Here is a 58,604-nt window from a genome sequence, read left to right on the forward strand (position 1 = left end):
TTCACACCCTGAAAAGGTGTTCAGAAGAAAATACTTTCCATGAGCAACCTCATCAGGCGGTTCTTAATTAAAAATTATTCGGTCCAATCTGTTTGATCAAAGCCAAAATTCGGGCAGCTATTCACCATTAACATATTAAAGTGCATTAACACCTGAATTTGAATAATGTGAATTAAGCAAGTAATTTATATGTTATCCCTTTGTATAGGAGTGTTCAGGAGCAAAGTGATGCGAAGGTTGTGTTTCTTAAGGTGGTCACAGGGTACTGGCTTTCTACTTTCAATACAGCACTGTGACTCACTCTGAAAAAATCCAGGACTGCCATGTTGAGTTAATCAGACCAAAGGCAAGTGAATAGAAGCTCCACCTATTAGATGACCCGGTGTCCTGTTTGCATCGTGAACTGGTGCTGAAATGTCAATCGAGCAAGAGCACTAAAATAGAGCAACATTCTAGAATCATTTGCGTTCGATGTGATTGCACCATTAGAGCCTGTCATGGTTCCTCCTGCAGAAAGCATTACAGACCAACTGATATACTCCTGGCCACTGCACTCAACCATTTAAATTAATGTTTCACCAATGTAGATGCTAATAAATGATTTATAGTCTATATTAATAAAATACCCTTTTATAAAACAGAAATGATAAAAGTTCTTGTAAAAAAAAGAAACATTCACAAATAAGAAAACCCGCCTCATGAGTGCTCTTAAAAAATTTATTGCTTTTCTTACATAGTTCTACAAGCTTCTTTGGTGTATTAAAATGATTTGGTGTATTTTTCTGGGATTATAATGACAAGTTTAATGACAAGTATAATCAAATGTTCATTTTAAAATATGCAAACATGCCAAACAGACCGAAGTATACAGCAATTAACATTAAAGTGTTCACAGTACAGTCAAAAAGGAAAAATTTCTATTTAAATTCATAATACTTTTTTTAAAATAAAAGTACAATATAACTGAAAAGGAAACTATTTATTTACATGGAAAACATTTTATAAAGATATTTGCAATATCCCTGTTGCATAAGTATGCACACCTTAAATCATTACTTTAGTACGAGACATTTTACCTTAGCTGTAGCACTGTTGTATACTGTACATGCCTGCCATACCAAGAAAGGAATTTGATTAGCATTATAAAAAGTGTGAGTACATTCCAAGTATGTATTTTTCTGACTGGCTTATTTTAATAAGTTAGAAATAGCCATAGTTTTTTTAGAGATACCAAAAGAGCGAAAAATTATCATTGTACAAAGGCCAATGTGGGCACATCAAACCAATACGTTGTCTTTACCTTCTACATCCAACCAATATCAGCTTTGCTAATGTTGAGTAAAGGGTTTGAGGGCTGGCTGTGGTTTCGGTTGTAACTGACAGGGACACGAACATAGAGAAATATCACAGAGATGATAGTTTAGCAATGGAGTACTTGTATTAGGTGGAGGATTTCTCTCAACTGCCTTCACCAGAAACAGAGGAAATGGGGGTGAAGAGGGGAACCAGCCCAGAGCCATATTGGATTGAACTAGCTATGACTCAATTGAAGTAAAGAATTTAAGCCCTCAAAATATCCCTTACTGTAAAAAGTCCTGTTGGCCAAAAGAAAAACCTTGTTTTCATCGTCAATAACATAAAGTAAATAAACATTATTTGTTGATGGAACTCAAAACTGGTATCAGCTATCTACTGCTACTTCTATGTGGAAAATTGCACGTAGGACAATATATTTTTTCCCCATCCACATGCATTATGCCAAAAACTTTTTTTTTTTCCTGGCTTTTATTATCATTACACTGTCACAAGTACAGAGCAATGAAATTAACTCTCTTCATTTAACCAATCCTGTTGGGGAGCAGTGTGCTGCCACTGTGTGGTGCCAGGGGAGCAGTGTGGGGTTAAGGTTCTTTGGGACCAAGATTGGCAGTGTGTGGGAGTGGGGCTCGAACTCAGAACCTCAGGATTCCAAGCTCTATGCCCTAACCACTACGCCACTACTCCCCCCAAGCTCTTCCTTTTGCTAGCTGTTGCATTGACCAATGATCTCCCGTGACGCCTACATATAGTAATACAACAGTGACCCCACTCTTGGAGATATGCTCGAAAGACAAAAGTGAAACTAAATCCATCCCTATTTTCCGTCTTAAAAGGAATTATATTTTATGTCAAATTATATTTAGTTAATTTAAAAAGTCACAGCCTAATTATAAGAGAGTGGTAAGGTTGGTGGTAACTAACAACAGATGTGCGCTGCATTGATCAGCAGCAGGAGGCCAACATACACACTGAGGAGCATGGCCAACCAGACCAGAACCCAAACCCAGGAAACAGTGATCCTGTGAATGTAGTACTGAAAGTGTGGATGTGGATTAGTGTCTCAGATGAGACTTTGTAAAAGGAAAGGATCCCAGCTGGGAGGTCAACATAGACTGCTACTCTGTGGGAGATGGAGGAGGAAGAGATCGGTGTCATCCTGTCATCATGCCAGACAGAATAACCATCTTCACAGCAGACCAGAGCCCAGGACTGTTTGTTCCATCCAAACAAACAGTCCTTTAATCCTCCACACCTTTCGATTTCTCTGTAGCTCACTGCAATGTAAACTCTTCCACTCCAGTCTACCTCCCAGTAACCTCGACCAGATACACCCTCGGAGCACAGCAGCTGAGGACACCAGTACTCAAACCTTTTGTGGTGGTCATTGTACGGCTGTAACTTTGCCGAATATGTCACCTTCATGTTGTTTTCAGACAATTCTATACCCCTGTTTATAGTGTCTGTGTCAAAGGTCAGGGTACAGGAATCTGAATGAGAAAACAAACACAACATTTAATATTTTTAATGTGTTATTTATCAAAGCATTTTAGTCAAGTAGTCTTATCAGTTACTACAAAAGTGATAGTACTGAGTCATTTAAAGTCTAAATTACTGTCATGACATTATTAGATTAGTTATCCATAATGGATATGTTAACATGCCATTTTTTCTGTTAAATCAAACGGCCATTTAATATAGTTATAGTGAAGATAAGTAATAAAAGCTTATACAAAAAAAGAATCATTAAGTTCTGCATCATGGATACACCGTTTATTTGGTATATAGAACATGTTTTCGTCTGCAATAGAAGAGCTGGTCTTGTATGATGGCATTGTATAGAAAACTCTAAAGCAATTATGTTTCTAATTAGATACAAATATAGAATCTGATTATGCTTGGACCTTTGAAATAAATAACTTCCTGAGCAAATGTTAGAAAAGTTATATTGTCATTTTTAGTATTTTTTATGCTCAATATTAAAGCAATACTTACACTTTTTTAGACCTGGTCTCAACCACTTGTTTCCACCAAACTTAAGTCTAAAAAGGAAAATACAAATCAAAATAAGGCTGTTGTACTGTAGTCTGTCTCCACATACAAACACAGTTATCACATTTGTATTTGCTTCACATTACATTCTGCACCATGAGATTTGCTTCATTATCTGCCTGTAAATGTGTAGGTTGTGTAATGCATTAAACAGAAATAATTATATTTAATCTTATTAAATATGTGTTTTTGTGTGTGTGTAAACATACACACACACACACCCATATATATATATATATATATATATATATATATATATATATATATATATATATATATATATATATATATATATATATATATATATATATATATATATATATATATATATACATACATGCATACATATGGGTGAGGGGTTAATGTTGTTAATTAATGCAAAACGTAAAGTTAATTAATTAATTAATGCCTTTAATGTTATCTGTTTATGTATTTCAATAATGTTAAAAACAAAACAAATCACTTTACTGCAACATCTGAAACTAGCTGAAGCGCTCTGAAATAATAAACCAGAAACCACAGCAAAATTTCTGCAAGATGACTATTCTGACAGAACGATCACTCTTTCCTGTCATGTTTCACTCTCATGAGGAATATTTGACTGTCAGTCAAAAAATCTTGAGTATAATCTGCCAATCAGTGTTGAGCAGCCAGTTTCACAACCTGCCCCACTCTATCGACCACCTGACCCAATCCCAGACTGTCCCCATTCCCAATGCTCATACTCTCAGCTGGAAGGCACCTTGATTGACAGTGGGGAGGTATGAACAACAATGGCATGGCCTCCCTTCTTCCCTCTGATGGAAAAGGCAAGAAGCCATTGCTATTGCAACACAGTCACACACCCCATGTGCATGACTGTAGCTCTGTGGCGCAGGTTCATATGACTTCAGACATTTGGGGGTTAAAACTAATTTTATAAAGTCAAATACAACCATTTCAAACAAACCCTTCCCTTTTGGTATTAATGTTTCCTGTTATATTTTTCCTGAATTGGGATTTTCTGTCAGCATGATGAAGATACAAAAAACAGGGGGATCTTACATTTGAATGCACGTGTTTCGTCTGCCATTAGTTTGCTGTTACACACGCTGCCAAATTCCAGCAAGTCTGCACTCCTGCAACGCTCCACTCCCCCTACCCATTATGTGGTTTGAGACTGCCCTCAATGTAGCAGACCCTCGGGGGAATGCGCACACGGAGGGTTAGTGTAGTGTGGTGGTCAAGACCACACCAACTCAGGCCAAGGAGTACCGAGACCAAGACAAGGCCAAGACCTTTAGAGGCTAAGACCAAGACCTTATTTGAATTTTGTAAAAAAAAAAAAAAAAAATCCTGCTTTAACACATTTTTCTTCCTCAACTCACAGTATAATATTAAAACCTTTCTTCTTACATAAGAGTTTCCAGTTTCCATTCTGGATCTTCCTGTATAGCAGTTAGACCCTTCACTGCTGAGTCTCCTGGGTGATTGTAGCTTAGGTCTAGCTCTCTCAGATGGGAGCTGCGGTTCAAGGCTGAGAGCAGAGAGTCACATCCGTTTTCTGTTATCAAGCAGCCTGAAAGCCTGCAAAAACAGAATTTACATGAAAGACCCTTCTATTACTTATTGTTGTATTTTAATTCAAAATCAACAATTTAATGAACTTGGTGAGATTGGTGGTATTGTCCATTTACATATACAGTACAGTTGGTCATCAATGTTTACATACCCTCCCATCAATGGCAATGACAAATTCAAACCAGTAATTCAAATAATAAAAAAGGAAAAATTATTAATAGATAACGATGAAGTAAATGCTTAATTAGTCAATTAAAACATTGATTTAGAATTTTTGCAGAGAAAAATTCATTCTAGACAAAGTAAAATCTTATGTATGTATAAATCTGTATGAATTTATGAATATATATATAGTTGTATATATATTGAATATTTTATAATATATAGACCTTATATATATATATCTATATGCGTACACATATATATATATATATATAAAATGAGGCAATAATCAAAGAATAAGTTGGGAATCCTAACCTGAGTATTTCCAGTCTGCAGTTAGGACTCTTGAGTCCATCAGACAGGCGCTTCAGTCCAGAATCCCGAATGTCATTGTTACTCAGATCCAAAGCTCTTAGATTAGAGCTGAGAAGTCTAGATAGAGTTTTACAGCATTTCTCTGAGAGGTTGCAGAGGCTGAATCTGAAAACACGATGCATGAGAAAACAATGTTTTAACCTGATCAATATGAAATACGAAAAACTGTGGAATTTAGTTTTAATAAACAAGGACTTGGGGGGTGCGCAGCACTATGACGCAGTTTGTAGTACTGTTTCCTTGCAGAAAGAAGGTTGTGGGTTTGATTCCTGGCTGAGGGATTTTCTGTATGGAGTTTGAAAATTCTCCCTGTGCAAAGGGTACTCTGGCTCCCTCTCACAGTCCAAGAACGTGACTGTGAGGTTAATTGGCTTCTCTGAGTTGTCCCTAGGTATGATTTTGTAAGCATAGTTGTATTTCTCTCTGTTGCCCTGTAACAGACTGGTGACTTGCCCATAAACTGCCAGTCTTTCACCGGCCCCACCTGACAGAAAAAGTGGGAGAAGATGGATGGGTGGGCTGAGGTGTAAAGAATAAGCCAATCCTCAAAGAAACCTTGGTAAATAATATGGTTAAAACCCATTTCATCAATAAGATTAACACCATCACAAGCAAATAACACAAATATCGCTCTCTTTAAAACATTTGACAGCTTTTATCCATTTCTTACAGCAGTAAAAGGTAGAACAGATTTTTTTTTCCTTCTTCTTTATCGAAAAAAGACATTACTTGTACAGTATTCATTTTTCATTCTAAAAACTGTGGATGATTTCCTCAAATTAAACCTCAAATACTGTAAGTGAAGAGCTGTCCCCAGGGTTGGCTCAAAATAGTAGGGTTATGTGACCCCATAGAGCCCCCTACTGGCCCAGGGGAGCCTAAATTCAGAAAGCGGAGGTTGATAATACAGGGGAATAAAAACTGGAAAATTGGAAACTTTTCTATAGATAGAGTCAAAATCCGAAAACAGATGAAAACCTCTAAGGACATTTCTAAACTTAAAAAAAATTGCTAAGGTTTTAATAAACTAATAATTGAGCTAAACATTTGTGTGATTTGATGTAATGAATACAAATTCTAATATTTCAAAAAGCTTTTAATAGTAAGAAAGATTTGCATTCATAAAGTGAGAGATTTTAAAAAATGTTCAAGGATTGTTAAGTAAAAATATGCATATAACAGTTAATAACAACAGACATAAAGAAATATCTATCTATTTAATTTGACTTGATACATGTATCTCAAGTATAAATCAAAAATAAATATTTTTCATGTATACAATATGCGGCCACTTTTGGCTTTTCATAATTGCTCCACTTGCAATTGATCCTCTTTATAGAATTCTGTTTTAGTGACAATTCAAATTTAAAGATAAAATATTATGGTCAAAGTATTTTTATACAAATTGAGGTTCTATAGTAGGATTATCTATTCATTCCCCTTCATTGCTGCACCTGCCTCATCCTGATGTTGGAGCGGCGGACCTGCCTCATAGTCAGATCCATTTAATAGAAATTAGAAACAGAGCTGCCTCTTTACAATATCTATTTGAGCGGTCCTAATTATAACGTCACCTATAAAAGATAAAGTACAGATTGCAAACAAAAATTGCTGAGTTTTTGTGGGATTGGAGAGGTAACAAAATATGACAACCTGCACAGTGAGTGGGTTGTCAGCAGCATTTTTCCTCTGATATTTTTGTTGTTTTTTTATTGTACACCTTTGTAAAGCACTTTGTGACCCTCAATGCTTGTGAAAGGTGCTATATAAATAAATTCTTACTTACTTACTTTATAGTTTAGATGACAAATGTGTGTTTTTGAATTAGAATATAACAAGTAACAATTTGATCTGACCTTAGGGACTCCATTTTGCAGGATTCTGGTTCCACTCCATCCATCAGCAGCTGTACTCCAGAATCCTGGAGCCTTGTGTTACTTATCTCAAGCTCGCTCATATTAGAATCCTTTGAGCTTATAATCGAAGCCAGAGCTGTAAGACTTTTCTCTGAGAATTGAAAGGAATCCAGCCTAAAGAAGGCAGAAAAGAAAATGTATGTTGATGTTTATTTGCTTATTTGAATGTTTTTTAGATATTTTTCATAAAGCTACTCTATTGTCTTACTTACAAGACTTTGCTTGCAGCTTTCACAACTTGCAACAGCCTCATCAGAGCCTCCTCAGAAGCAGAGTATTTCTTCAGGTCAAAAACATCTAGATATTCTTCTGAGGAGAGCAAATTGAACACCAGGGCTGACCAATGGGCAGGGGACAGTTTGTCTGTACAGAGTCGCCCTGATGACAAATATTGCTGGATCTCTTCTACCAAGAAATTATCACCCAGCTCATTTAAACAGTAAAACAGATTGAGACCTTTCTCTGTGGGCAGATTCTCACTGATCTTGTCTCTGATGTGTTTGATTGTTTCATTACATGCCTCTGGGTTACTATCTGTCTTCATCAGAAGGCCTTGTAGGAGAGTCTTATTGCTTTTCAATGAAAGACCTAGAAGGAAACAAAGGAACTGGTCCAGATGTCCATTTCGGCTTTGCAAGGTTTCCTTCACAGCAGTTTTATAGAAACCCGCCTCAGTAGCTTCTTCTGAGTCAGACTTTCCTAGTAGGTTAATGCCACAGTTGAAGAACGTCAGATGCACATGAAGAGCTGCCAGAAATTCCTGAACGCTCAAATGTACAAAACTGAACACCTTGCCTTGGTACAGCCCCTTATCTTCTATAAACATCTGTGGAAAATCCTCTGCGTACTTTGAAGCATCGTGGATATTGATTCCACTATTCTCCAGATCGGACTCATAAAAGATCAGGTTTCCTTTCTGTAGCTGATTAAAAGCCAGTTTTCCCAGAATTTCAATCATGCCCCTGGTTTCTAGACTCCAGTGTTGCTGTGTTTCAGGTACTTTGTCACATTTGATTAATTTTAGTTTAGCTTGAATCAACAGGTAATGGATGTACAACTCAGTCCTTGTCTTTGGCAGCTCTTTGGTTTCACAGGTTTTAAAGTCATTCTCCAGAACTGTAGCTGTGATCCAGCAGAAGACTGGGATCTGGCACATTATGCGAAGGGTTCTTGATGTTTTGATTTGAGAGATAACATTGCTGGCCAGATCCTCATCTGTGAATCTTTTCCTGAAGTACTCCTCCCACATCTGCTGTTCAGCAAACCCTCTGACTTCTGTCACCAAGTCCACACACTCAAGAGGGATCTGACTGGCTGCTGCGGGTCGTGTGGTGATCCACAGATAAGCAGAAGGTAAGAGGTTCCCTCTAATGAGATTTGTCAGCAGCACATCCAGTGAGGCGGACTCTGTAACATCAGTCAGAATCTTATTGCTGAAGAAGTCTAGAGGAAGTTGACACTCATCCAGACCATCAAAGATGAATGCAACACAGATATCTTCAAATCTGTAATTTCCTAGGTCTTTACAGTCAGTAAAGAAATGCTTAATAAGTTCTACCAAGCTGAGCTCCTTCCCTTGCAAGAAATTGAGCTCCCTGAATGTGAATGGAAATATGTAATGGATTTTCTGGTTGGTTTTGTTTTCAGCCCAGTCCAGAGTGAACTTCTGTGTTAGAACAGTTTTTCCAATCCCAGCCACTCCCTTCGTCATCACTGTTCTGACTGGTTTATTCATCTTTGTGGTTTTAAATATATCCTCACATTTAATCTTCATTTCAGGTTTGTTTTGTGCTCTGCTTGCTGTTGCAATCAGTCCAATCTCATGCTGATTATCATGACTTTCATTCCCACCGTCTGTGAGGTAAAGTTCTGTGAAGATCTGATTCAGAAGGGTCTGGTGTCCTGACTTTGCAATCCCTTCAAACACATACTGAAACTTCCTTTTCAGCAAGAATTTATGTTTCTCTTGAAGAATTGCATAAGAGCATTCTGAGTGATAACAAACAGGAATAAATAAATTATTATATAGCTTATTCCCTGCAAAAAAAAATAAATAGCTATTGATTTAAACTTGGTGTCAGATAATTTTCCAATGAACGTCCAGACTAGGTAAATCTAGTTTTGATTTTTTTTACTGCTGAAAAACCAGGATAAATCTTACTGCTTTCCAACTGGTCAGCCAGCTCCTCTTGCTTCTGTGCCCTCAGAAAGTGCAGAGCAATTTTCACCAAAGCCTCCATGCAGCTCCTTCTCTGCCTTGTATCCTCTGGTAAGCTCTCATCCTCCCCATCAGACTCAAAGCTTTTTAGCTTACCGGTGCTCATACAGCTTTTGATAACCTTGAGCTTGTTTTTAACAAATGTTACAATGCTGTCTTCCAGGTCCTGAAACATAATACCAGATACATCATCTTATTCTAGGGCCATGGTCCAAAGCAAAATTGTGAAAAACTAAATATGTTATATTTTTTTATACTTACACACCTGAAAAACAGAGTCCAGTTCATTTTGATGTTGTGGAGGAGACTGACCAGCTTCTGCGCTCTGCTCCTGCACCCTGAGGGCAACATGTACCTTAAATTACATCTAGTTTTGAAAAGCATTGGTCTACATGGAGACATACAGTTTTATATAAATATTAAAGGCCAAATATCGGAATCATTTTGAAGCAGGTTAAATGTCTTGGGCTGCATGTTGGCACAGTTGTTGGCATTGTTGCCTTGTAGCATGAGGGTCCTGAGTGCAAACCCCAGCTTTAATTCTATTTGCATTGTTTTTGTATGTTTCTCTGTGTTGTCATGATTACATTTGATGTTTAATCTTAAGTCATGTTTTATAAGCATTGTCTTTATCACAAAGTTATAAAAAGTGAGTCAGGCAAAAAACTGGGAAGGAAAGCTTAGAGGCGTAACCTCCTTTAGTGTATAGTGCGTCTTCAACATCTAGTATGAAAATATGTACAAAAGATAAATACACAGAGAAACAGCATGTCCTTTTGGAGAAACAAAAAAAAGTAAAATCTGGTAAAAACATGGTATTAAAAAAAAGTCATGGAGGTAGCAGCAAAAAAATCCTTTAATTCAAGAAGTTCAATTTAAGATTGAATCAAAAAGAATAGTTTGTAAATCTTCAAGGTATAGTGGAGGATCTTTGAAAGGACCCACCCTCCCCACAAAAAATGCACATGCACAACCCTGTACCCGCTGGCGAGAAGGAACGCCTATAAAATGTGTGCGAGAGCGTGCACAAACCCATTTCTCCTCATGCAGGCTCTGTTTAAATGTTGCTGTTTCTATCGGTCATACAAGCTTACTTTATAAAACAAGATTTTAAATTTTTTCATTATTTCAGACACACCGCCGGTAAGTGAAAATGGTGTGAAGCGTATATGATGGCCTTAAAGAAACATTTCATTAGCGAGAATTAGGAGGACCACCTATTTTGATGAAAAGAACATCCTCTACTATACCTTTAAGAATCAAAATCAAATAAATTCTTGGAACTTCTATTGATACGCAGTTCAATTCAAAACACGGAATATTTTCTTTTTTGTAGATAATCTGAAAGATACGAGGGAAAGGACCAATGACAGGAAGAAAAAGCTACAGCTTCCCCTTTTTAACAGATATGAAAGAAATCAACTACTCCTTCATTTAACATGAGCCTTAGCTGTCAAACTGCTTGGCTTTCACCCATCTATCAATCCATCCATCCATCCATCCATCCATCCATCCATCCATCCATCCATCCATCCATCCATCCATTTAAAGTAGTTTTTTTATTAAAACATTTTCACTCAATAATGATCAGTTGGGATTAGAGTGTCTATTCTTAATGACTTACATATGTTTTCTTTCTTTAAAGTTGGAGATAATGTCCTTTGATCCAGCACTGTTGCAGGACGCACTGCTAGAACCAGGATTGATGTCTTTCTGCAGCAATTCTGTCCTGAATCATAGAGAAATTATTCAACTTTAACACAAAAGCGATAACAAGAAAAGTCATTTTTTTAGATGTTGTTGGACATATTTTTCAACAAGCACAACTTTAGCAAATTATCATTCCAACATATTTCTAATTCAACCTTTGTCATAAGGTGTTTAGTATACTTTGTTTTTGGTAACAAAAACAAAGTCCATCCATCCATCCATCCATCCATCCATCCATCCATCCATCCATCCATCCATCCATCCATCCATCCATCCATCCATCCATTTAAAGTAGTTTTTTTATCAAAACATTTTCACTCAATAATGATCAGTTGGGATTAGAGTGTCTATTCTTAATGGCTTACATATGTTTTCTTTCTTTAAAGTTGGAGATAATGTCCTTTGATCCAGCACTGTTGCAGGACGCACTGCTAGAACCAGGATTGATGTCTTTCTGCAGCAATTCTGTCCTGAATCATAGAGAAATTATTCAACTTTAACACAAAAGCGATAACAAGAAAAGTCATTTTTTTAGATGTTGTTGGACATATTTTTCAACAAGCACAACTTTAGCAAATTATCATTCCAACATATTTCTAATTCAACCTTTGTCATAAGGTGTTTAGTATACTTTGTTTTTGGTAACAAAAATGTTTTTGGTAACAAAAACAAAGTCCATCCATCCATCCATCCATCCATCCATCCATCCATCCATCCATCCATCCATTTAAAGTAGTTTATTTATTAAAACATTTTCACTCAATAATGATCAGTTGGGATTAGAGTGTCTATTCTTAATGACTTACAGTTTACTTTCTTTAAAGTCGAAGTGACTGTCCTTTGATCCAGCACTGTTGCAGGACACACTGCTAGGACCAGGATAGATGTCTTTCTGCAGCAATTCTGTCCTGAATCATAGAGAAATTATTCAACTTTAACACAAAAGCGATAAGAAGATAAGTCATTTTTTTAGATGTTCTTGGACATATTTTTCAACAAGCACAACTTTAGCAAATTATCATTCCAACATATTTCTAACTTAACCTTTGTCATAAGGTGTTTAGTATACTTTGTTTTTGGTAACCCAATCATAACATTGATGTCATATTAACAGTGAGCGTGCAGGAATGCTGGTAAATGCTAGATGTCTAAATTCAAACTTATTACTTCCGGCCATCATTGATTTTGAGATCTTCGGGCAAAGTGTGTAAATCAGTTAAATAAATGTAAATAGATCAGAAGCACTCTGCAAAAGCCTAAAAATTGGAATAAATTCTCTGCCTCTGGAACCGCAGTTGAGTCAGCTAAACTTATGTCTTGTCTTTTTTCAGCTTTTATGGTATTTACACTGACACAAGAATCCCCTTGGGGATCAGTGGGTTGCCGTTGTGGGGTTTGCTCAGGGACCCACAGTTGCATTCTGTGGGAGTGGGGCTTGAACTCAGAACCTTTGGATTCAATGCCCTAACCGCTAGGCCACCACTTTCCATTTCTGCCTTCGTATCTTTGCATTTGGGTCCTCAAAACCCTCCATCCAACCTGACACAAACATTCAAATGCAATTTTAGAACAAGTTCCTGACATTTTAACTCTGATCACATGGAGACTGATTCTTGAATGTCTTTGACTGGTTGCTGCATGTAGAGTCAATAGTCGGATGTATGGAAACAATGAAAATGGCCATTAAGTTGGAGTTTTGCTGATACTCAAGATGCCTAAATATGTTTAGAATCATTTAGCATCTCCATTGTCATTTTTACTGAATTTTACATTTTTACCCTCCCCCAAGTGTTTATTCATGAAACCAATGCATTCATCAATAATCCCCAGATGCAAATTCAGTTTAAGTGTTTTTTTGACAAGAGTGATGTCTGCATTTTTTCTGAACAATTTTTTAAAAGTGTATATATGGAATGGGGAGCCATCTTCACCTTTTAACTCCACTCCGCTCCTCACCAGAAGGCTTTGCACAAGGAAGCTCTTCCTCATCTTTATCCTTACAATGACTCATGGCAAACCTATGAAAACAAAATAAATAAATGACAGATTATTAGTTTTGAAATTACTTAGACATATTTATCTTGGAGTTTTGCTAATAGTTTCTTCTTGTTTTTACTATTTTCTGATTACAAAAATCTCTCATATCTGAAACTTTACCACTAGAAGTAACTAATGAAGAGCTATATAAATTTGTATTTTACTCCCAAATAAAGTTATAAAGTTGCAAGCAGCAACAACAGTGCAAGAACCAAAAAAGTTCATTAGTCTATAGATTTCTCTTTTTCGACCTTTATAGAATCCCAAGCCGAAGTGGTCTACTAAAATGTTCTAAATAAAAAGACAGAATGAAAATAAATACAAATAAAAGTAAATAGAACAGAAAAAAATATAATAAAAAAGAGAGATACAACGATGGAAATGATAAAACAACATAACATATTGTTGGGTACTAGAGTCTGTTTTTCCCTCTAGGTGGAGCCATTAGGCTGCGGTCTGTTTGGAGGGCAGTTTCTGACCAATGGAGCTACTTGTTGTTATATTAATGATATAAAAACGTTTAAATATACCTCTCGTGGGAAAAATTTGTCATTATTTGGCAGATTCATTTACGAAAGTAAGGGTGTTATGAACAACATTAAATGCAAAGATTTTGTCAGAGGTGCGGCTGATTTATTTGTTGTAGTCTCACAGGTTTGTTTTAAGCGGAAAATCCAACGCGCATCTACACCGCACAGCATTCACAGACCAGTGTGATGCATTTGCGAGCGTCAGATAGCTATGGTGCATTCAGGAGCATGGGACATTTCAATGTTACAAGGAAAGAGACATAAACTTAACTCATACAATACAAAACAATGTATTTATTCAGAAACAGTGTGGGATTTCTTACAATACTGAATGCTCTTTAGTTGTATTTCTGTTATTTTTCGATTATGCACGTCTGCTAGCTTTTTATTAAAAAAAAATCTATAATATTACAGCAGCAAATTATTAAATTTTTTATTTAAAGCCTGTTTAAAAGCTCCAAATGAGGCTCCAGATCAAACAGGGACAATTGCACTGTCATTTTTTTTACAGAGCAGAATTTGCATTTGCTGATCCTTGTCCTGTAACTACTGATGGATAAACAGGAATATAGTCATACAAGTGTCAACTCCTCTGAGATAGCACGGGATGCAATTTTTGGCAAGGACCTGCCGAAAAACCGTCCCCCTTGTTTTTTAACCTAAAAATTGTCACAAAAAAAGTCACACTGGTAGCTCATAACAAATGTGTAAGCATGAAGAAAATGTTACATCCAGTGTATATTTCTGTAAAACAACACGGGATGCAATTTTCGACAAGGACCTGCCGAAACTCAAATATTTTTAAAAGCTAATGTACAGAGACAGCATAAAAATATATGGCATCATGCATGCATAATTTGCAAATAGGAAAATACTAGACAATTAAGAGACATGCACTTGTAATTCAGCCTTGATGTGAAATCTTGAAATCATGTATAATATGTTATTACCATATTTTTTCCTCTACATTAATCCTGGTGCTTTAGCTGTTTATTCAGAATCACACATTATTCAGCTACCTTGAGCCATTAAAAAAAAAAAAAAAACATGGTTCATGTAAGATGAAACCAAAACTCTAATTTCACTTTCGGCACACCAGAACCAGAAACAGTCAGGCTGTTTGATCCTCTAAGTTGTACAGTAACTTGATTTGTAGACAACATTTACTGCTTCTAACAATTATATATTGAAACAAACAAGATGCAGTTGAGATAAATACCTTCTGAAGTTCTTTCAAAGGGTTTTGAATAAGATATTCAGAATTTTTTAAGTTTTTGTTAATACTATATAAACTTACCACAGCCAAGCTAAATCCAAAACTTGCAGAAAAATTGAAAACTCACATATGTTTTATGCAACCCAATCGAAGTCGAACACTTTGCTGTTCTACGGAGCTAAAAAACTTGTGTCACGTACAGGAGTGGCTTGTGTATAGAAGAATGGGAGGAATTTTGTAGACAGGTTAGTCAGGTTTTTTTTTTGTGGTGGTTTTTTTCCACAGTCTTAGGCAATAAAGCCTTTTTTGAGTGTGTTTTAAACATTGTTTTTCCTGTAATTGCAATCTATTTATCTGTTTTCAACAGCTTGGAGCCCTGCTGCCATAACTACATAAACACTAGTTTGGAACATTTGCCATTATTGAATAAGAATAACTAAATATCCAATATGTAGAGCAGGGGGGGAAAGAATATATATATAATATTCAATATATATAGAACAATATATATAATTTATAAATTCATGCATACATACATACATACATACATACATAAGATTTTACTTTGTATAGAATTATTGTTTCTAAGCAAAAATTCAAAATCAATGTTTTAATTGACTAATTTAGCATTTAATTCATCGTTATTTATTAATAATTTTTCCTTTTTTGTTAGCTGAATTACTAGTGAGAATTTGTAATTGTCATTAATGGGAGGGTATGTAAACAATGAAGGCCAACTGTACTGTATATATAACTGGACAACACCACCTCTCAAGTGAGAAAAAGTGTGTGTCTTACTTTCAGTGCTTTATTTCTGTTGACTTTCTTTAATGTCTATAAAAACTGACTAAAAAACTACTATCTCTGGTAGGTTTCATTGCCTAATGTCATAATGGCTTTTAAATTCAATTCAGTTTATTTATGTAGCGCCAATTCACAACACGTCGTCTCAAGGCCCTTTACATTTCACCAGATCATCTAAGGAAAACCAGTTGATTGCATCGACTCATTGACTCCAATGCAATCCCTCACACTAAGCATGCTTGTAGCGACAGTGGAGAGGAAAAACTCCCTTTTAACAGGAAGAAACCTCCAGCAGAACAAGGATCAGTGTGAACGGCCATCTGCCGAGGCCGATTGGGGTTCAAGCAGACAGAAGCAGACATACAAAAAGCAACTGTAAAAGGCGCCAGGTCCAGGAAACACACAGCCAGGCAGATGAGCTCCGAGCCAACTCCCATATCCGAGGATGAAGAGAGCACAGCAGAAACAACCTGAATATTAACTTTTATCTTTTTCGGAAAGCCAGTTTGAACATCTTTGCTTTGATTCAGCAGTGAGTCTGTTCCATACTATCACTCCATTTATTGTAATCCACATTATTTTCATGTTTCTTCGAAGATTTTGAAATGTAGATTATCTCTGTAATTATACCCTCTTTCTCCCTCAACAAAATGTTCTTCTATGCCTTCTGGTAAGGCTTTATTTACAGGTTCATACATAAAATTGTGAGGTAAGTAATTCTACCACATCACAGAACAGAGAAAGAAGGCAAGCAGTAATAAATACATGTTTGATATGGTTTTGATATCCAGACTTATTAATTATTCTGACAACATCTGATAGATGTTGTTGGTGTTGCCCCAAATTTCTACACAGTAGATGAGCTATAGTAATATAGGCTAATAGTAGAGTATGTGTTATGCTTCATAATTTAGAAAAGGTTTTGCCTTATGATACTTCCAGATGTTGGGAGTTTCCGCCTTTATTTAACAATTTTTTTAGTTTCTCCTCCAGAGGTCCTCCTCAAGCATTTTCCCCCTGAGTGGCAGGTTGATTGGTTTCCCCTGTTCCCCATCAAGCAGTGGACTGCTTAAGGAGCCTGCTGTCAGCTCTCCAGGGCCAGAGTGTTAACCTTTGTTAACCCTTTCCTTGCCCTCCTGAGTTTTCTTCCCTAGAAACCTCTTTAAATATTCAATCTGATCCACTCTCTTCTGGGCTTGCCTGATTCCTTTACATCCATGAAAAAACTCCGTCATTAGCAAGACTCACAGAATTTCCTGGACCCAACTCACCACCCCCTAGGCTCATTCATATCTGGTGTGATATCATCCAAGAGCTGCTGTAAGCTCTCACCTGTACAGAAAATATTAGTATAATCAACAAACACAATGTTTAAAACTTTATATATATAATTTATTCATGTAGAGAAAAGCATTGGTTCCAATACAGACCTGACATGTTATTTTAAATAAATACATCAGACAAAAAAAAAACTTCTAACAGTTTTATAAAATAAGGGCAGTGAATCATTTGAAAAATATAATTTTAAATTCTGGTGAGGCTTGTCTGATAGCTTCAATATAAAAATAAAAATACTATTTCAAGGATTCAAACACTAACACCTAACTGAAAACATTAGCTTTTGGTATAAATTTTTACTAATATCAGTTATATGTTCATATTATACATGATTTCTGTTTTTGCTAGTAACGCATAACAATTTCAATTTAGTAGAGTTTTGATTTCCAGCCAAGCAGAATCTTTATTTTCTACCAGAAAGTTCCTGTCTTTCTTCAAGAAAAAAAAATATGGAAACTAATTCCTGAAATCCTGACAATTACATAATAAAATAGCTCATATTATAATTTTTTCATAAAAATGGTACATATTTTAGGAATTCCTGACAAGATTTCTTTCCTGATTCATCATGTTGTTGCTCGAGTCTTTTTCCTCACACACAAAGCCAATTTTAAACAATTGCTACAGTGATTGGCTATACAATTATTAATGTTAAATGTAAAATAAGCTTTGACACCAATACTCATCATCTTCAATGTGCAACACACTATGAGCAAAGGATAACATGGATGCCATCCTGCATCTTTCTCCAGATTCCAGAGCAGTTTTCTTTTGCCCACCAAACAAAACAGACATCAGGGAAAAATCTTTCCATACACATTTTCTTTCTACCTGAAGGTAACAGAGATATAATACAGAACAAAATGCAGCTTTTCTTTAAATGAGTAACTGACTTAAAAGTCAAATGGAATATTTTAAAGCTTGATTACTAAAACATGCACGCTAAAATACAGAACAGTTACAACAATAAAAGAACATATTTTCCCTCCAACCTCAAACATTGTGTTTACACTAAGTACATACCCTTGCTCCTCATAGAGGCATTTTGTTATTTTTGCACAACTCATCCATTCAATATGATCTCATTCAATCAAATAGTAGAAGCTTTGGATGAAAATTCAAAGTTAATTCATTTGAGTTATGTTCATATCCTTTTACATTTTATTTAATGTTACTTGAGAACCTCCTGTAATCAGTCTAAATTCATTTTTTAATTCTCAAAACTGTACCTGACACTCCCCATTATATATAAAAAACAGAGACCCTGCACAACAATGTCAAAAGCATATACCTGAAAAAATTCTTTACCATTATGTGGCCAGAGTTGCTTATAATGTTTTTATCTTATATACAGTGAAAGGACATGTTATGAAAAATAGAACATTAAACAAATAAATACATAAATATATGAATAAATAACTTTAACAAAAATTTTGATATTGTAACAGAGTAATCCCCTCATGTAATTTGTCATGAAGAAGACAGTCTTTTAAATTGATTAAAATAAATAGCTTCTAGTGTTCAAAAAGGAGAACCATTTAGACTAAACCAGGAGATTAATATATACGTATTGTGTGCAGCTTTTTTATTTCAATGTTGTTGTTTTTTAACTAACCAATTTACTATCAATCAAAAATAATCAGAATAAATACAACATAATTTTCAAAAATAAGAACTGATTTTCCTTAAGGAAAAATGCGATCTAAATATCCTGTTTTGGGAAGAAAATAATGGCCACTGAGACATACTTACTAGTAGTGCCACAGCTAACATTAACTTATAATTTACCTTTGATAATACTATGCAGCAATTAATGCACAGTCTTTTGCAGAATAATTGTTATCCAGTCACTTCATATCACTTCATGTCTATCTGAGCATGAATGAACAAATATATACAACACTTAGCTTTGACTAGGCCACCCCAAAAAACAGTCGTCAATGGTGTGGGTTTTATTTTTTTGGTTTCTTGAATTTGTTATGAATGTTCTTGTAATTATTATTAGTTTGGTAACTCCTAAGAAAGCTTCCTATTGTTCCCTGTTTTTTCCATTTATGGATAATAGTTTTCACTTTAATTCATTGAAGTCCAAAAGGCTTGTATGCTTTAATATTTCTCTGTGATGTTGATCTTTTGCAGATGTTGGCCTACTTTCTGTCACCTATAGGATTTATTGATTCGACAGGTCTGGCAAAAACCAGGCTTAAGCATAGCTCATGAAATTGAACTAATCTTTCATTAAAAAAAGTGATCAATCACTGTCAATTGCTTATTTAACAGGATGGTGAATTCTTTGTCACATAGGTTCAGTTTTCTTCTCCTCTCCTTTCAAAATGTTTTTATATTTACTCAGCTTATCTCGGTCTGATACAAAAAATGTGTTTAAAGATATGAAACCTTTAAGCGTGAAAAACACCTTAAGGGAATCTGTAACGATGCAACCACTTTTTAACAGCTCTTCAAATAGAACCTCAGTGACAGATAGTACCTGTGTATTGATCGTACTGCAAGTAAGTTGAGATTTCAAAATAGTGAAGCTGCAGTTTATGGCATCATGTTATTTTCCAGGTTCATACCTCTGTCCCAGTTTGCTGAGGGACTTGAATGCATTTACAATGATATGAGGCGCACAGAAGAACCAAGAGGAGCATTCACCCATGACCACAGTCCAAATCCTGGATAAAGAGGTTCAGTAAAGGTGGTGTGGAAAGTGTGGATGTGGATCAATGTGTCCAAGGACACTCTGTAGAAGGACAGTGTTCCCATTGGCCAGTCCAAATACACTGCTATTCTGTGAGATGAGGGAGATGATACGGTCATATGAGGGATGGATATTCCTTTCTTATTGTGCCAAAGGGAGTAAGAGCTGCCATCATAAAACAAAGTCCAGGATTGGTCATTCCCACCAAACCAACCATCATTTCCCTCTCCTCTCCTTACGATTCCTTTGTAACTCACTGAAGTGTGGACGCCTCCTACAAGCTCAACTTCCCAGTAGCAGCGACCCGTCAAACTATTTGAACACATCACCTGATGGTTCTTGTCAAACCTGTCTGGGTGATCTGGGTACGCCTGAGGCTCCTCCACATATGATGCCTCTGTGTTGTTGTCTGACAGTTTTACGTTTCGGTTTACTGTGTTGGTGTGGAATGTGAGGTTACAGAAATCTGAAAGGAAAAGCAACAATTAAAAAAAAATTCTGTTTGTGACTCACAGTAATTATTTTTTTTTTTTAATCCTAATTATGTTAGAATATCAACATAATAACCAACCCGATCTTATAACTGGAAAAAGTCAGATAACATTAATACCAGCTTTACGTTTCAATAATCACATCTACCCTATAACTGTAGCTGTGTCCTGCAGTCACCTTATGTAAACTGTCATTCTGTATTCATGCAGGCTGTCGGAATGCTTTACATCTCATCAGTTTTGAAATAAAATCATACACACCTTTGATAAATGTTTCTGATTACTGGTTCTAACCTTATTCTTTAAATATCTTTTAAACTTCAGAAAGTAATCTATACTTGAGAGCTAAAATCTCATTGTTTTACTCTCTACTGACATGCAGGCTGTACTGGAGGTCATAGATTGAGATGTTATTGGTTTAATGAAACATTTTTTAAAGGCTCCAATTGTATTTAGTTGTAATCCTGCTTGGACATATTAAAGCTTCCTAAATCTAGTTTAGTAGAGGAAGGAACTTTTCAAAAGCCTATAAATATGACAAAGGTATATTTCAAATCATTTTGTATTTTATTCTTAATATATCAGCTACAAAACACCTAATTTACCTTTACATAACTATACTGTTTCACACTTGCCCCACCTCACAAAGCAAAATGGTGCAGATTTGCATACAATTTGTTCACTTATGTAGTCCTTTAATTAGTTATTTGATTTATTAATCAATATTAATATTATTATTGAACACCATGTTCTATTTAAAGTTAGGAGGCATCCAAATCCATCAACAAATTGTATGAAAAAATAATGACAGTTACTTTGCCTAATAATTAGCTTCTCTGATTGTGCAGTAACTGATTTAGTAATTCAAATAACTTTTTGGTAGAAGTTACTAAATAAACAAGTTACCATTTTAGTAAAAGCAAATAGAAAGACTCTATGCCAGGGGTCTTCAACATTTTCCAGGCCAAGGACCCCCAAACTGATGACAAGATGGAGCGGGGACCCCCTAATTATATATATTGTATGAAATTGTGTTATATCAACCTGGTCCTATAGTCACTCTATTACAGATAGAGTAATGTAACGGAAGTAATTTCTCCCTGGGATTATTAAAGTATTTCTGATTCCTGGTTGATGGGACAGGTGTTGTGAATGAAACGGTGCCCAGCTTGAAAGAGCTGTGTGTCGCTGAATGTGAGCATTGATAAATGAAAGACATCTTCTGCCTCCATTTATCTGTTCACTACAGTCTGTTGAATTCATGTTAATGTGGATTTAAAGACATTTCAATTCAGGAGGGAATATTAAAAAAAAAAATGAATCAACCAAAAGTTTCGCGACCCCCATGCAGTACCTCCGCGGACCCCCTAGGGGTCACGGACCCCCTGTTGAAGACCTCTACTCTATGCATATATTGGCCTGTGATGTTTTAGAAGAAAACTGGTGTCCACCCTAATTGTGCACTGCATGAAAAGTGGGATTTTCGTCAATATGCGGCACTGTAGATTGTCGTGGAACTTCAGGTTAGCGGCAGTATACGGCAATTTGCAGGCTTCGACGAAAACTCCCGTAAATTGTCAGAAATTGACGTGGAATTTCTTAGGCAGTGTTCCCCCCATGCCTCCCCCCCATGGAATTCTAGGGGAGGCTTTAACATGTAAATGAACATGCTGTGAGCTATACAAATGCAAACCAGGGTTGCAGGGGGGGTTTTACCCCCCCCTGCAACCCTGGGTAAGAAAATCTCTGATACAAAGAGATCAGGTATAGCCTCTTACATTTTAGCTTGAATTGATTTATTTAATTAAAGTATAGAGACCAAAACAGATCTTTAGCTGACAGAGCAATACATTTAGAGCAGTAATTATTTTTTTTTAAATTTGCATTTAAGATAAAAAATAAAATGTTGTCTGTCAATATGCTCAATTCACAATTACTTAAGTGGAAAAGTTTCAAGAAATGATTCTGAGATGATTCACTTTATAACATGGCGCATTATCCTGTTGGAAGTAGCCATCAGAAGATTGGTACACTGTGGTCATAAGGACATAGGTCAGCATGCTAAATTGGTTTTAAGTGGCCCAAAGTGTGGCAATAAATATCCCCCAAATAGATGGTAGAAATAGATCAGGCTCAGTATAGCCTAATTATAGACTCTTACATTTTAGCTTGAATTGATTTATTTAATTAAAGTACGCTAGATTACTGTGTATGCAAATGTTATGTAAAAAAAATACACAAAATAATTTACTTCAAAAATTAGTTTTAATCAGAATCAGTTGGCTGTAATGGTTAATTTTTTTTTTTAGATTTCCACTTTTTTTTATTTTTTTTTTATTGAATATATAAGAAAACAATAACAATCTCAAATAACAAGTCAATAACAAATATTTCAATACAAGAAGAAATATCACAACTCCTGCTTTTGAAAAATAAAATTAAATGCACAGGCTGGAACAAAGTATAAAATAAAATAAAATAAATAAAAATAAATAAAATAATAATAGTAGTTAAAGTAAATTAATCAGTGGGGACTACCAACTGAAATTCTTCAATTAACTCAAACAATTTAATTGCATTTAAATTCTGCATCTTTCTCAGACATCTTTTGAAAAGGGAAAGTTCATTTTTGAGAGCAGAGATTGAGAGGGAGCATTTTGTATAGCGACATTTATGGATATAATACTTTGTTACAATTATTAGAATATTGATTAAAAATTCAAAAATTTTTTTTCTTTAATGGATAAACCGAATTGAATGTTTTGCCGGGAAATAAAATCTAAATTTATTGTTTTAGTTTTTGGGAATATATACAAACTATGCTCTAATTTCTAGATACCGATCTGTTTTTACTATAATTTAATTTGACAAACCGGGTCTTCTCTACATTCTTTTTTCTGTTTGGTGCGATTGCAATAGCGGGTCTTGATCTGGACGGACCGGAGGGGAGCAAAAAATAGCTCAGCTCCGTATTTTGACGGTGAAGGACGGAGAAGACGTACGTGGGCGGTGACGAGCGGAGGATGTGGAACAGCTCTCATTGATTTACATGACAGACAAGTAATACAGATAGTAGGATGGACATTTTATTAGAAATAAATCATACACTGTTCAGAATACGAAACATGGGGCTGATAGTTACATTTGTGTGGGTTCCAGCACATATTGGGGTGGAAGGAAACGAGAGGGCAGATAAAATGGCAAAAAGGGCAATTAAACATTCTATTAGTTTTATAGTTAAAATAAGTAAATCAGAAGGAAAGAGTATTATTAAAGAGAAACTTATGGAAATTTGGCAAAAAAGGTGGGATGAAGATAAAACAGGAAGATGGTTTTATAAAATTCAGAAGATGGTAGGAGAAAGAAGAAATGGAAGAAGAAATAGAAAGGATGAAAGAGTGATAACAAGGTTAAGATTTGGTCATACAGGACTTAATCATACACTTTTTAAAATACAAAAACATAAAACGGGCAAATGTGATTTCTGTGATAAATATGAAACCATAGAACATGTTATATTAGAATGTCATAAATATGAAAAAGAGAGAAGATATATGAGAAGAGAGTTTGAAGACATTAAGGAGAAGGTTAATTTATTAGATATACTGAGGAAAAATTTAGGGAGTAAACACATACAAATAATTATTCGATTTCTAAAGAAAACGAAATTATTCCATAGAATTTAATTATAGTAAGTGTGTTTGTGAGTGAAGGAATGATATACAAAGCTGTGCACAAATATGTTTATATTTTTAAGTGTGAATGTGTGAATGTATGTTTAGAAGAAGTTAGGGTAGAATGTATCAGGATCAATATTTAAACCATCACGAACCACACTCCATACCAGTAAGTGGCGGTAATGCTACTAACAGTTTGTTGCCAACCGCCATAAAACTCGACAAGAAGAAGAAGAAGAAGACAGACAAGTACTCCGTACGTGAGCGGGGCGGAGCGCTGACGGAGTATGTGGAATCTGGGGGTAAAGGAGGACAAATACACGTCCGGCTGGGTGCAGCGCCGGACGCCGGACAGTGCAATGAAAATCCGGACTGTCCGCCCTAAAGCCGGACATCTGGCCACCCTATCTGCAGTCGAGCAACTTTGCGGGACTCGAGGAAGAGAAGACGGGTGCACAACGCCACGCTAGCGGTAAATATATGATTACTGGTAGCTATGCTAAAAGCAGCCTAGCTTAGCTAGGCAAGCTAAAGACAGCCTAGCCTAGCTAGGTAAGCTAAAAGCAGCCTAGCCTAAAGGTTTACTAAAGTGTATTTTTTGTGATTCACAGGAAGCATTATGCCGTCTTAACAACTCGGAGACTAATTGCAGGCGCTATGAACCGGCAGGGGTAAGGTTTAAAGAATATGCTTTCATTCTGCGGTAAAAGGACATGGATACGGATGGATACCGACCATAGCTGTACTTTTTTTTTTTCACAGACTACAGTCGCCTCACAATGAGGCGGTGACCTCCTATTTGCTCGGATTTGCACGATGTTGATAAAGACGACATTGTGTGTAAGTGACTTGTTTTAATGTTTTCTCCTTCCTTGTTACTGTGACTTGCGTTTTATTTTTTTTTTATTCATACCACTCTCATTTAATTGTTTTCCAGCTGCCTGTAAGACGTATTATGAGACGGTATGCAGGAGCTTCAGATACACGCTGCTAGCCAGCACGCTGCGTGCGGAGGCCGCCAGGCTATCTGCTCGGAGTCGGGCCAGACGAAAGAGGGTAAGACTTTATTTGGTGACTATTTTTCGGGTGCATTGATAGATGTGTTGTGTCCATATGCAGTGCGCTAATTCATGTTTTTTTTTTTCAGCTGCTGAAGGCGAGGCAGAGTGTGCTGGCAGATGAGGAAGTGGAACTCTGTAAGTCCGCCACCGTCGACCTCATGTCCGACGAAGAAGATGGCGTCGTCGGCGGTGTCTCTGGATGGATTGTACGGTCGTCGCCATTTCGTAGGCCGGATCTCACTGAACTCTGTGTTAAGCTGCAGTCCCGGTTAGAAGCGATGTCGAAGTACAAGGCCACGCACAGTATGCGTCTGCACATCGGACCTGCCTCGGAGGGAATGCTGCCTGTTACCTCCAACCCCGAGGAAGCAAACGGACCGTTCACGGAGTTGTAATTTTTAGATACGCATGTGTTTGGATACGCGTTGTATATAGTTGTGTGTGTTTTAATAAAGCTCTTTCTTTGCATAAACAGCTTCCTGGCAAATCTTCATTTCCTGTATAAATTCATTCATGTCCTTGATGGTAGCATAATAATTGTGTAGTAGTGTAGGATAACATAAATACACAGCATATGAATGAATAAATATATGAATGAATAAATATATGAATATATATATATGAATGAATAAATATATATATATATATATATGAATAAATATATATATGTAAATATATATATATGCCAACCAATCACGAGCGACTTCACTTGTTTAAAAAGAAGTGGTTCCGTCCAATACTCAGTAAGAAAATTAAAGCCTGGCGTGGCCACGTGTGGTTTTGCTGCCAATCACGAGCGATTTCATTTGTTTGAGAATAGTGGTTTCAGCCAATACTGAGAAGGTTATTCAAGCCAGACCTGGCCAGCCGCGCGGGTTTGCTGCATTCATATGCTAATTAGGGCCATTAGTACAGCTGATCGCTCTCCACCTACGTCACTGTCCGTTTCCGACAATTTGTGGCACGACAAACGCGGACAAGCACGGGTTGCAAATTGTCGGAAACTGACGAAAATCAGGCAGATCTGCGGGAGTTTACGGGGGTTTACGGGGACGAAAATCTCACTTTTCATGCAGTGGTGGGCCTGAATATTGTTTATTTACATAAATAGCAAAGAGCCAATCCTAACAGACCTGTTAGATCTTTCTTTTTAGATGAAAAATGGTGTTAAGTGAATTAAATTACACTAATATTATTAAAGACAAAATTAAACTTACATTTCCTGAGTCCTGGTCTTAACCACTTGACTCCTGCTGGGTCTAATCTGAAGACATTTAGTGGGGAAGAAAAAGGTTAGTACTCCTTTATTTTACACAATGATGAAAATGTGTTTTCTTCTTCTCACCACAAAGGAGTTATCTTTGACCTAATCAGGCATTTTACCTGAGGTTTTCAAGTTTCCACTGTGGATCCTTAAGATTTGCACATAGACCTTTTACTCCAAAGTCCCCTGCATGATTGTAGCTCAGATCCAGTTCTCTCAGGTGGGAAGGGTTGCAGTTTAAAGCAGATTCCAGAGAAGCAGAGCCTTCTTCTGTGACTAGACAGCCAGACAGCCTACACACACACACAGATGAAGGGAATGTGCTGAACCATAGATATGATTTCAGTTTTGAATGAAAACTCGTCGGTTGGTAAAAGAGGGAGCACAATGTTTTCTAAGGTTTGTCCATGCCTGTATAGTAATCACACATCTCTTGAAGGCAGCTTGGTTGCAGTGGTTAGTATTTCTGTTACTCAGACTAAAAGCGGTTGAGTACAAATGCATTTAACACATTATACATAATTTTTTTCTCCTTGTTATTCACTATTTGTGCTAATCTGTGTTGAATGTGTCTCTCACATAAAATCACAGTTATAGACATTGAATGTTGTTTTAACATGTTAAGTTCAAGAAGACATATTCAGTTCAATTTCAATTCTGTTTATTTATATAGTGCCAATTCGCCACACATAAGAGGTCTGGCTACTTATAAAAAAATTTGTTTACTTGCCCTTTCATACCCCTTCACTAAATAAAAATAAAACCTTAATTCTAAAAATCGCCTTAAGCCACAATCACTCTATATTTTATTTCTTTTTTAAACCTGTAAGTAAAAGACAAAGCAAAAAATGAAGCGGAGGTGGACAAATACTGAATTAGGCCCTTTCCAGATCACGTTTGTGGGTCAACTTATGATTTAAAGTGGAAAGATTATTTAGTGTTTCCCTTTAAAAAAATACTTTTGGAATATCACTCAGGAGAAAGGGAAGATCTTATCAAAAGATCATATTTAAATAATAAAACTTTTAAAACTAGTTTTAAGGTGACCCTTTAGAACCTTCCATTCGTTAAGTACCTTCTTTATTTCACCTTCTTTAATCCATTGAGGAAAAAAACACATAACACTGCAATACAAAGAATGATCTCGAAGATCAGAATTGCTCATTATAAAAAATATTTGTCCTCCACATCTATCCCCTCCAAGGAGCTTACAGCTTGCAGGACCATGGACCATACTACCTACTAAAATATAAACTTATTATAGTCAGGATTCTTCTGGGAAAACTAAAACTCTCCAATGAAAACATTTTTAGGGCTTACCTCAGAGTCTCTAGCTTACAGCATGAACTTGCCAGTCCAGCTGATAGCAGCTTGACTCCTGAATCCCCCAGGTTATTGTTGCTAAGGTCCAGCTCTTTAAGGCTTGCAGACTCAGAGCTGAGAAGTGCAGACAAAGCTTCACAGCTCATCTCTGAGAGACAACAGATTTTCAGTCTTTGGGGAAAGAGATCAAAATGTGTGAATGTCATAATGAAGCATATAAAAAATTAAAAATTGCAAACATATAATTATTTCAATATTCACATTTTACTGTTCAATTTACTATTCAGTTCTGACTAAATTTTAGATGGCTCAGTGATATTAGAAATGGGGAATTGGTAAATGGCCTGTCCTTATATAGTGCTTTTCAAATCAGGAGACGGAACCAAAGCACTTTAAAACATATTCAGTTATTCACTCATTAACACACACACACTGATGGTGGCAAGCTACATTGTAGCAACAGCTTCCCTGGGGTCCTTTAACCACCAGAAATAGGCAATGGGGTGAAGAATCTTGCACCCTCCGATTGCATCCTACGCAACTGTCGCTGGATGCCAACCAATGGTAGTACTGTCCTAATAGCACTAATAGCATGGTAGAAATATGTAACTATTAGTTTTGCCTTTAGGTTTATTTAATTTAAAAAACACGTTTTAAAAAAAATTGCTAAAAGTTTGGAAATTTAGATGAATGGTTGATTTACTTAATTCTGACCTGAGAGTTTCCAGTTGACAAAGTGGATGCTTCAGTCCATCAGACAGCTTATTAATCGTTAAATCTTGCAATATATTGTTGCTCAGGTCAAGCTCTCTCAGACAGATGAATGAGTTACAGCTGAGGAGTAGGTGGTCAACGCTTTGCTTTGAGAGGGAACAGCCACTTAGCCTAAAGGAAATGAAAAACAAAAGTTTTTGATCAGAAGCATTTACATCTAATGTGCATGTCTTATCCTGAAATATTAGATATTCCCTAAGGTTAACAATGAATTTAACATTTATTTTTACTATAATCAAAGTTTTTTTTGTTCCTTCTTGAGGACAAAAGAGTGAATGTTACACTATATTCAAATAGTCAGCTAATTATGAGCACACTCATAATAAACAATGATTAGCCCAAAGATGATTTGCTACTGTTACTAGCCACAAAGAGGAGGAAAATAGTAATGTTTCAAGAGGCAGGATTTCCTGAAAATTAGCCAATCACAGGCAGCGTTCTTTCTCAATTTGGTTCCATCCTTAAAAGAAAAAAAGATGACATGAGTGTGCAGAAACACATCCACAAATGAGCAGAAGAGAGACTATGAGTGTTTGGGAGGAAGCCATACAGCCGCCAGCCGCAGAGGAGCATGCACTCATGTTTGTAATATACTAAGGGTTTTGTGGTATTGAATCTGCACAGATAAAAAGTTGAAAATGCGCATGAAGAGTAGTTTTTTTAGTTGCTTTTTTTTTTTTTTTTTTTTTTTACAAATTGGTATTCACACATATTTTTAATTTAAACTTTTTTATATTCATACTTTTTGATTAAAAAGGAAAAAGAAATTAAGTGGTTTTCTTACTCTGTTTGTATCTGCATGCTTCTATTTGCATTTCACTTTGCTGTCAGTCCACCTATATTATCTCAGTGTAGTAGAATATTTCTATTCTGTTCTCTCTGGCCACTATTTTTATTAAGATATAAACAAACCAAAAACATGGACCAAGATATGACATAGATTTAGAGATGAATGTTGTCATTTCATTTATAAATACATTTTTAAATATAATTTTTAAATGTTATTTACTTTAATTTTTTTTTTAACTACTTAATTAAGAGATGCAACAAAGCTATTATGTTTAAAGAAATAATACTGTTTGTCAAAACATTTATTACTTCAAACTGAGAGTTTCAAAGCAAAAATCTAATTTAATACTCAAAATAGTCAAAAGAGCGAATTATTTTTTTTTTCATCTGAAAAATTATATTAGTCTTCCTCTGGAAAGGATCTCAATATAATTTTCTTACCTAAGAGTTCTCAATGTGCAGTTTGGACTTTTCAATCCATCAGCAATCTCTTTCATTCCCAAATCATGGAGATTGTTGTTACTAAGATCAAGGACTGTCAAAGGAGAGGACTTGGTCTTGAGAACTGTAGACAGAGCTTCAATGCTCCTTTGTGAAAGCACGCAGAAAGTCAGTCTGAAAAGAACATGTGAAAAATATCAACTGAGGATTCATTTTTTGGGAAATCTATAAATCAAGACATTGATGATATCCAAAATAAAGGTACTTACACAACTTTCTTAGAGGCTTTGATCACTGGCAGCAGCCTCAAAACAACCTCTTCAGAAACAGAGAACATGTTCAGATCAAAAACATCTAGTTCCCTTTCAGAAGACAATAAAAAGAAAACCAGAGCCGACCACTGAGCAGGAGACAGCTTATCTGTTGACAGTTGTCCTGCAGACAGGAACTGCTGGATCTCTTGCACAAGAGAATCGTCGTTTAGTTCGTTCAGACAGTGGAAAAGATTCATGATTTTGTCTGTAGATAGATTCTCATCAATTTTGTGTTTGATGTACTGGACAATTTCCTGATTCGTCTGTGAGCTTCTTTCTGTTTTTGTCATCAGACCTTTTAAGAGTTTCAGATTTTTCTCCAGTGAAAGTCCCAGGAGGAAGCGAAGCAACAAATCCAGGTGTCCATTTGGACTCTGCAAGGTCTCGTTCACAGCACTTTGGTAAAAACTTGCAAGATTTGGCTTACTGAAAAACGTGGACAACTTTGAGAGCTTTTTGTCTTTGAACAAATTGACACCAAGGTTGGTGAATGTCAGATGAACATAAAGAGCAGCAAGAAACTCCTGAACACTCAAATGTACAAAACTGAACAGCTTGTCGTCATACCATCCTCTCTCTACTTTGAAAATCTGCGTGAACATTCCTGAATACTCTGAAGCATCTTTGATACTGATTCCACATTCACTCAAATCTGATTCATAAAAAATCAGGTTTCCTTTCTGCAGCTGCTCAAAAGCCAACCTTCCCAGAGACTCTAACATCGTCTTACTCTTTGGACTCCAGTGATCACCTGTTTCATCTTCCCCATCATATTTCTTAACCTTTCTTTGGACCAAAAGGTGGTAAATGTACATCTCAGTCAAGGTTTTTGGCAGCTCTGTAGCCTGTTGAGTTTTAAAGACCTCTTCCAGAACTGTAGCTGTGATCCAGCAGAAGACAGGGATCTGGCACATTACGTTGAGGCTTCTTGATGTCTTGGTGTGAGAGATAATCTTGCTGGCAAACTCCAGGTTTTTGAATCTTTTATTAAAGTACTCCTCTTTCTGTTGTTCAGCAAACCCTCTGACTTCTGTCACCATGTCAATACAGTCAAGAGGGATCTGATTGGCTGCTGCGGGTCGTGTGGTGATCCAAAGTCGAGCACAGGGAAGGAGTTCCCCTCTGATGAGGTTTGTCAGCAGCACATCCAATGAGGCAGACTCTGTAACATCATTCAGGATCTTATTATTCTGGAAGTCCAGAGGAAGTCGACACTCATCCAGACCATCAAAGATGAATATGACCTGAAACTCTTCAAACCTGTAGATTTCCTTGGTTTCGGTAAAGAAATAATGAACAAGTTCCACCAAGCTTAACACTTTGCCTTTCAAAACATTCAGCTCCCTGAATGTAAAGGGAAATATGAAATGGATGCTCTGGTTTGTTTTGTTTTCAGCCCAGTCCAAAGTGAACTTCTGTGTTAGAACCGTTTTCCCAATGCCAGCCACTCCTGTGGTCATCACTGTTCTGCAAGGCTTAGGCTCTTTGAAGAGGTCCTCCACTCTTATTGTTACTTCTTCCCCGTCTTGTTTCCTGGAAACGGTTTCAATGTATCTAAGCTCATGTTCTTTATTTAGCTCCCGAGTCCAAGCCTCTGAGACATAGAGGTCTGTGTAGAACTTATTCAGAGGGAGTGGGCTTCCTTCCTTAACAATCCCTTCAGCAACACACTGAAACCTGTCCTTCAGGGCAGATTTAAGTTTATTTTGACAAAATGAAGCATCTGCATCTAAATAAACAAGAAAAGAAATCAATGAGGGAATCATTATGGGAACATTTCACGTGTTTTATTTACATGTCCATCAGCTTATTCGTGTTACCTTTGACAAGGAATTGCTTTGTGATCTCAATAAAAGGCCCATTTTCCAACTCCTGTCCATCCTCCCACAGACTGACAAAACTTTCAGTATATTCTAGATGGAAAACTTTCTCTGAACTTTTCAGCTCACATCTAAGGAGAGAGAAAAGAGTGAGTTTGTCCTTTTCATAACCTAATTAAGATTAAAATATGCTGCGCAAATGTTTAAGTCTTTTTTTTTTTTAATAAAAATCAAATTTGAAGAAAATGAATCTAAAAGTCTTGTTTCTCTAAACACCACTTTGCAAGATCAAACACCAAAAAGTATTTTTTCCTACTCATTAAACGCAACAAAAATCACCAGTTGTGTAAATGTAGCCCAAATTCTGAATTGACATGCCTTTTATTTCTATGGATCTATCAACACTGCATACAATAATACACATAACCAATGCAGAAGAAAAGTGTTTTATGAGGTGTTTAAACCAAATTAGTCTTCCTTACTCTTACAAATAAACCATTTTCTCCAACATTTACGTAGTATATGACTTTTGCTGCTTAGATTATATGTCAGTTTCTCCAGGCAGCATATGTCTTGAATGATGTCATGTGATTAATCCAATCTAACTTGCAATCAGTACATTCATATTTACACATCATATTTGTCTGCAGAGAATTTTATGACAGCCTCTTTCATACCCAAGGTTCAACTTGTTTTTTAATTTTAAGAAAATAAAATTAAAAAACAACAGCCAGTTTACATTACTACCAGTGGGATATAAGAAATATGTGTGGTTTTGGTAATAGCTTACGTCTGTTTAATGGTTGACGAATTTTGTTTAAAGATAATGACAAGATCCTTTGATTCATCACTCTTGCATGACACACAGCTAGGAGCAGGTAAGTCTGGGCTCTGTAACTTGATTCTGAAAAAAAAGGTTAAAGAGAAATTTAAAACTGGTAAAACATGCTTTTTAAATTCACATAGCATGAAAATAGAGTGTCTCAATTGGTCTGCAGACAGTCTCAAAACACATTTCCCAACATTTGATACTTTCCTAGGCCTGTGGTTAAATAAAAAAAGAAAAAAAAAAGATTTTTCAACTCTGGATGGTTTCTCACATTAATTCCTAAATATCTAATGATATAACTAAAGATACATTTAAAAAAGACCTTCCACTACTACTTTTTACTAGTTATTAATTTAGGTTAAATGCTAATATACTAGTCGCATCAATATGTGCAACCACACAGTAATTAGGTATCAGTAAAAAAACAAAACAACTAATCCTTTAATCCAAGCAATCCAATTGTGGAACGGACCAAAAAGAATAGCTTTTAAATCTTAATAATCAAAATCAAATCCATTCTTGAAACTTGAATTGATACCAGCCCAATTCAAAACACTAAAGATTGTAATTCTTTAAGATAATTTAAATGATGCAAGAAAAAGGAACACAGACAGGAAGAAAAATCTACAGCTTTCCTTTAGAAAAGATACAAAAAATATCAAATATGCCCTAATTTAAAATGAGCCTTAGCTCTCAAACTATTTGGCTTTCGTCTGTCCATCCATCCATCCATCCATCCATCCATACATACATAAATACATACATACATACATGCATACATCCATAAATACATACATCTTTACATACATCTTTTTAAAGTCATTTTTTGTTAAAACATTTTCATTCTACTATTAACCTTTCTTGGCTTACCTCGGTTTAGGAGATAAGAATTCCCCTTTAAATTCAAAGTAAAGGTCCTTTGATGCATTACTGTTGCAGGACACGCAGCTAGGACCAGGATAAATGTCTCTCTTCAGTGGTTCTTTCCTGAATCCAAGTAAAATAATACAACTTTAACACAAAAGCAATGAGAAGATAAGCCTATTTTTTTTAGATGTTGTTGGAAATATTTTTTTGGCATTCACAACTTTAGCGAATTATTATTCCAATATGTGCGTATTAAATGGAATAATTATTAGTTCATAAAATTTTACTAAGCAGCTTATTACAAAAAAACTGACAAATTTGAAGGAATACAACCAAAACCATATGAGGAAATACAACCCAGATGTGAACGACTAACTTTTTCAGAGGCATGGGCCAGTATTGGTTTTGCAGGGAACCAACGACCTCAATGACTCCCCATTACTAGGAGATGGACCTGTTTTTTCTGTTTAATGTGCATGTTTTCTTGGCCATAACAAGGCCTTTGTTTGGGATTACTACATAAGCCTGGAACTCAAACTGTACTCCGGACGTTTAGAATAGAGAAAGCTTCCTGGATGGGAAGCTTCAAACTTAAAAAAAAAACAAAGTGTTTTTTATTTAGTTTTTTTTTTTACTTTTTGGAATGACTATGACCTGGATGACTGAGACTCTACACCAACATACAAGCCAGATGAGAAGTTTATCCTTTTTTAACCTGTTGTTAGTTGCCAAAAAGCTGAGGTTTGGACTACTGGGTTGACAGTAGCAACAGTGTATTATTTGCAAATAAAGAGGTAAATGTATTTAAAAACATTTTCAGGGATTTAACGCTTATTACAATTCAGATGGTTAGAAACCTGTTTTGGGGAGAAATCAAGTAAAAAATATTACCACATATGTGAAATCCTCCTCTTTCTAGCTGGTTCCATCGTCTGTGCACTCCTCCTTCTTCTCGATCTCCTATATTTCCTTCTTTCATCTAAACTTCCTAGATAATCTTCAAAATATCCAAACTCTACGGGAAACCCGAATTGGCTGCAACTCTCCGACTGTTTAAATGCGTGTTGGAAGAGGTAGGAAATGTGAAGCACTTCCTGAAGTAGTCTCGTGGTAGTGAGGCCTGTGACATCATCGTTCCTCCCCCGAATGAGGTGAGCCTTAAGACACTCTTTGCAGAAACTCCTCCCTCATGAATGAACACATTGAAGCCATGGTTCATCTCATGATATCATTATTTCAATATACATAATTTGGTTTCCAGTCAACTTTAAGCAGTATAATGGCAATGAGTGACAGCTTACATCTGTTTAGCAGTTGATGGGTGTCCTTTAGGGTCAACAGGGAGGTTGTTTTTTATCACTATTCCTATGTGACACCACTGTAGGATCCAAATAATCTGATTTCTGCATACTAGCTCCATAACATTAAATATAGTATATACATTTGAGGCAATCAGCTGCTCAGGCTTAACAAAAAAAAGTTTTAAAATTCAATTAAGGATAATTCAGACATCTCTGTTTAATCCATAAATACTGAACAAATTATAAATGCATATCAAAGGTTCCCAATATGAGACTTTTAATGATGGAAACAGGAAGTATTGTTGACCTTAAGCACCTAAAATGAAGAAGTCACATGCTCTCAAGATGTGAAATCAAATGACCAATCAGTTTTAGCGTGCACATGGCCAGAAGAAAAAAAGTTTCCATTTTATTTATATGAAGCCAAACTCCACCCACAATTGGAGCAAAGTAGAGAGGAACTAATGAAATGCACATCCGTGTCATTATGAGGATTAGATTTAAAGTTTAGCTAAGCTCTAAATTTCACATAAAACTAAAATAATCAATTAATGATGCCATGCAAGATTCATACCCTAACTTCTCCTGTTACCTTATTGTGTGGAGTATAGGCATATTGGAAAAGTTTTTATTAATGGGGGGAGTTATTATGTTGATTAAAAATGTTCTTAAAATGATTCTTTAGCATAATTTGAGCTGAACAATTGCAAATTATTTATATCTTCATAAAGAGCTAAACTGTTTGTGTCCATTTCCTCTATTCCCATTCCAAAGCTGGTCAAGTGATATGGTTAAGAGTCCATGATCTTTTCTTGAACTACAATAGGGAATTTTTCCTGCCTTGAAAAAAAGTCTGAATCTTTATATTTTTGTTAAGTTTAGGGATGTTTCATGTGAATAAAGTTTTGCTTAACTAAAGTTTGATATTGTATTTTGGTTTTACAGCGAGAAGTTCAGCATTATATAATTTTCACCAGAAACAGTCTGTTAATAAGGCCAAAGGAGTCAAACATTAAGGCTTTTTACCATAGTTTACTTTGCTTCCATCAGATGTTAACTTTGGCAACTAGACATTTTATTAGTGTTGCGCCGATGGCATTTTTTGGCCCCGACACTGATACCCGATACCTGGCTGTGCAGTATCGGCCGATACCGATACCATAATAATTTAAAATAGATGCCATCATGGCTTTGTCAAGCTGCTGCCTACCTTTGTGAAGCAGGAAAAAATCTTATACAAAGTGAATCCAGTAGAACTTTTTATTGCCTAACAGGAGTGGGTGACAATAGTTGAATAAACGTATGGCTCTCAAAATGGTATCGGTGCCCTATTTGTTGGTACTCGCCGATACCGATACCTCCATTTTAGGGCAGTATCGGGGCCCCGTCCGATACTGGTATCGGTATCAGTGCAACACTACATTTTACCATGGGTTTATATCTTCAAACAGAAAACCTTAAGGCAAACCCAAACCTCTCAGTACAAAGTCTACAAACCATGCAAGAACTTATTGGTTGAATGTACTTTTTTAGAATTTTCTAAGTTTCAGGCAAACTTGTTTTAGAGGTATGAAAAAAGCACAGTTAATTACTCTACAGTATCCCAGAGTGCAATGTATGGTTGGCTAAGGAATGGCATTTGGATCAAGCTATCATCTTTTTGCAGAGTGTAGTTTTAGAGAGAGTAGTTTTACAACATTGTACCTTTTACCTTTACTCAAGTAAATATGAGGAAGTATCACAACTCTTACTTGAGTGAAATTTCTGGCTACCTTGCAAGTCGTAACTTCACTTAAAAAAGAACAAGCTTGTTTTGAATAAAAATGCACCAGAGAGACAAACTTAGAGGTTATATTAAAGTTATAGATAGTATTCTAGCTTCAATGGTTTAATGTTTCTATCTGCTTATTCAGCTGTGTCATATGGAGGTCAAGTCAACATTAAGTAAACAGTATACTTTATCTTGTCACTGGAAGTAATCAGCCTATTATTACCTACATAATATACAAAATTAGATAACAATTTTTTTTGATAAAGAATACTGAGAAGTGTTTTTAAGATAAAAATTTTTTATATCATTATTTAAAACACCAGCATTCTTTATTCATTCATTTTTATTTTAAAATAAAAAATCAGACGTTATGATCACATGTAAGTAGATTAGTTACTCAGTACTTGAGTAGCCTTTTTACCCAATGCTATTTTACTCTTACTTGATCAATTTCTTAGATGACTATATTTATTTTTTAATAAAAATACAAGGAAGTAGGGCTTTTAGTACAATTTTTGGTTATGCTATCCTTTTCTATTTGGATTACACTTGCAATATAAATGAGCCGCTGCAGAATAGAACCGTGAAGCATTTTAAATGCTAGGTTTTCATTGACACAAGCTAAATGCATTAAGGTGGAATAATGAATCAAAGTTCTTTTTAACCTGAACAAATGACTAAGATATAAGAAAAATATGAAATATCCAATTATTTTCTGAATTGGCTTTTCAAAATTCTGTTTAAGAGTTCACTTATTATTTTATCTTATTTTTCTTAGCAATTATTCTTCAACATTAAATATATTGGACCAAAAACATCTGCAAACATTTGTTTCTCTTTTTCTATTCATTTCTATTTGGAAAAAAATGCTTTCAGGTTGTGAAATTCAGGACATCTGCTTTTTTGTTTTCTAAAAAAGCTATGAATACTTTCTTAACTTCCTTTTCTTAGTATTTTCACTGGGACTTATAAACAAAAAGCAACTTCACATGACATTGTATCAACACTGGTCCAGAGAAGTCACGGCATTTATATAACACGTGTTTCTATTTTGCGTTATCACTGAGGCTAGAAGCATTGCTTAAGTAACAGGGACACTACCTATTTCACCATAATACATAAACATTGTGAGTTTTGATTCCCTTGAAAGTCATAATGACAGGCAGAAGAGCCTTTAAATCTTTTTTTCTGTAAAGAGGAGTACAGTTTAAAGTATATATATATATTTTTTTATGTTTGAAAAAGGGATATGTTTTAAGATAGTACGCATAGTAATATATAGTAAGTATCATGGAAAAAGGGAATTCTAGTAACTTGATTCAAAATATAAAATTTAGATTATTAAAAACATTGAGGGATATGCTTCAAGTATTTATTTATGCTAATTTTGAATAATAGTTTAAAAGAAAAAAATATATCATTTTTAGAAATATATGTAAAATAAAGACATGACAGCCCTCTTAAAAGTCAATGTCCCTGACAGTATATGCACTCAGTTTTTTGTTCCCTTTTTTTGAATTAAATCAAATCAAATGTTCTTTTATTGTGATTATGCAATGTACAACAGGATTAGAGCTTCTCCACTTTTCAGTACAAAACAAATCAAAGATTCCAATCAAAAATACTACTATTAAAAAACAAAGTGAAAAATAAGAAGTAAGCCCTGGTACTAGTGATGAGGTTCACCAGAAGGTTGGTGAACCTCATCTTCCTCTTCACTACACTTCATAGATCCTCTAATAAGGTCAGTTCATGGGAGGCTGTAGATCAATCAAGCTCAATAATGCTATGCTTATTAAAGCAGTGTTTGGTATATTTGGGCAGGTTCCAAGTCCTATCACAATATGAAATCAGTAAAAAAGTTCATCTGGAGTGGGAAGCATCAAGTGCTCCTAATAGGTCACTTCTGCACAGTTTTATTTCTGCTCCTCTCCAACCACAATCGGATGTCTTGATTTCCAAATAAAATGGTATTTTTTCTTTGATACGCAAATGTTACTTTTCATGTGAAAATGATTTAGGTAATGTTATTTACAGGTGGTGGACAAATATTTGAAAAACTGACTTGGATTCAGTTCAAGAAGGCACAAAAAAAAAAACACCAACTGTGTTTTGAATTCATTTTAACATTCAGGAATGAATGTGAGATTTGGAAAGAAAGAGAGCTTCTGGAGACCTACAGCCAAATTCAACTTGTCAGATTCCTTTTGGAAATAAATTTAAAGCAGATAAAAACAAGCATTTCATCAAGCCAGAATGTCTGTATTATTATTTATTAACAGATCAAATGTAATACTCAAATGTTAAATGTGTTTTAAATAGATTTATGCACAACCTTACTATCAAAAGAAATAAAAGACTGAAACGTCACTTTTGGTGACATTACTACTCAAGTAACTTAACCTTGCAATAACCTTTGAAAGTATTTAAAAGGACTATATTTGAGGGATTAGCGAATTGGAAACAATAAACTCCTAATATGTTGAATGTCAGGTAGCATTTATGATAATCCTTTAAATTCGCACAGCAGAGGCCTTGTTGCTATAAAGCAGAGGTCACGTCTTTGGTACGTGCTCAAGAATGGATTTGTCACCATTCAAACCCAGGTTTAAAAACCATGCAAGGCAGCCCAAAGCCCACTTCTCTCATTTAAAAACAGCACAAACTATTTTTTGATAAAATAAACGGTCAGTTCAGGTGTTTTACAAAATATGTGATTCAGGAAATTGTCCATATACCAAACTGAAAGATTGTTTAAAGTAATGGATTATAATTAAAAATGTCTCCAAACTTTTACTGGTTGATGATTTTCTTTTTTCTTACCCCGCTGATTTTTAATCGGTTACCCCTGCTATAAAAGTTAGCGATACAATCTGAGGATTGTAATTGTAAACTTTGGAATCTGTAATTTTAGTCAGAAATGCGATGATGATGATGATGATGATGATGATGATGATGATGATGATGATGATGATGATGATGATGATGATGATGATGATGATGATGATAGGGGTTTGTTTACAAATCAATGCTAGATTTTAATAATAAAATAAGGCATAGGTTTATCCTGCCTTTTTTTTCCAGAAATAGGCCAATGCATGAATGATTCTCAGAAAAGTATATACCTTAAAGAATTAAAGTTCCACAGACAATCATCCGATCCATAAACGCCCCATTCATTGGCTTTGAAAAAGAAGATGGTGGACTATTTTGGCTAGATAGGGTGATCGATGGTCCCATTAATGAACGGCGTCACCTGGTCGTTCAAGATAACCGTCCTAATTGCCTCGTCAGACTTGTCATGCCTGTCATGTCGCTGTTAAATCTCTCTCAATCTCAAAAGAACGTTTTAATCCTAATAAACCATCTATCTATATTTGTACAAGAACTGCTTTAATTTGGAACCAATGCCTAGGCTGCGAAGGGGGCAGGAAATACAATGAAAGGAAGTTTGTCCATGTCTGCCTAAATAGGAGCTTTATTTTGAAGGGGAATGAACATGAGGGCCCACCCATTGCTCTTAGTTTACGCCTTTAAATTTTCTCTTAATTTTCTCTTAATTCTCCAACCATATCAAAATATTACAGTGTGTTCTTAGATCAAGGACACCTCTCTCATTCCTTTCCCAAATCTTTGTCACGTACATAATGAAGATGACTTTTTTTCCTGAGAGAAGAACTGCGCTAATTAGATCAACTGCTTGGGAAAACATTCGTTTTGACACATTACAGACAGGTATTATAAGGGTCTAACAGACTCACACATCATCAATAAAAATAATCCTAACACCATTAAACAAAATGTGTAATGTTATTTTCATTTTGAGAATGAGAACAAAAAAAGAGAAGCAGTTTAATAAAAAATTAAATTTTTGTTTAGTTTTTTTTTTTTGCACAAAATGGCAAAACAGCTTGTTTTTTGTTTCAGCTGATGATTTTTATGTAAACAGACTGATGGAAAGTACCTTGTCCTTTATATCAAACAGATTGTATTACTGTTTAATATGAAACAATTGACTTTAAGTTGGTGAGAATAAGGCCCGTCAGTGACACCTAAACCTTGAAGTAGTCTCTTTCTCTTAAAATCATATCAGGCTTTTACAAAGCAAGGAAATTGAACACATCTTCTGTCATTAGTAAGCTTATCCAGCTACACTGAAGGTTTTCTTATAGCTGTAGTTGAAGATAAATTAAATGTTAAGTGATATATAGATTATTATGATGTATGAGTCTGGTGGTGGGATTTAGCCCAGCAGCACAAGTGCTGAAATAGCTCAGTTGGGAGAGGGTCAGACTGAAGATCTGAAGGTCCCCGGTCCAATCCCATGTTTCTACAAAGACCTGACATCCTCTTTACAGTGGTGTTATGTACATGATTGTTACACAGGGAAAGAATGAGATTGATAGCTTTTTTGCACCTAAATAGTAAAAAGAAGACTTTATCACACAAGGACAGTTAAGCACAAAGGCAATGTTTTTCAGGTGCACTGTAGTCTTGACAAGTTTGCCCATTCATTTACAAATAATAAACCTATCTCGGTGATCCATTAATATGCCACACTCTGTTTATCATTCAAGCTCCACTACTGTTTAATATGAAACAATCCAATTTTAGTTGATGCGAATTAGCCCTCTCAGTGGTACCTACACCTTGCAATAGTCTCTTTTTCTGTAAAATCATATCAAGCTTTATCTAAGTAAGGAAGGGAATACATCTGTCATTAGTTAGCTTATTCTGCTGCATTGAAGTAGTCCTCATATTGGTGATTAACCGGATGTAAAGTGATTTGTTGTAACTGATGTAACGACTCTGGTGCCCAGATTTAGATCAAAACAATAAATCCTGATTGCAATGTTTTTTTTAATTAAATCTAGATGTTCTTTGATGGTGGATACAGCAAAAGTGTCTGCAGGCATTTGACATGCATTTCTCCAATGTAGGTCATCTGCAGAAATGTGTCATGACGTAGGTGGTTTATGTCACAGATGGTAGACCTGCCACAAACGAAGATTTTCTGTGTAAAAGATGTAACACTTCACAAAGAAATTTGTATATTCCTGAAAATAGAGGTATTTCATATAATTCTGTAACAAAAATTATTTATATTGATAACATATACATATAAAATCAATGCCTAAAGAAAAGCCAGCCTTTTTTTTAGTTAAACTTAAACAATATCTTACTTTACTCTTTTTTTTACTTTTCTTTTTAGTTTTTTTTTATCTACTCTGTGATCTTCCACACAATAAAAGGCCAATTTCCCCTACACTGAAGAAAAAAAAACTATAATATAAATATATAAAGCCTTCTCTACATTTATTATTTTAATTTGTAAAATGTTTTCTCTGTATCTTACTAATTCCCTCACCCATCTCAAGTTACAATGTCTGATTTTGCTTCCATACCCACACCTTGAATTAATAGTTCTTGTAAATTCACAATGTTTTACAGTTACAAGTTCAGGCATTTGTAATTTCATTAGAAAACAAAGCTAAAGGTAGCTTAAAATTTTAGTGAAATTCTTTATTTTAAATGATGAAAGACTTTGAAATCATTTGAAAGGATTAAAGGATAAATGTGTCAACATCTACAGAAAAACTCTTTTATGCTTCATTCTTTAGTCACATTGAGCTGTGTCTTCATAGCCACAGCTGCAGCTGTATGGTTGAGATAGCTAAGTAATTGTTATGAGATAGTATCTCATAAGTATGAGATATTATCTCTTTATTATGAGATACTATCTAATAATTATGAGATTTTTTTGTTTTTCATAAGAGTTCCGGAAAGGATCTTCCATACATATAAGACTTTTCCCAACAAAATTCTGGACAGCTTAATGATGTAGAAGATATATATTTATTTGTAGAATATATATATGTATTTGATACTCCTTGGTATATTAGTTTTTATTTATTTGTTTGTTTTCATTTTTACAAAGCGACTGAACAAACGGGTGAGAAAGACCACTTCTGCCCTGGGTTGCGCTCTGGACTCAGTGGAGGAAGTGTCTGAGAGGAGGTAGCTGTCCAAGCTTACATCATCATGGACAACACCTCTCACCCCCTGCACCAGTCTGTAGAGGAGCTGAGCATCTCCTTTAGTGAAAGACTTTTACTACAGGAGCGCTACCACAGGTCATTCATCCCTGCTGCCATCACACTCTACAATGCAACACTATAACGGCAATAACTTGTGCAATTACTATTTAATACCCTGTGCACTAACCTGTTGTATATTTGATGCCCAGTCTAATATATATATATATATATATATATATATATATATATATATATATATATATATATATATATATATATATATATATATATATATATATATATATATATATATATATATATATATATATATATATATATAAAGATACCCATCTATATGCATACCCATTTAACACCATGTGCAATAACCCTGTATACTAATCCTGTTAAATAAGAGACTTCAATATATATGTGGATGCACTGTATATACCCCGATGCATCATTTCCTCCTTTAGATATCTTCTTCTTTTTGACTATTGAGGCGATGTAACGAGTACATTTCTCCACTGTGAGATCAATAAATTCAATCAATCAATCAGCAACTTTTCTACATAACTCCTGGCACATATTCTGACTGAGCTTTATTCTGTTTTCAATCTGTTGTTTTGCAATAACAAACAAGTTATTGCAAAAAAAAAAAAAAAAAAAAAAATCATCAAGCTGAACAGCGCTGTAGAATATGAGTCAGAGTGATCACTCTGTCGTTTTTCTCCCTCTCTGTTGGTACGTGCAGGCCGTGAATAGCGTCCGCCCCGCCCATTTTTTCAATACGTCACCCTCCTCTCTAGAAAACGCTTCAGCTGCCTGTGTGATGTGCTGACATTAGACTTTTCTGCTCCATCCCGAATCCGCCCATTTTCTTTACCCTTGTCTGTGAACCTCCGGCATGGAGCTGGACCGCCGGCTGCTGCTAATTCACTGCGCCGCTCACGCCCTCTCATTTGCGGCGGGGCTTCTGGTGGTCGTCCCGCTGGCTTTTAACGGCTCTGCATTCAAAGGCCGCTGTGCCCTCTTCTCCAGCGGATACTGGAGGAAAGAAGACCGGGTCGAGTTTACGGGACAACCCGAGGAGTTGTCGCACCTGGTGGTGCAGCGGTGGGGCCCTCCGGAGGCATGCCAGCTCGCCACTTTTGTGGGCATTTTTACCACTCTGTACGGGGCTGCGCAGGGCTGGAGGTGCCTCCTCTATCTGCACGGAAGGCATGATGAGTGAGTCCACGGAGGGGCTTTATTATCACCATAGCAACAGTCTCATCAGAATAAATACAGTAAATGCATGTCTCCCCAGAGTAAACCTATTTGCACTAGAGGCCTAATAGACAGGTTATTACTATTTTACGAATAAGTAACAGCATCGAATTAAATTATGATAAACTTAAAAATATATATATTCGTGCTAGAGTTGATTACATATAAAATAAGTTAACAAAAAAATATAAACACCCAGACAAAATGTTGATAACAGATATATTTTTGTTTTTTTCTAAAATTATAATGAATGTTATGATTGAGCATTTCATTTTGTTAGTGATTTAAAACCTATGATTCACGCCTAAAACTTACATATATCACAAGTTTCAGTTTTCCCTCTTTTTAGCAGTTTTGTTTGCTATCTATCTATTTTTATCTTTATTTATCTAATATTAGTCTGCTTATTTACATTGCCTATTAAATAGAGCTTATGGAAAATCAAAAGAGCTACAAGCAACTTAATACATAATTGGATAAATTAAAATACAATTGTATTTAGAAAACTGGAAATAAACAATATCCAATCATTTAACAACAACATATTAAATATACGTTTAAGTCGTAGGATACCATTATGTTCAAATATAGTTCTAGATCCAAAATTATTATTTTCTTAAATATTTTAAAGTTCATGTGCTACAGTCACAGATTCAATAATTTGAACTGTAAAGAGGGTGCTTTTGACTCCAGTGAAGGCGGAAAAAAGGTTATTCACTAACATAATCCTTTTAAAGAGGTAAATATCTTGAATTATTAATATATAACTAGCAGTGATCTAAGTTATGTGGTATTTTAATATATAAATTAATATTCTAGCTTTTGAGCCCTACATCTGATTATGTATTTAAAACTATGTACGGATTTATAAGGCATAAGAATTATTTAAAGTTGAAATTTGAGACTGAAAAGTGTTTAAAAAAAAATCTCTGCAGTAAAATTTCTGACCCTTTTATCTCATGAACACTTTCTGAGTAGATGTTTGTTCTTATGTGTTCCTCCTTCCAGCACTCTGTTTTCATCCTTCCTCACGGTCCTGCTGAGTGTCTGTGTTCTCTTCCTGTCTGCTGGCTCCAGCGTCATTTTGTCTCTTGGATTCAGCTCCTGGTGTAACACAGTCACAGATGATGACAAACGTCCCTATAGGTAAATCCTTTATGGTTTTATGAACTAAATTTATCAGATGGTAAATTTTTTAATAGACAAGGAAAATAGTTAACCTTTGCAGTTTGTTAATGCCTAATATTCCAAACAGCTAGTCTGGCCAACCAGACTGAATTAGTGAGGGTAATGTTACTCTGGCCTGAGGTGGAACTTTACGATGTTTAACTCTTAGCGCCAGAATTACCCATAATACAGCAGAGCTTTTCTGCTAGCATAACAGCAAGCTGGCGACCAGAAGGGAGCAAGGTGGTAATGAATATTAAGTACTAGAGAATAAACCTATAGGCACAACCGACAGAAATCTTTCACTGGAGAGGGTTATTTTTGACAGCTTGACATGTTTCATGGCCTAAAACATAATAAGAAACTTGGGAGTTTTTGCTATACATATGTAGTTAACTGATTGGTTCCAACCTGATGATGCTGACCCTGAAATCTAGCTCTACCAGCTCTTTACCAGACTGAAACGTTGTAAACACTGCATATCAGTCTGGTGGCCAGGCTATCAGATTACAGGTGAAACAAACCTTTTTTGAACCACAATAATCAGTCTTAGTAATATTGTCTTTTCCCTTGAATGCTTGTTTATGTTCAGTTGTGCAGAGTCCCAGTCCGTCCCCCTCTACCTGGATGTTAACACCTCTACGTTCTACACAGATCTTAGTGTGGCACAGGTAGGAGCTCAGAGCAAAACACACAACAGAAACCCAGCATGTTATGAACTGCATTTTTATTATGTCTTCAAGTAGCTTTAAAAAAAATTTACACTGCAGAATAATAGTCTATGTGGTATAAACTTTTAATTGCTGTAGTATGTTAAGGGGAACATTTTTGTCTGTTTTTTGATTAAGTGTGATGGATCTGTTTTGGAAAAAGATATAATTTCATCATATTCCATCATATTTCCCCTGTTCTTCACCAACTCCATTGGCTCCCAGTTCACTTCAGAATTCAATTTAAAATCCTTCTCTATACTTTCAAAGCCATCCATAACCTTGCTCCTCCATATCTGTCAGACCTCCTTCACATTGCCACCTCCTCCCGCTCCCTTAGATCCTCCTCCTCCATCCGCCTCACTGTACCCCCAGCTCGACTTGTCACCATGGGGAGCAGAGCCTTCAGCCGCTCTGCTCCCCAGCTCTGGAACTCACTTCCTCCCGACCTCCGCAGTATTGACTCTCTCCCCTTATTCAAAGCCAGACTCAAAACCCATCTGTTCCAGCTCGCTTATCTGTGAATACACTGCTCTTTTCCCTATCCATCATTGTTTTTTTTTGTTTTTAAGTTCCTGTATCTGTATTTTGTATTTTCATCTCTTTTTATTTATTTTTTTGTATTATTTGTAAAGTGACCTTGAGTGTCAAGAAAGGCGCTGTTAAATAAAATGTATTATTATTATTATTAATTTCCCTCTATGCTCAACTACAAAGGTGTATTCAGACCGAACGCTGTGAGGGCGGTGGATTGTCATAGTATGCAGCAGTGAATCTCTCTAGTAGCTCTCACCTCGTCCTACTAGATAGAACTGAGGTGTTGTCAAACAGCAGCACCACATGGAGAGAGCAGAGCGGGGATCGCTGAAGTGGAAAAATCTGAACTTTTCTATAAATTCTCGTCACAGCAACCAGTCAGTGACTGATTGTTGTTATGACGTAGATTAAACAAGTACAGCCAGGTCAAAGGAAATCAGATAAAGAAAGGATAAAGGATGAAATAAGGAATGCTCTGAAGAGGTTTTAAGGTCTCTTTTAAAAAAACTATTTTAATTTAGCCCTAGAGTACGGAATACTGTGAAACAATCATTCCAGCCACTAAATAAGGTAAAACATGCCAGCTGTTACATTTATTACCAACACAGGAATTACCAGCGTATGCCGACGTCCGAGAATGGGTCCCCTGCACCCTTGCATTTGCATCTGTTTTTTCCTGCTGGTCTTTCTAAAAACAAAAGATGCAGTTTGTTGTTTTTAACATGAGAAAATGTGAGATATGTTGCAATAAGGGGCAAAATCCCTCGACCAAGCAGTGTAATTATTAACCTATAAATGGTAAACTACACAGAAAAAAAGCTATGTTTGATACACACCCTATGGGTTGTACAGATTAGGTAGTGAATCCCTACTTTTTTGGGTTGGATTCTTTCAGACCTGTCATTTTGACTCTCTGTTTGCGTCTTCAGGCATCCCTGTGGTTTGTGACGGTTCTGTGGCTGGTTCAGTCCACCCTGGCCTTCCTTCGTCTCTACCATTCCCACAGAGAGCACATCAAGGGGCCTTGGCTGCACCGAGACAATGAGCTGCTGCTTGGACACAGTCCCTCTGACGGCGGCTCCCCGACTCCTCCTCTTCCCCCTGCAGCCCCAACAGTCTTCGTCTGAGAGAGGGAGGGAGGTAGTGGCGCATCTCCTTGCATTTAGCTCTGCCATTTATTTTCAGCCTCATTTTGTTCATTAAGACCCCACATAAGGTCCACTTTGAACATCTTACTGTTTATATGCCCAATCCTACTCAGCAGAGCCTAACGGCTCAGTTCTAAACATAAAATATCAGCAGGTAAGCATTAAGAACTGCAGCAAATAAATGCCAAAGATACAACATGCTGTAGCTTTTATTTTGCTCAAGAAATGTACCATTGTCAATGCTCATTCAAATGAATAGCAGAGTTTCTTTACTACACATTAGCACTCAGGCTGATTTAAGTTATTCTCATGATGTGAGCTTTCTTTTTAACTTTAGCACTAAAATGAAATGTAGACCTCTGCATTCTAATGCTATTCTTTTGGTAATTCTGTGCAATTTCTGTTTCCTCTTAAAAATGCTCTGAAAGAAGCATCAAATCCAGATTCAGAAATATATCACGAATTGTTAGATTCATCTGGTTCACTGCCAGCTCTTGAAGTTCTGCCTTTTTATACATGTTTGGTTTGCATGACTGTGAAAATATCAAAGTGTTTCAAATGGCTTGCAGGCAACTTGAAAACAAGTTTGACGCTCAGCTTTTCTTCTTTTTGGTTCATTTTAGTATCCTGCATGGCTACAACATCAACTGTTTATAATTTGTTCAATCAATAAGCTAAGTTACCTAATTAGAGCCAAACATCCATGGTTTACTGTGATTTACATATTCAACTCACAGATTTATCCTACAAAGTTTAATTGAAAACAGAAATCTGTCTGAAATGTTCCATTAAAGTTTACATTTCTTACAGTAAAATTAGACATGTTTTGGTTTAGAACTGTTAATTTCCTTTGTTTTGTGTGTGTGCGATAATATAGAATGTAGAGGGGGAAAAAGGCAAATTTCACTCAAAATTCCAAAAAATGGATTTGACCAAATTATTGGTGCCTCAACTTAAAGGAATAGTACACCCAAAACATGATTAGCCTTCATTTTCTACTCACCCCCATGCTGAACAACACTCTGGAGTACTTTTTTGATATCTCAAATGCATCTGGAGATCTGGGAGGCTTCTTGCTGTCTGCTGACATTCAAATAATGGAGGTCTATGGTGACCGAGACAGAAAGGTCCATAAAAGTCCACAAAAAACGTGTCAATATTCCTCCATACTGCTCGTCGCACATGCGCGCTCACGACGCTACGGAAGCCGGCAGACCAAGCCAGATGAAAGTGCGCATTCAGCGTCTGCTCTGCCGATAATGCAAGCGTAGAAGAAGAAATGTGCTGTTTACCTGTGCAAAGAAAGAAACAACGAAAGAAAAATGTCTGAGGACTTCAGTGTTGAGGAAGAGCATGAGTTCTTTGCCGAGCTGAATGCGCTGGTTTGGTCTGCCGGCTTCCGTAGCGTCGTGAGCGCGCATGTGCGCGCTTTCAGGAAATCCTATACACTACTGTTTATGCTCTAAAAACATTCTAAATGACTTCGTTTCGAATAAATTCTGGATGCTACCCACTCAGGACACTTGGAATACATTGGAAGAGCAGTATGGAGGAATATTGACACGTTTTTTGTGGACTTTTATGGACCTTTCTGTCTCGGTCACCATAGACCTCCATTATTTGAATGTCAGCAGACAGCAAGAAGCCTCCCAGATCTCCAGATGCATTTGATATATCAAAAAAGTACTCCAGAGTGTTGTTCAGCATGGGGGTGAGTAGAAAATGAAGGCTAATCATGTTTTGGGTGTACTATTCCTTTAAAGAAGCACAGCGTGAGCTGTTGAGTTTTGCAGAAGTGTGCCCCCTCTGGCGACATGTTAAAATGACACCAGCGGCTGGCATGGGAGAAGAGGAAAAGCACAGCAGTGTTTTTAATGGAGCATCTTAAGGGTGCCAATTATTTGTCAGATCTATTTTTTTTTTATAATATGGGTTTATGTCATAGTTGCCATAGTTTTTCCTCTGCTTATTTGTGCTGCTCCAACAAAAAGAAAATCAATCGATCTATGCCATAATATGTGGAATTGCTCTAACTTTTAGGACATTATCTCAGACGTACAAACAGTTTCCCTCATGACTGAGAGTGTAGAGATGAGAAGAAAAATGGAAAAAACAAAAGGGAACTCTTGTTGAAGAAGCTGTGGTATCAAATTGAGCTAAACAATGATAAACGTTTCTGAGTTTACTTTATTTCTGTCTTAACAGAATAGATCAGAAGCATAACAGTCTATCCTTCTAAATATGCTTTTTAAGTGCTTTACATATGACTTATCTGTGATACTGACAATGCTTCATTATATTTGTGCATTTAGCTGATGTTTATTCTAAAAGCATGATGTTTACATTTGTCCTGGAGTCCAACATTTTGCACAGTTGTGTCCTCATCAGGGATGAAAGACGTGTGTTCTGTTTTATTCAGATGAAGCACTAAGGTGCTTTAGTTGTGAAACAGCTGGTGAGGAAGAGCTACATGTTTTTGAGGAGGCTCACTGTGTGAGCATGACGTAAATGTTGTTTTTTGTTCACCACTGAGCCTCTGCTCCTGTGACGACTTTTATGATGGTGCTGTTAATGTGGACGGAGCTGCTCCAGCAATCTATTGATCAGCTTGGCTCTTTAACTTCTTTGCTGATCACTGGTAGCTTTGAGACAGAAAATGATGATGAAAAGTAAAAGTTGACTTTTCTAAGGATTTCTGTTAAAATGAGCCAAAGCTGATGCTTCTTCTGGTTGTCTAGAGCAGCTCTAATGAAACACAAACAGCGGAGCTGGAAGTCTAAAGTCAAGAAGGATCAGTTGGTTCTGTCACAGATTATTTATGAAATACTTTTTGTATTGTAACTTCACTTTTTACACCTCGTTATCCATTTGCTCTCATTTACTGTATTGTCATAGTTTGGATTTGTTATGTATTTAAATAAAACCCTTGCTCTTGTATTGTTTCCTTTTGTACTTTCATGAAACCAAAGCACCAAAGGTCACTCAGAGGAGAATCTGGTTCAGATGGTTATTAAACCAAGAAGAAGAATTTTTATATATATATATATATATATATATATATATATATATATATATATATATATATATATATATATATATATATATATATATATATATATATATATATATATATCAACTAGCACAGATAAACAATTGACAGATTTGAGAGTATAAAATCACACAGTGCTTCATAAAAAAAGACAACAGAAGATTATATAAAAGGTAAGTAAAATATGAAAATGCATCATCATAAATGTGCCATCAAGTTCTACTGTAGTCTGATATGCAATGTGCTTCTGCGAAACTCTGTTTTTTGAGTGTCAACTTTAATAGACACATTAAAATAAATGAGAAAATGGTTGGACAGAAGGAAGTTGCAACAGGAAACATTCCAGAATACTCTACAAAAAACAAATCAAACTGTAGGAACTTTAATATGCAAGCAAAACCATTGATTGAAAACCCAAATATGTAAGGATAATTCTTATCTCTGATCTGATGGGAGATATTCTGATTATTTCTCTGTCCATTTTCTACCTGGACTAATTTAAAACATGGGATCATGGTGGGCATTTTTTTTTCTCATAGAAAATAAAATTCTTTAACTTTTTTTTTTTTTTTTTACCGCATCTTCAATTCAAAGAAAATCAATTATTGTAAATTTCTGAAAATATACTATACCCTGCCTGAGCTGCTTACTTTATCAAGGTTTTAAACTTGTCATCTTTCTATGGAAGAAAGCCTCATCCCAGTTTATAACATTAGTTACTGTAAAGTGTTAACTAATTATGGGTGGTTTTAGGGCTCAATGAGTTTCTATTTATAAATATGATAGCATTTAAATAAAACATAACTAACATTATTTGAAGAATTTATTTAAGCCTTAAACCTTGGGTTCATAAATATTTTTTAAGGAAGCCACCCACAACCCCTGGCAAAAAAAAAAATATATTTTTAAATCTTAACATTATCTGAATCAGGACTTTCTCTCAGTTGTTCATTTTATTGGGAGGGGAAGCAGATTACAGACATGGTAAAAAATCTGCATCTGCAAAGAACTAAAAAACAAACAAAAAAAACACTAGAGTAGTCAGTAACAGGCCCTTCTTTAGCTCAAGCAGGTGTAAAAAATGTGAAATGCTGAGAAAAAAATAAAGTAGACTATTAATCCTGAAAATACTAATTCCCAAAACTAAACTAAGACCTGCATTAGATTACATCTGCTCTACCGTGTGCAGTTAAAAGTGATCACACCTTAGAGAGCTGTTTTTAAAAGACAAATTAAAAGATAACAAAAATGTTGTGAATTAATTGAGACATATAACCATAGACAAAATGCCTTTATAGTTTAAAAATGTGGATTATATTGGGAAATACAATAACGTTATCTCTATTCCAATAATGTCTTAACGTGCTTTAATATGGTATGACCAGATGGGGGCAGCAGAGCACTGAACGGAAAAAAGAACAACTAGTCAATACCCAGATTAAACTATAGGGGGCAGCATGTAACTTGAAGGAGCGTAACCGCCTGCTAATAAACTCCAAAAAGAAGACGAAGAAGAGAATAAACGGGGGGGGGGAATGTTTTGAATCATGCTCCTGTTTATTTTTTATTAAGTTATTTTTGTCATGAGCGAACCGTCTGCTTTATCTTGACGCCGCAAGAATGAAGTTAGCAGACATTAAGAAGTTAAAAGTGGCCGAACTGCGGTCCAAACTAACAGAACTGGGATTAGACTGCAGAGGACTGAAGGCTGATCTGGTGGATAGACTGTGGCATGCCTCCCAGCCAGGACAGACTCCAGAACAGGAGAAACCGCCAGACGACAACTCTTCAACACCGTCTGGACCCACAGAACCAGCTGAGGTTCTAGTTTCACAGTCTGAGTCCTCATCACCGCCGGAGGTGGACTGTGCTGCTGCGCCGTGTGAAGTAGTCCGAGGTAGAGAGTTCACGAACACCGCCACACAGACCGAACCAGAACCCGGTCCGTTAGCCGCAGTACCGCTGGGTTCCGGAGCAGAGACTGTCTGCAGGGTTAATGAGAAGCAGCTGGGCCTTTCCGGTGGTTCTGCTTCCGAGGAGACTGACAGAGGAAGAGCTTTCTACGAGTTCAAGGAGGAGATACGATACAAAAGGTTAATCATTAGAAACAAACACAGTTAAATAATAAATAATATAGTAGGTTAAACTATAGAGCTACACACTAATGAACAGTAGGTGGCGGTATGCACCTTTACGTTGTTTGCAATCCGCCAATCTAACGAAGAAGAAGAAACACTCCTGTTAGGATACAATTTAAGATGTAATGAAATCAAACCAGTGTAAATAAAACTAACACGATCTTTAATTAGTTAATTTAATAATAAATCCACTTAAATTGACCCTTTCATAAGTGTTAAAATAAATTAACTTAATGAAACAGGTTTAAAATTAGTTATGTGTTGATTTATTGGGGTTAATGGCATAGCACAAAATTGAAAACAGAGTTATAGTAGTTTCCCTTTAAATATTATTACAATACTTTGAATTATTACTGTTTTGCTGTTCTGCTAATATCAGAATAAAACTCAGGAAGGATTTGCTGTCTTAGGTCAATAGAATCTGGGTGAGATTTTACCCTCATCCAGAAATGTGTTTATGATATTCAGCTTGTAGCTGTTTTACTCCTTGGATTGTTTGTATTTCTATTTACTCTGTTCGTGTTCCAGTTTTTTGTATCACTCAGACTACAAAGTGTCTTAAATTGACAGCCTGTTATTTTTCTTTTTCAGATGCAAATCACCTCAACCTCCACAGGGCAAGGGAGAGGAAGAGGAGATGGATGAAGATAAAGTTAGATTAGATCCATGTGAGTCCAGACTTGGGTCCATTATTCTGTAGTTCTCCTAGAAATGTTGTTAAGACTCTGATTGTCATTCCCACAGATGGCTGTCACCTCCACTTTAAAGTGAGCTCTGATGGATCCTGTGGGGAGCCACGGTTCTGGGACCGGTTCCCCTTGCTGTGGTCTGGCTGCAAGCTCAGCCACGGCGTGCGGCAGGGCAGGGTGGGCTTTGAGGTTCGGCTGGAGAGAAAGTTGACGAATCTAGAGCCAGAAGCCCTACAAGCCAAGCAGGCGTATGGACTGAGAGTGGGCTGGTCAGGAGGAGAGTCCTCTCTTCTGCTGGGTAAGGATTGGCTCAATTTGATCTGATTTCATTTGAAGTTTGTTGAAAGACCTTTAGCTGCAGTCGTCTGTGTTTCTTATTAGGAGAGGATGAGCTCTCGTTTGCTTATGACTCCTGCGGTAAAAAAGTATCTGGTGGAAACGAAGAGGAGTACGGTGAGCCTCTGTCTGAGGGCGACATCATTGGCTGTTATGCTGTGGGTTCTTTTACCATTTTCTCTATTTTTAATGGTGCTTGGGTTGATTTTCTTAATTCTTCCTAATTGTGTTTCTTGTTTGTACTTTCAAAACCACAGTCTTTTTCTACAGATGGCGCTGTTGAGCTGTTTTTCCACAAGAACGGTCGTCTCCTGGGTCGAGCTTTTGCCCTGAGTGCCTCTGCTCTCCGTGCTCTAGTCTTGGTTCCTCATGTTCTCTGTCAGAACTGCTCAGTCCAATTGCTTCTGGACCCCATAGCCCCTTGGTGGTACCCAGGGCCGCCGGGGTTTACAGCACTGGCGGGGCTCGCTGCTGGTCAGAGAGAACGTGTCACAGCAGCTCCTACTTCCAAAGTGCAGTGTGAGGTTAGATGTTGGTTTTTGTTATTCACGTTTAAATCCTTGGGAGTTTTTGGAGCTTTTTTCAGCATTTCCTGTCTCCTTGAAGCTGAACTTCTCAGAATTTTGTGAAGCTTGGTTTGAAACAGATGAAACCTTGTCCGAAGTTATAGCAAGAAAAGGTTTTGTACCAGTTTCTTTGTCCTGCCTAAAGGTTTTACCAGAATGTGTGTTTTATTCTGGAGCATTTAGTCTTCGGTGTCCACCATGTTGAGACCTTTTCTATCCTAAATAAGGATTTTCAGTTGTGATCTTTCTGCCCCTGCAGGTGGTGATGATGGTGGGTCTTCCTGGTTCTGGGAAGAGCTTCTGGGCTCAGACTCTGATGAAGCAGCATCCAGAGAAGAAGTACAGACTGCTGGGAACAGAGGAGCTGCTTTCTTGTATGCTTGTCAGTTAAAACCTCAGCTTCTCTTTGCTTTAGCATTTTCAGAGATTGATCCACTGCAGAGCAGCTGATCTTTATAACCTGCATGCTTTTGTACAGAATGGTGGTCAGAGTGACAGCAGGCTGCAACAGGCCTCCCAGTGTCTGACCGATCTGATTAAGGTCGCTGCCGAGACTCCTGGAAACTACATCCTCGACCAGGTAACTCGGAGCATGACCTGAGAATTAAAACTCACTGTTTAAATGGTGAATGGGTGGTTTAACACAACCTTGCTTATTCCCAGTGCAACATCCTCTTCTCTGCACGTCGGCACAAGCTGCAGCTGTTTGCAGGCTTCAGACGGAAGGTGGTGGTGGTCTTCCCTCCTGCAGATGAGTGGAAGCGACGGCTACTGCAGCATCGAATGACTGATGGTGTGCACATCCCTCAAACCGCCCTGCTCAAACTCCAAGGTTTGACTTGTTTGCTCTTTATTGGATAAAAGGGTATTTTGTGCTGCAGCACATAAAATGTGTATAAGTTACTTTAACCAGGAGTAAAAACGCTTGATAGTCAGATCTTTTTTTGCCTGTTCAGACACAGCAAAGATGTATGCTGTCTTGTGTCGTCTTCAGTGAGCTGCAGTTTTCCAGAGCTACAGCCCGACCTGATGGAGGAGTTGGAGTATGTGGAGCTGCCGCAGGAGCAGGCTCAGATCCTCCTGATGGAGTACAAACAGGAGGCTCACAGACTGCTGCCCCCCGTCATCAAACCAGACAAGAAACCCAAATCGTACAAAAAAAGGCGTCGCTTTCAGTGGCCTCCAGCTTCAAACAGGAAGCAGTGGACAGCAGTCCATGGTTAGCCTCATATGTGAGAAATAATTTTTTTGAGAAATATTGGTTCAAAGTGTTAGCTGATATTCTTTTTTTGGCTGTTTGTCTTTGAAGGCTGGGCCGACCCTAGAAGTAACTTGCAGTTGTGGAGCCAGCAGCCGCGACATGTGAGTTTTTTTTCGTTCATATGTTAGCTTAAAGATGTTCATTGTTTGACGACTAACTAAATTTTTGATTTAGTGAAAAAAATATTTTGTTCTGTGTTCAAAATTAGTGATAAAAAAAAATCGGCTTCTTTAACTGCTGATAACTTTGATTTGTTTTGGTTTACACACTTGTACTGACCAGTCAAACCTCCATTAGAAATGAAATATGTATGTGATCAAATAATATTAAAAGATTACCATCAGGACTTAAGGTCAGTTTTTTTTAGGGCAGGAAGGATTATTAAAAAATGGATAAATATTAAAATGTTCAATATGATATATATGTCCATATTTGAAAGGATTCACTGAGATATAGGTTGGGGATCATTGTCTGTATGCAACTTGACTTACTCGCCTTAAGCTCAAAAATCTAACATCCTTTCTGGTCACTGAATGCACCACAAGTGAGCAGAGCCAGAAATGAACTGTGTTGTACACAAACGTCTGTTGGCTGTTCATTCCAGCTGCCGCTACTTGGGCAAACTGCCATAATCTCCTAAATCAGTCTGTAAACACATTGCAAATGAGGGCAGGAAAATAATTTTCAGATTAATATATATAAATTAGGACGGCACAATGGGTAGCAATGCCGCCTTGCAGCAAGACAAGTCAACAACAAATCACCAAAGGATTAGGCTTAGATATGTCACAAATTATGGTAAAATATGTCTAACAAAATTAAAGGCTAAAGTTTGGCCTCAGTTCTGAATTTATTATTTTATTCAGCCTGTTTTTTGCCATTTATCTGTAGAGGTTTAAAAATAAGGAAAAATGAATGAGTTCTAAAGGTAATTCTAGTTTAGTAATAGACAATGCTTTGGCTGCTGCACAACCAGCCAGTCCTCGGGTCTAACAACCAACTTTTCTTTCTTTTAACTTTCCTTTCAGTGGCCCCCGCCTTATCAACAGGAGAACTATGACTACAGCAGAAATGTTGGTTACAGCGGATACCAGAGTTACTCCTGAGTTAACATGGGACGATGAAAACGAGGCAGCTGCATCTGTGGACTTGGGATATTTTCTGATATGAATCGCTGCAGAGAATTAAGGCAGACCACAGGCCGAAAATCACCAGGCATCCCTCATTTTATAAATATTTTTATTGAAAAAAGATTGAAACAGTTTATTTTTGTTCTTTAGCTGGTGACGAGAAAGCCACAGAACAAAATGCATGAATGTCTAATTATAAACCCTGGGTTAGGAAGTAAAGCAATGGATGTGATGCTGGGATCTGACTAAGCAATCAGCAGCAGATGATTCTGTTTATATAGGAAAGCATCACAACCTTCTAATTCTACATCATCTAATGGGAGGAAAGCATTAGTCTGAGACGTGAGATCTTGTGCACAGTTGTCTTAAGTCAGCCATTACCTTCTGCAGGGGATTACAAAGTCCTGACCTGGTATTTTACTACAATCTTTCTGAAATTGACTTTATATTCATGTCTAATATTTTTAGGGTATAAAAAATAAAATGCAGCTGGTGCCTTTTTGTATCTTTTTTTTACCTACAAAGGTACTGACAAGAATTTGATTTGTCTTTGTGTGTGTTCATGTTGATGTTAGTAACTTTAGCAGGGGACCAATTAACTTTTAGCGATTTCCAGTCTCTTATACCACGGGTTCTGGAAGTGGGGCTCACAGGACGCTTTTCCAAATAATTTGACGGCCAAAATATATAGTGTATAAAATTTTGAGTGAGTTTCATGTAATAGATGTAAATTGTATTTATATAAAACATTCAGTTGTTCAAACGGAACTGAATTGTATAAAATGCAAAATTAAATAATCAAATTTTACTTTATTAATGTATAATTAAATATTGAGGGAAGTAATTAAGTGAATATGTATTTGTTGAGGGTTTCCAGTCTGTTATTTTTGAGGCCAGAGGCTGAAATGTTTGGGAACCCCTGTGCTACATTATAAAGTTACACAAACAGCAACACTTAAAGACTGCCTGCAGGTGAGTCCCTGAATGTTGGAATCCCCTCTTGTAGTGGAATAGAGGGTCGAGTGTCGATAGCAAAGCAGGCTAACATTAGCACCTTTCCACTACGGATGACTGCAGGAGGATATAATATTTGTGGAGATTAAGCTCTTGTGGGTTTCTCTGGCTTGAACAAAGAGCCCACACACAAAAAACAAGCCTCTTTCCCACTTTGGATTTTCTGACAAACTGGTTTAATGTTGCCAAGTACAATTTAAAGGAGAAGTCTGGTCATATTCAGAATTCAAACTTCTGAAAGAACTTTAAATATGAGACTATTACATACTGTTCAATAAATAATTGTTTTTAATTCAGTGTAATTTCATTTGAATGTGCTTTACTGTAGACATCTAGCCTGACGTAGTCCGACTCAATTCTAGTCAGAATATGAGTCTGATACTGCTCCATAGAGCTGTGATTATGGGGCGTGTTTTGAACGAACCAGGAAAAAAAATGCCTCTGCACTCAATTGGATAGACCTACAACCAATAAGAGCAACGGAGTGCGTGACGTATCTTAAGCGAGGCATAGTTGTTGTCCACAAAAATCAAAGCGTGCAGTTTCACGCCTAGAATAAGAAGATGAGACTTGATCGCGTTTCTCTGTTCCTCTTTTAAAATTAATTTGCTGTCGATATCTTCTAGAACAGACCTAATAGCAGAATCTACTCACCCAAACTCTCCAGCGGCAGCCATTATTGTTGTCACCCAAGCGCGCATTGGTCACGTGGTTGATAACGTTACTCTTGATCATCTGTCGATCATCGTATAAAGCCCGCCCTGACAATTTGATTGGATCGCCTGACAGTGGGCTTTAATACTCGCGCTACTATGGAGCAGAGCCAGACCGAACTTCCCCGAACTCAAACCTTGTGGGCGGGACTAAGTTCGGACTGGCACCCAGGCTAGTAGACAT

General features: G+C 36.5%; 4 protein-coding genes across 7 annotated transcripts; 2 read left to right on the forward strand and 2 right to left on the reverse strand.

The window, feature by feature from the left end:
• Positions 1-705: 705 nt before the first annotated feature.
• On the reverse strand, positions 706-15,293 carry LOC119784502 (protein NLRC3-like). 4 transcript variants are annotated; one of them, XM_038286569.1, is made up of 12 exons: positions 15,175-15,293; positions 13,242-13,328; positions 11,676-11,780; positions 11,225-11,329; positions 9,866-9,938; positions 9,544-9,766; positions 7,595-9,371; positions 7,323-7,496; positions 5,407-5,571; positions 4,765-4,935; positions 3,313-3,359; positions 706-2,807 (listed from the first exon to the last, which is right to left on the reverse strand). In XM_038286569.1, exons 2-12 carry the CDS (start codon positions 13,319-13,321, stop codon positions 2,263-2,265), a joined length of 3,465 nt encoding a protein of 1,154 aa, XP_038142497.1. In that variant the 5' UTR covers positions 13,322-13,328; positions 15,175-15,293; the 3' UTR covers positions 706-2,262. The 4 variants fall into 4 exon arrangements, with proteins under 4 accessions (XP_038142497.1, XP_038142496.1, XP_038142498.1 ...); XM_038286568.1 differs by having other exon boundaries at positions 15,221-15,286; XM_038286570.1 differs by having other exon boundaries at positions 15,097-15,269.
• Positions 15,294-19,814: 4,521 nt separating this feature from the next.
• Positions 19,815-34,684, reverse strand: LOC119784504 (NACHT, LRR and PYD domains-containing protein 12-like). Its single transcript, XM_038286572.1, has 11 exons — positions 34,478-34,684; positions 33,590-33,706; positions 32,681-32,794; positions 31,891-32,021; positions 30,026-31,799; positions 29,757-29,930; positions 28,467-28,637; positions 27,750-27,923; positions 26,549-26,722; positions 26,383-26,429; positions 19,815-20,402 (listed from the first exon to the last, which is right to left on the reverse strand). The coding sequence occupies exons 1-11, from the start codon at positions 34,513-34,515 to the stop codon at positions 19,846-19,848; spliced, it is 3,471 nt and encodes a 1,156-aa protein (XP_038142500.1). The 5' UTR covers positions 34,516-34,684; the 3' UTR covers positions 19,815-19,845.
• Positions 34,685-43,482: 8,798 nt separating this feature from the next.
• On the forward strand, positions 43,483-48,411 carry zgc:153018 (uncharacterized protein LOC767701 homolog). The gene is made up of 4 exons (XM_038286621.1): positions 43,483-43,923; positions 44,971-45,108; positions 45,722-45,800; positions 47,306-48,411. Exons 1-4 carry the CDS (start codon positions 43,601-43,603, stop codon positions 47,501-47,503), a joined length of 738 nt encoding a protein of 245 aa, XP_038142549.1. The 5' UTR covers positions 43,483-43,600; the 3' UTR covers positions 47,504-48,411.
• A 3,652-nt stretch (positions 48,412-52,063) lies between these two features.
• On the forward strand, positions 52,064-57,188 carry si:ch211-107m4.1 (heterogeneous nuclear ribonucleoprotein U-like protein 2). Its single transcript, XM_038286627.1, has 11 exons — positions 52,064-52,666; positions 53,303-53,379; positions 53,456-53,698; positions 53,782-53,894; positions 53,994-54,260; positions 54,562-54,684; positions 54,781-54,882; positions 54,966-55,134; positions 55,297-55,521; positions 55,612-55,664; positions 56,592-57,188. Exons 1-11 carry the CDS (start codon positions 52,194-52,196, stop codon positions 56,667-56,669), a joined length of 1,923 nt encoding a protein of 640 aa, XP_038142555.1. The 5' UTR covers positions 52,064-52,193; the 3' UTR covers positions 56,670-57,188.
• The last annotated feature ends 1,416 nt before the right edge of the window (positions 57,189-58,604 follow it).

The sequence above is a fragment of the Cyprinodon tularosa genome, unplaced genomic scaffold, assembly GCF_016077235.1.
Source record: "Cyprinodon tularosa strain WSP-4 unplaced genomic scaffold, ASM1607723v1 ctg228, whole genome shotgun sequence".
Lineage (NCBI taxonomy): Eukaryota > Metazoa > Chordata > Actinopteri > Cyprinodontiformes > Cyprinodontidae > Cyprinodon > Cyprinodon tularosa.

Bases quoted from the DNA above. Each gene is read 5' to 3' on its own strand.
- LOC119784502 (XM_038286568.1), bottom strand. The intron at 11,330-11,675 runs GTAAGCCATTAA...TCTATGATTCAG, and splicing joins TTTAAAGAAAGAAAACATAT to GACAGAATTGCTGCAGAAAG. The intron at 9,372-9,543 runs GTAAGATTTATC...GTTATCACTCAG, and splicing joins GGCTGACCAGTTGGAAAGCA to AATGCTCTTATGCAATTCTT.
- LOC119784504 (XM_038286572.1), bottom strand. From the start codon at position 34,515: ATGGAACCAGCTAGAAAGAGGAGGATTTCACATATGTG. The intron at 28,638-29,756 runs GTAAGAAAATTA...CATTTCCTTTAG, and splicing joins TGCACATTGAGAACTCTTAG to GCTAAGTGGCTGTTCCCTCT. The intron at 20,403-26,382 runs GTAAGTTTAATT...TTTTCCTTTCAG, and splicing joins AAGACCAGGACTCAGGAAAT to ATTTCTGTAACCTCACATTC.
- zgc:153018 (XM_038286621.1), top strand. From the start codon at position 43,601: ATGGAGCTGGACCGCCGGCTGCTGCTAATTCACTGCGCCGCTCACGCC. The intron at 43,924-44,970 runs GTGAGTCCACGG...TCCTCCTTCCAG, and splicing joins CTGCACGGAAGGCATGATGA to CACTCTGTTTTCATCCTTCC. The intron at 45,801-47,305 runs GTAGGAGCTCAG...TTGCGTCTTCAG, and splicing joins CAGATCTTAGTGTGGCACAG to GCATCCCTGTGGTTTGTGAC.
- si:ch211-107m4.1 (XM_038286627.1), top strand. From the start codon at position 52,194: ATGAAGTTAGCAGACATTAAGAAGTTAAAAGTGGCCGAACTGCGGTCC. The intron at 53,699-53,781 runs GTAAGGATTGGC...GTTTCTTATTAG, and splicing joins AGAGTCCTCTCTTCTGCTGG to GAGAGGATGAGCTCTCGTTT. The intron at 53,895-53,993 runs GTGGGTTCTTTT...TCAAAACCACAG, and splicing joins ACATCATTGGCTGTTATGCT to TCTTTTTCTACAGATGGCGC.